General features: G+C 37.1%; 1 protein-coding gene across 1 annotated transcript; it reads right to left on the bottom strand.

Moving 5' to 3' along the window:
* Positions 1–18,136: 18,136 nt before the first annotated feature.
* On the bottom strand, positions 18,137–43,519 carry LOC128643139 (CCN family member 1). Its single transcript, XM_053696095.1, has 5 exons — positions 43,040–43,519; positions 29,775–29,988; positions 23,697–24,068; positions 21,676–21,869; positions 18,137–20,345 (listed from the first exon to the last, which is right to left on the bottom strand). Exons 1-5 carry the CDS (start codon positions 43,109–43,111, stop codon positions 20,043–20,045), a joined length of 1,155 nt encoding a protein of 384 aa, XP_053552070.1. The 5' UTR covers positions 43,112–43,519; the 3' UTR covers positions 18,137–20,042.
* Positions 43,520–72,089: the final 28,570 nt, after the last annotated feature.

Raw genomic sequence — 72,089 nt, 5'->3', positions numbered from 1 at the left:
TCCGAAACATTTTCAACTGGGGATGCATTCTTCCAACTCCAGTATCCCAACAACCTGGAGGTGAATTCTGCAAACATCTCACTTCTCCCTGAAATTCTGAGCATTCCAGACTTCTGCGCTTTTCTCACCATCTCAGTTGCGTTAATGCTCAGACCTGATGATGCAGACCTTTGTCTGACTGTCATAATATAAGACCATATCAGTCTAGAAACAAAATGCTACAGGATTCTGGGAAAATATTCTGTGAACGTAGTAGATCCCTTATGTTACATCCTGGGGTGAAATGTCACAGAGGGACATATAGAAAGTTGTTGTTACTGGAGACAGGCTTCTCAGTGAATAGTCAACAGAGTCATTTTATTGTATTTCTTTTTTTACATTCTAATTCTACAAATGCATGTTCTTAGAGGGACATAGAACTCCAAACTTGTCTTTCATTATTCTTATAGAGAAAACAACATTCCAATTTACTCCTATCTAATTTGCTTCATTCTCTTGGTATTGTTTGTTGAAAAGCATACATAGGTAGGCACTGCTCAATGCTAGCTTCTGATTGGTGACTGTACACACACACATACATACATACATACATACACGTGTATCTTTGGCTCATCTGATGTGTTCTGCTAGCTTCTAGTAGTGAATTGCTGCTCCTTCAACAAGAGATACAAAGAGAATGAAGCAAATTTGATTATAGAAGTTAGTTGAAAATTGTTTAAAATTGTATGCTCTATCTCAATTATGAAAGATAAGTTGGGGTTTCATGTCCCTTTAATTTTTAGTACATTACTGGTCCTATCTAACTATACAGTTAATCAAAATCTTGCTCTTGTTTTTGGCAAATGATTTCTAATTTGGCTAAAAAATCAGATGTGCATGATTAATGGAGACAGTCTACTTGAAAATTCAAATCAAGTTTACTATCCCTTTAATGACAAACCAGATGGTGATTATGGGCGTTTAGTGATTACATCACAGGCTGAAGTACCTGTATGCAGTTTTTTCCTTTTAATAGTGTATAGTGATGTTAATAGGTGCTCTAAAACCATACTAATATGTGTGTATATCTCTTTAAAGGATTACTATTAGGAATATAGTGGGCTTGTGTGTTTGTTAAATTACTGATTTAGCTAATTTTTATTTGCAATAAAGTGCTTGTTATTATTATTTTTAATTTTGATTGAGTAGGTAACGTTGTATCCTTTTTTGTGAAATTGCTTTCTGGCAGTGGTCAAGTCCAGCGCATGGAAACGGAATTTGTGCACTAGAAGAGAAACACTTCAGTAAACACTACTGCTTCTGCTGGTGGGAGGAGCTGGAGTACAGTCTGGTTAGATGGATAGTTAGATCCTCTAGTAATGGGCAGTAACACTTTCTACAATACACTAAATGCAAGCCTGTCAGCGGTCCTGCTGTGTGATCACCCCGCACTGTGTGGAACATATGGTGCTTACATTTCTGCGCGGCTTGCTCTGGGGTTATGTAGCTCCCCTCAGCAGAAATAGGACTATTGCACCTTAAGTGGGTGAGACTCTGTGACAGAGAAGAGTTTCAGGCCCAAAGGAAACCATTCAACCCTTCACTGGATTTAATTTGCTTTCATTAACTAAAGTGTATAGAATATATAGTTATAAATACAGTGTGTGTGTATAAAACAATATTAATTGTGAGAGGGTTGGAAGTCTTGGTGAATTCCCACAATTTTTTTTTTGTAGGACTTGACCCCTGCTTTCTGGCATCACCCAATTTGGCGAGAGGTAATCAGTAGCGAACCTACTCAACAGAGGACCCCCCAAAGGTAACTTAGTAATAATACAAGTATCTATATACTGATGATTATGCTGTTCAAGATAATGATGATGAGTTCTATACATAGATAATGAGCACATCAGCACACATCTAATGTATGTACAGGCAGGGCTGGGTGTAAAAAGCAAAAATTTGAAGACCAGTCCTATTTTCCTTTAAATACTTAAAGTGATGGTAAACTCTCCCCTTTATAAAATCAGATCTGTAATGTAAGCGCTATTTTAGATGGAGTTTAATTCATTAGCTGTAATGAAGATGCAGTATAACTTAGTTATTAATATAGATATGAAATTCAAATACTGCATGCTCCTCCGCCCACTTCAAAAGTAAACTTTTCTGTGAGCTAACAGATTGAATTGTTGTTCAATCAGCGCTCTCCCCATATGGCACTTTTGTTGTAGCTAGAGCATTGATTGGAGAGTAATTCAATCATTTAGCTGACAGGAAAATTGACTTTTGAAGTGGGTGAGGTATTTGAATTTCATATCTATATTAATAACTAAGTTATAGCGCATCTTCATTGCACATGATGAATAAAACCCCATCTAAAATAGTGCTTACATTCCAGATCTGATTTTTAAAAGGGAGAGTTTACCATCACTTTAAGATCAGTAAGATTACCGAACTGACAGAATACACAAACTAGCACTCATGAGTTTCATTTGCGGAAATAATTATACCATATAGTTTATTCTATGGCACGTGTAGTCTGAAAAAAAAATCAACTTTATTAGAAAATAAAATTAAAAAAATAAGCTTGCAACTTTAAAAACAATGGTCAAAATGTATTTTCTAATAAAGTTGATTTTTGGACTACACACGCCATAGAATAAACTATATGATATAATTATCATTTCCACACATCAGGAGTGCTAGTTTGGTCAGTAATCTTACTGATCTCAAGTATTCTATTTGTTTAACACACAGCATCATATTGCCTAATAATGAATAAATAACGGATTTATTCATAGGTGGTGCCATTTAGGCTTTTTTCTTTTTGACTATTTTCCATTGAGTCCATAGACTGCACGTGGCTTATTTTTCTCAAGTGGATTAATGGGATAATCCTTCCCCCAATATTTTTTTTAGAATTATATTCGTTTATTACAAAAAATGCCAGATGGTTTATTTTATAGGCACCCTACAACCTGGTTTACTCCAGGACTTCCTTTCACAGTGCAAAAATGATTATCCATAGTGTGATCTGGAGAAAACACTCAACAAGTGTGGCACAACCTCATTGTGTGACTTGACAAGACATTGGAAACCATTCAAAGGAGGTCTACTAAAGGGTACATGGTCTAGAAAAAAAAAAAACATACAAGGATATACATATAGCTCAAAGGCATAGGCAACTCTAGTGTTTGGCCAACTAGGCAACCACGTAAGGCCTCACTCCTGATAGGACCTCGCAGAAGGGCATAGGAAAATGTGCTTTGTGTGATTTCTTTTTCTGCCCCATGGAAGTTAGTTTTTGGTAGTATAGTTTCCTGACTGTCAAGGGCAGGCTCCTCTCTTCCCTATATGGGGTGTATTAAGTGCTTTTAGCTGTAGAATTTTGTTAAGTGAAAAATGGTATCGTAAATGTGTTAAGTTTCAAGAATTTCCATTGTGGTCAGCTTAACTATAGGACCACTTTAAAGGGACAGTATACTGTATTTTTTTTCTGCCCTTCAAAGTGTTCCCAATTAACTATTTTACCTGCTGGAGTGTATGAAATTGTTTATAAATTACCCCTTTACCTTTATTTTATCATTTAAAATAGCTGATTTTGCATGTTGTGTGAACACCTATATTGGAAAGTTAAATACTAGTTCTAAAAATGCTGTGATAAAACAAATTACACTCTCAGAGGGTGGAACAGAGAGTATTTGTCTTAATGTGCATAAAGAGACAAGATAAGGAGGATTTTGTGTGTGTATATATATATATGCTAATATATATATATATATATATATATATATATATATATATATATATATGCTAAAATATATATATACATACACTTACACTCTTCCTTGCATTGCCCAATTCTTTATTATCAATTTGAACTTGCACTAGCTGTGTCTATTTTATCTATTCCATACATGTTAACAGTACACAGTTTATCACCCTCTGGTATAGAATGCTGACGTTCTGGCCTTGATTAAAGGGACACTGAACCCAATTTTTTTCTTTTGTGATTCAGATAGAGCAGCAATTTTAAGCAACTTTCTAATTTACTCCTATTATCAATTTTTCTTCATTCTCTTGCTATCTTTATTTGAAAAAGAAATTCCAGAACCTTGGTGTTTATTGGTGGATGAATTTATCCACTAATCAGCAAGAACAACCCAGGTTGTTTACCAAAATGGGCCGGCATCTAAACTTTATTTCTTGCTTTTCAAATAAAGATACCAAGAGAATGAAAAACATTTGCTAATAGGAGTAATATAGAAAGTTGCTTATTGCATGCTCTATCTGAATTACAAAAGAAAAAATATGGGTTCAGTGTCCCTTTAAAACTGAGGACAATGACCAATGCAGTGCAGCTCACCTTTTATTCTACTTTGCACCAGCCTTGTAGTCACAGATGGGTAAATGTAAGGTAAACAGATGCATATCCACCAGGTGCCGGGGGCTGGTCACAACTGATAATTAGTAAAATCAACTTACAAATACTCTTTTGTTAGATTGCTCCCCCTACCCGCTGACCCCACAAGCACTTTAGCTCTGCAGCTTAGTTATTACATTTAACACCATAGTGTTGATGTTGTACCATAAGATAGTTCCTTGTAGAATCTAATTTGTTGTATTTTCACATGGTTTAGAAAATGAAACTACATACTTGTATTTTTTTTTTAAATGATTGAATATACTGTATATATATACACTAGTGTTCGTGTGTGTCTGTGTGTATTTATAGATGTAGGAAGCATATTATCTATATTGAAATATATTAGATAATCTCTGCCGATTTACAGTATGTATGAAGTTTACACAATAATATATATATATACACATATATATTTTTATATATATGTATTATTATTATTATTATTATATATATATGTATTATTATTATTATATATATGTATTATATATATATATATGTATTATTATTATTTTTATATATATATATATATATTATTATTATTATATATATGTATTATTATTATATATATATATATATATATGCATTATTATATATATGTATTATTATTATTATTATATATATGTATTATTATTATTATATATATGTATTATTATTATTATTATTATATATGTATTATTATTATTATTATTATTATTATTATTATTATTATTATTATTTATACATATATGTATTATTATTATTATTATTATATATATATGATTATTATTATTATTTATACATATATGTATTATTATTATTATTATTATATATGTATTATTATTATTATTTATACATATATGTATTATTATTATTATATATGTATTATTATTATTATTTATACATATATGTATTATTATTATTATTATTATTATTATATATATATATGTATTATTATTATTTATACATATATGTATTATTATTATTATATATATATATGTATTATTATTATTATTTATACATATATGTATTATTTTTATTTATACATATATGTATTATTATTATTATTATTATATATATATGTATTATTATTATTATTTATACATATATGTATTTTTATATATATATATATATATGTATTTTTTTTTTTTTTTATTATTTGAAATATCATTCATGGGTACAGAAAAAAAAATAATAATAATAAATTGGTATTGAAGAAATGTTCTACCCCCTATTATGTAAGCATAGGGGATAGCATATATGTATTATATTATATATATATATATATGTATTGTTATTATTATTATTATTATTATTATATATATGTATTATTATTATTATTATTATTATTATTATTATTATTATATATACTGTGTGTATATATATATATATATATATATATATATATATATATATATAATCAGTTTTTGGTACAAGCATTTATTGAAAAGGAATGTACTTATAGAGATGTAGGTGCAGTAAAATCTTGAGAGTTGTGATTCAGGCAGCTTTAAAAAGTTTCCACTTCCTAATTTACTTCTGTCGTCAATTTTGCTTTGTATGTACCCATGATATTCTGTGTTAAAGAGATACCTAGGTAGCTGCCTGGAGCAATATATGGCTGGGGATAGTGCTGCCACCTAGTGCTCTTGCAAATGGATATCATTATTGTAAAACTGTTGCCTTATAGTGCTCCAGACATGGGCCGGCTGCTTAGCTTGCGTCCCTGCTTTTCAACAAAAGATAACAAGAGAACTTGGAAACGTTTCCATGCAACTGCGTGCGCTGGTATTACTAAGTGAAGCGCAGATATCGCCCTCGCTAAAGCGATATTTTGCACTCCGTCTCCACTTGTAATCTGGCCCATATACTTTTGTCTAGCAGTTTTTAAATGGGTGACCGCTGTTTAGCTTACAGTCCCAGTATAAGAAACGGTAGCATTAAACCAATAATTCCACCTTTGTCGTATGTGGCCTATGCTTGCTATACATTACTTGGAAACTTAGATTTATGGGGTACTTTTGAAATCAGGTGTTTTTATTTAGCTACACTAGTTTTGTAGCAATGGTTAAAAAGAAAACTACAACAAATGATTCATTTTTTTTTAAAAATTCCTCATTTTCAATATTAAATATCTATGAATTGCTATTTTATGTACCCATATATAGGGAATTACAAGAAAGGCCTGTCTTTGTGTACTTAACAAAAGAGGGGATAATTAAGGTGAAACCAATAGTGAGCAAAAAGGCCAAAATTGCCTGTGTCATTTAAAACAACTAGGGAAAATATCAGTGCCTAAATGTAGCCCCCAATCAGCAAGCGCTACCCAAGTGCTCAACCAAAAATGGGCCGGCTCTTAAGCTTACATTCCTGCTTTTCAAATAAAGATACCAATAGAACGAAGAAAATGGATAATAGGAGTAATTTAGAAAGTAGCTTAAAATTGCTGCTCTATCTGAATCATGAAAGGAAAAAAAAAAATGTGTTTCATATCCTTTTAAATGGTTAAGAACCATATTTATTTTGCTGATTTTTCTGTTTTAAAATCACTTCCGTATGTGACGTTGATCTCTGTTCAGACTTTCCCAAGCATGTTTCAGTTCCTATAATGTGCTTACAGCTGCCACCGCTACCGATGGTAATTCTGTGGGGTCCAACACCCTTTCAGTACCAGGCAGTTTATATGAGGTTATTTACAACTTCAAAGCTTTATTTTTTTTTTACTAAAAATTGCATATTTTAGAATAGCTATAGTTATGGCAGGGGCCTACTAAACAGAAACACTTACAATGGAATATGTATTCAGTTTGTGTGTAACAACTCTAGGTACAAAATGGCACAGGGTTCACTTTAATTTAGGGCCTGATTTGGTCTGGTATATATATATATGTATATATATATATATATATATATATAATATACATAATATAGCAATGAAAAACTATGGGCTAGATTAATTAAAGCTGAGGCGTAAAGGTATACGTGCCCCTGTACGCCTCAGCTCGCCTGTGGCGGGGCGAAATTACCCGCAGGTTTTCGCCATTGCACACGAACGCAATTTTGCGTTCGCGTGCAATCCCGCCCCCTGCCCGCGCAAAGCCAATCACGCGCAGGCAGGAGCTGTCAATCTCCTCGGTCGGACTCAACCGAGGAGATTGAATTTCGCCACCTTAGAGGTGGAGAAGAGCTTAGGGAAGCAGCGTTCTGGTGACCGCTGCTTGATAAATCACGGCAAGGAAGTTCTTGTGAGAATTTGCAGCCGTAGGGGCTTGATAAATCGAGCCCTGTTGCAAAATTTCTGCATACAAAATAAATGTTTGAAAAACATTTTAAACTTTTTTGTAAGCAAAATGTTATTGTTTTGCAACCCTCTTATTCTATCTCCTCTGCTGAGGGCAGTTAGTCACATATATAATTGGGCTATTACAGTGATCAGTCACCATGTAGAATGCAGCAGGGTTAGCCTGAAGTGTGCATTAACAACTCTCATTGGAATTAAAAAAACAACACAAGTTTGAGAGTTCAGTTACAGGAAGTAGGGGCAAAATAATGAATGAAAGTATATTACAAAGCTTTTATTAGTATTTATAACAGCACATTTTTGTGTTTATGTTCCTTCAATGCCTTTAAGTCCCTAATTTTGTTTTAGAAAGCATTTTATAGAGCTAGTGTGTCATATCTTGGTCACTGCTTTACCATCCTTGAGGGGTATTGCTACCTATTTCTGTAACGTAGAACGGCCACGTGATCGCATGTGCTGAACTCACTGTGGATACTTTAGATGAGGGGATATTATCAATAGAATGTGAATTTCACATTCCTAAATAACTCATCACCCATAGATTACTGATGACAATTTGAGGTTCTCTTGGAATGTTTGCGGATCCACTGCTAAAACAAATAAACAGATTAAAACGATGGTTGAGTAGCCAGGTCCAGTGGTCTTCAGCAAAAAACAAGGACAGTGTCTCTATCCCTGTGACTGCTGGGGAGGCTTTAGTGCAATGTCACTTTATCACGTACCCTTATTGGTTTTGCATTTTTAGTATATTTTATGTCCAGATCCCATTTCTATCACATGAATAGTACGTATACACTACTAGTTTGGTTACTTGCTATATACAAGTAATTGACAATAGGACACAACCAATATGGTCAGACACTGCAATAAAACAGCAACACAAGGGCACTAAGTGGCCTAGTACAGTCACCACCAAGGACAAAGAAGTGATCAAATAGAAAAAGAGCACCAAAGAGCTCTAGCTTTATTAATTTGTCCGTGGTGGTGACTGTACTAGGCCATTTTGGGCACTTGCGTTGCTGTTCTTTTGTAGAACCTCTTCTAGAGAGGCTGAACAGCCTTTGACAAAGAGCTGTCTGAGCCGGGTACAGTTTTGGAAGACTGGTCATTTGATTGTACTGGACATTTTGCATATTGGAGTGCGTGCCCCCTAGTGGCGATATCTATCTCTTATCTCAGTACGTTTTGGCAGTTAGACAGTGCCAGTTCATGTGTGCCATATAAATAACATTGTGCTTACTCCTATGGAGTTATTTATGAGTCAGCACTGATTGGCTAAAATGCAAGTCTGTCAAAAGAACTGAGATAAGGGGGAAGTCGACAAAGGCTTAGATACAAGGTAATCACAGAGGTAAAAAGTATATTAGTATAATCGTGTTGGTTATGCAAAACTGGGGAATGGGTAATAAAGGGATTGTCTATCTTTTTAAAACAATAACAATTTTCAAATAGACTGTCCCTTTAACGTTCTGTCAATTTAAATAATGTGACAATAGTGCATGCATAAGATCAGTTGTAAGGTACAGAAATCTGCATTAAATGTATCAATCACAAAGCTATTGTAAAGCCTCAGTATTCATTATACCAAAGTCTAATAATTTAGTTATTTAACAGTATAGGCTATTTTGTGTGACATTTCAGCTTCTTACCAGTAACTGGACTAAAGCCAGTACCAAGGACTATTCAAACGCACCAGGAAATTCCTGAGCGCAGAACGTAGCTGAAACTGCTTCCTCAAAGGGAATTCCACAAAAAAACAAAACAACATTCCTAGATTAAAGGGATAATGAACCCAAATTTTGTCTTTCGTGATTCAGACAGAGCAGGCAATTTTAAGCAACTTTCTAATTTACTCCTATTATCAATTTTTCTTCGTTCACTTGCTATCTTTATTTGAAAAAGAAGGCATCTAAGCTTTTTTTTTGGTTTAGGACTCTGGACAGCGCTTTTTTATTGGTGGATGAATTTATCCACCAATCGGCAAGAATAACCCAGGTTATTCACCAAAAATGGGCCGGCATCTAAACTTACATTCTTGCATTTCAAATAAAGATACCAAGAGAATGAAGAAAATTTGATAATAGGAGTAAATTAGAAAGTTGCTTAAAATTGCGTGCTCTATCTGAATCACGAAAGAAAAAATTTGGGTTCAGTGTCCCTTTAACTGCAACAATAGCTCTTACATATGTGTAAGATGCACATTTCTGGGTATTAAATGACTTCCTGGTTCTCTGCGTTATATGGGGAACCACTGTATTTACAGCCTGGAATTACCCTTCCTCCGTCCTATATGGAGATATTTGTGTTATAGCTCCAGTAAAGGGAATCATTTTTGAGACTGAACATAATACAAGACAAACAGCGTCTTGCTTTGCTTCAAATCCCATATAAATTGTGACTCCAAAGAATTATACTAGATGACTTAGGATTCACTTGTAAATACACGGTAAATGTTTAAAAGGACAGTAAGGTCAAAATGAAACTATCAAGATTCAGACACAGCATGCAATTTCAAACAAATTTTCCAATTTGCTTCACTTGTCTTAATTTGCTTTGTACTCTTGGTATCTTTTGTTAAAAAGCAAACTTAAGTAGGTTCAGGAGCAGCAGTGCACTACTGGGAGCTAGCTGCTGATTAGTGAGTGACTGTACATGTATGTCTTATCATTGGCTCACCCAATGTGTTCAGCTAGCTCCCAGTAGCTCATTGCTGCTTTGGAGCTAACTTTAGCAGGGGTTAAACACATTTATTTGAGAGCATTTTCTTTATGAACCTTTATCTTCTTTTAAAAAGAGCTGACACATTCCCCAGTACCGTTTTTGCCTATAATGGGCAAGTGTATAGGCTACAATATGCAAGATGGTGGCAATGGTATTGTGTTTTTTTTTTTTTCACATAGCCAGCCAGAAGGCTACTTCCCTTACATAATTGCATACTGACTGGCTAGTAGAACTTAAAGGGACATGAAACCCAATTTTTTTTTTCATGATTTAGGTAGAACAGACAATTTTAAACAACTTTCCAGTTTACTTCTATTGTCAAATTCCCTTCATTCTCTTGGTATCATTTTGTTGAAAGAGCAGCAATGCACTAATGGTTTCTAACTAAACACATGGGTGAGCCAATGACAATCGGTATATATATATATATATATATATATATATATATATATATATATATATATATATATATATATATATATAGAAGCAGTGATCAAGTGCGCAACCGCACGAAACATGTCTGCGTGTGGTCCAGATCACTGATACTGTGTTTTTATACTTAGTGCTTTATTACAGCTGTGTGTAGGCTGTCATGTTTTTACTTTTGTAATCACAATAAAGGAAGTTTTACTTTATTTTGGAGATTTTTTGCGCTATTTGTGGGGACAATCCAGTGGAATATATATATATATCCACCAATCAGCAGCTAGAACCTAGGTTATTTGCTGCTCCTGAGCCTACCTAGATAAAGCTTTCAGCAAAGGATAACAAGAGAAGACAGCAAAGTAAATAGAAGTAAATTGGAAAGTTGTTTAAAATTGTATGCTCTGTCTAAATCATGAATCTCTATGACGTTACTGTCCATTTAATCCTCATCTCCCACTGCTTAAAGGGACATGAAACACAAGATATTAATATAAAATGTTTAACTATATGTAGTAAAACAACTTTGCAATATACTTTCATTATTTATTTTGTTTCCTTTTCCTGTAATTTAATTCTGTTTACTGTGAGCTTCCACTTTTAACAGGAAGTTGGGAAGTGCAGACACAGCTGTACTTCCACTGTCATTGGTTGCACAGTCTAGTAAGCCATTTATAACTGTTCCTCCCTGATTGGCCTTAACAGAAAAAGAAACTTAAGTTGCAATATGGCACCACCCATTGCTTTTTGGACATCAGAATGTTACCCTTATTTTTTTCAATATTTTAAAAAACTAGTGTAATTTTTAAAAAATACATGTATATATTCTCAGGCTAATATTCTGAATTAAATCATTCTATCCATGATTTATTTAGTGTTTAAAGGAACATTAAACACTTTGAGATGGTAATATAAATGATAAATTGTATATATGAAAAAAAACCTCTGCAATACACTTTCATTATTTATTTTGCCCCCTTTTCTCGTCATTCCATTCTGAAATTGGGAGCTTTTCAGTTTCCTGTTAGAAATGGACGTACAGAACACTATTTTATTCTACACAGCCATTGGCTACACACTCTAGTGACCTATTTATAACTGTCTCTAATTGGCCACAGCAAAGAAAGTAACCTAAGTAACAAAATGTCAGCTCCCATTGTTTTATAGACACTAAAACGTTACACTTATTTCTTCTGTTATGTGTGATCAGTCCACGGGTCATCATTACTTCTGGGATATTATCTGCTCCCCTACAGGAAGTGCAAGAGGATTCACCCAGCAGAGTTGCTATATAGCTCCTCCCCTCTACGTCACCTCCAGTCATTCTCTTGCACCCAAAGACTAGATAGGAGGTGTGAGAGGACTATGGTGATTATACTTAGTTTTTAGAACTTCAATCAAAAGTTTGTTATTTTACAATAGCACCGGAGCGTGTTATTACCTCTCTGGCAGAGTTTGAAGAAGAATCTACCAGAGTTTTTCTTATGATTTTAACCGGAGTAGTTAAGATCATATTGCTGTTTCTCGGCCATCTGAGGGAGGTTAAAAAACTTCAGATCAGGGGACAGCGGGCAGTTGAATCTGCATTGAGGTATGTAGCAGTTTTTATTTTCTGAATGGAATTGATGAAAAGATCCTGCCATACCGTTATAATGAACATGTATGTATACTCTACACTTTAGTATTCTGGGGATGGTATTTCACCGGAATTACTCTGTAAAAGTACATTAAACCTTTTAATAGGTATTTTTCATGTTAAACGTTTTTGCTGGAATGTAGAATCGTTTGCATTAATGAGGTACTGAGTGAATAAATATTTGGGCATTATTTTTCCACTTGGCAGTTTGCTTGTTTTAATTATGACAGTTTCGTTTCTCTCTCACTGCTGTGTGTGAGAGGGAGGGGCCGTTTTTGGCGCTCTTTGCTACGCATCAAAAATTTCCAGTCAGTTACTCTTGTATTTTCTGCATGATCCGGTTCATCTCTAACAGAACTCAGAGGTCTTCAAACTTCTTTGAAGGGAGGTAGATTCTCTCAGCAGAGCTGTGAGACTTATATAGTGACTGTGATTTAAAACGTTGCTCTGTAATTTTTATGTTTAAAATTTAATTAGTGTTATTTTACTAATGGGAACAAACCTTTGCTAAAAAGTTGTGTTGTTTTTAAAGTGTGATGCTATAACTGTTTTTCAGTTCATTATTTCAACTGTCATTTAATCGTTTAGTGCTTCTTGAGGCACAGTACGTTTTTGTTAAATAAGATTGTAACCGAGTTGCATGTTTATTGCTAGTGTGTTAAACATGTCTGATTCAGAGGAAGATACCTGTGTCATTTGTTCCAATGCCAAGGTGGAGCCCAATAGAAATTTATGTACTAACTGTATTGATGCTACTTTAAATAAAAGCCAATCTGTACAAATTGAACAAATTTCACCAAACAGCGAGGGGAGAGTTATGCCGACTAACTCGCCTCACGTGTCAGTACCTGCATCTCCCGCCCGGGAGGTGCGTGATATTATGGCGCCTAGTACATCTGGGCAGCCATTACAGATAACATTACAAGATATGGCTACTGTTATGACTGAAGTTTTGGCTAAATTACCAGAACTAAGAGGCAAGCGTGATCACTCTGGGGTGAGAACAGAGTGCGCTGATAATTCTAGGGCCATGTCTGATACTGCGTCACAGCTTGCAGAGCATGAGGACGGAGAGCTTCATTCTGTAGGTGACGGTTCTGATCCAAGCAGATTGGATTCAGATATTTCAAATTTTAAATTTAAATTGGAAAACCTCCGTGTATTACTAGGGGAGGTCTTAGCGGCTCTTAACGATTGTAACACTGTTGCAATACCAGAGAAAATGTGTAGGTTGGATAAATACTTTGCGGTACCGGCGAGTACTGACGTTTTTCCTATACCTAAGAGATTAACTGAAATTGTTACTAAGGAGTGGGATAGACCCGGTGTGCCGTTCTCACCCCCTCCAATATTTAGAAAGATGTTTCCAATAGACGCCACCACACGGGACTTATGGCAAACGGTCCCTAAGGTGGAGGGAGCAGTTTCTACTTTAGCTAAGCGCACCACTATCCCGGTGGAGGATAGCTGTGCTTTTTCAGATCCTATGGATAAAAAATTAGAGGGTTACCTTAAGAAAATGTTTGTTCAACAAGGTTTTATATTGCAACCCCTTGCATGCATCGCGCCGATTACGGCTGCGGCAGCATTTTGGATTGAGTCTCTGGAAGAGAACCTTAGTTCAGCTACGCTGGACGACATTACGGACAGGCTTAGAGTCCTTAAACTAGCTAATTCATTCATTTCGGAGGCCGTAGTACATTTAACCAAACTTACGGCTAAGAATTCAGGATTCGCCATTCAGGCACGTAGGGCGCTGTGGCTAAAATCCTGGTCGGCTGATGTAACTTCTAAGTCCAAATTACTTAATATACCTTTCAAGGGGCAAACTTTATTTGGGCCCGGTTTGAAAGAAATTATTGCTGACATTACAGGGGGTAAGGGCCACGCTCTACCTCAAGACAAAGCCAAAGCTAAGGCTAGACAGTCTATTTTTCGTCCCTTTCGGAATTTCAAAGCAGGAACAGCATCAACTTCCACTGCACCAAAACAGGAAGGAGCTGTTGCTCGTTACAGACAAGGCTGGAAACCTAACCAGTCCTGGAATAAGGGCAAGCAGGCCAGGAAACCTGCTGCTGCCCCTAAGACAGCATGAACCGAGGGCCCCCGATCCGGGACCGGATCTAGTGGGGGGCAGACTCTCTCTCTTCGCCCAGGCTTGGGCAAGAGATGTCCAGGATCCCTGGGCGCTAGAGATCATATCTCAGGGATACCTTCTAGACTTCAAATTCTCTCCCCCAAGAGGGAGATTTCATCTGTCAAGGTTGTCAACAAACCAAATAAAGAAAGACGCGTTTCTACGCTGTGTACAAGATCTATTATTAATGGGAGTGATCCATCCGGTTCCGCGGTCGGAACAAGGACAAGGGTTTTACTCAAACCTGTTTGTGGTTCCCAAAAAAGAGGGAACTTTCAGGCCAATCTTGGATTTAAAGATCCTAAACAAATTCCTAAGAGTTCCATCGTTCAAAATGGAAACTATTCGGACAATCTTACCCATGATCCAAAAGGGTCAGTACATGACCACAGTGGATTTAAAGGATGCTTACCTTCACATACCGATTCACAAAGATCATTACCGGTATCTAAGGTTTGCCTTCTTAAACAGGCATTACCAGTTTGTAGCCCTTCCATTCGGATTGGCTACGGCTCCAAGAATCTTCACAAAGGTTCTGGGTGCCCTTCTGGCGGTACTAAGACCGCGAGGAATTTCGGTAGCTCCGTACCTAGACGACATTCTGATACAAGCTTCAAGCTTTCAAACTGCCAAGTCTCATACAGAGTTAGTTCTGGCATTTCTAAGGTCGCATGGATGGAAAGTGAACGAAAAGAAGAGTTCTCTCTTTCCTCTCACAAGAGTTCAATTCTTGGGGACTCTTATAGATTCTGTAGAAATGAAGATTTATCTGACAGAAGACAGATTAACAAAGCTTCTAAATGCATGCCGTGTCCTTCATTCCATTCAACTCCCGTCAGTAGCTCAATGCATGGAGGTGATCGGCTTAATGGTAGCAGCAATGGACATAGTACCCTTTGCACGCCTACATCTCAGACCGCTGCAATTGTGCATGCTGAGTCAGTGGAATGGGGATTACTCAGATTTGTCCCCCACTCTGAATCTGGATCAAGAGACTAGAAACTCTCTTCTATGGTGGCTTTCTCGGCCACATCTGTCCAGGGGGATGCCATTCAGCAGGCCGGACTGGACAATTGTAACAACAGACGCCAGCCTACTAGGTTGGGGCGCTGTCTGGAATTCTCTGAAGGCTCAGGGACAATGGAGTCAGGAGGAAAGTCTCCTGCCAATAAACATTCTGGAATTGAGAGCAGTTCTCAATGCCCTTCTAGCTTGGCCCCAGTTAAAAACTCGGGGGTTCATCAGGTTTCAGTCGGACAACATCACGACTGTAGCTTACATCAACCATCAGGGAGGGACAAGAAGCTCCCTAGCAATGATGGAAGTATCAAAGATATTTCGCTGGGCAGAGTCTCACTCTTGCCACCTGTCAGCAATCCACATCCCGGGAGTGGAGAACTGGGAGGCGGATTTCTTGAGTCGCCAGACGTTTCATCCGGGGGAGTGGGAACTTCATCCGGAGGTCTTTGCCCAAATACTTCGACGTTGGGGCAAACCAGATATAGATCTCATGGCGTCTCGCCAGAACGCCAAACTTCCTCGCTACGGATCCAGATCCAGGGATCCGGGAGCGGTTCTGATAGATGCTTTGACAGCACCTTGGAACTTCAGGATGGCTTATGTGTTTCCACCCTTCCCGCTGCTTCCTCGATTGATTGCCAAAATCAAACAGGAGAGAGCATCAGTGATTCTAATAGCACCTGCATGGCCACGCAGGACTTGGTATGCAGATCTAGTGGACATGTCATCCTGTCCGCCTTGGTCTCTACCTCTAAGACAGGACCTTCTGATACAGGGTCCATTCAAACATCAAAATCTAACTTCTCTGAAGCTGACTGCTTGGAGATTGAACGCTTGATTTTATCAAAACGTGGTTTTTCTGAGTCGGTTATTGATACCCTGATACAGGCTAGGAAGCCTGTTACCAGAAAGATTTACCATAAAATATGGCGTAAATACCTATACTGGTGTGAATCCAAAGATTACTCCTGGAGTAAGGTTAGGATTCCTAGGATATTGTCCTTTCTACAAGAAGGTTTAGAAAAGGGTTTATCGGCTAGCTCATTAAAGGGACAGATCTCAGCTCTGTCCATCTTGTTACACAAGCGTCTGTCAGAAAATCCAGACGTCCAGGCATTTTGTCAGGCTTTAGCTAGGATCAAGCCTGTGTTTAAAACTGTTGCTCCGCCATGGAGTTTAAACTTAGTTCTTAACGTTTTACAGGGTGTTCCGTTCGAACCCCTTCATTCCATTGATATAAAATTGTTATCTTGGAAAGTTCTATTTTTAATGGCTATTTCCTCGGCTCGAAGAGTCTCTGAATTATCAGCCTTACATTGTGATTCTCCTTATCTGATCTTTCACTCAGACAAGGTAGTTCTGCGTACTAAACCTGGGTTCTTACCTAAGGTAGTCACTAACAGGAATATCAATCAAGAGATTGTTGTTCCATCCTTGTGTCCAAATCCTTCTTCAAAGAAGGAACGTCTTCTACACAATCTGGATGTAGTTCGTGCCCTCAAGTTCTACTTGCAGGCAACTAAGGATTTTCGACAAACGTCTTCCCTGTTTGTCGTGTACTCTGGTCAGAGGAGAGGTCATAAGGCTTCGGCTACCTCTCTCTCCTTCTGGCTTCGTAGCATAATTCGTTTAGCCTATGAGACTGCTGGACAGCAGCCTCCTGAAAGAATTACAACTCATTCTACTAGAGCTGTGGCTTCCACTTGGGCCTTTAAGAATGAGGCCTCTGTTGAACAGATTTGCAAGGCTGCAACTTGGTCTTCGCTTCATACTTTTTCCAAATTTTACAAATTTGACACTTTTGCTTCTTCGGAGGCTATTTTTGGGAGAAAGGTTCTTCAGGCAGTGGTTCCTTCTGTATAATGAGCCTGCCTATCCCTCCCGTCATCCGTGTACTTTTGCTTTGGTATTGGTATCCCAGAAGTAATGATGACCCGTGGACTGATCACACATAACAGAAGAAAACATAATTTATGCTTACCTGATAAATTCCTTTCTTCTGTTGTGTGATCAGTCCACGGCCCGCCCTGTTTTTTAAGGCAGGTAAATATTTTTTAAATTATAATCCAGTCACCACTACACCCTTGGCTTTTCCTTTCTCGTTGGTCTTTGGTCGAATGACTGGAGGTGACGTAGAGGGGAGGAGCTATATAGCAACTCTGCTGGGTGAATCCTCTTGCACTTCCTGTAGGGGAGCAGATAATATCCCAGAAGTAATGATGACCCGTGGACTGATCACACAACAGAAGAAAGGAATTTATCAGGTAAGCATAAATTATGTTTTTGCCATTATTTAAACAGCTAATGAAACTTTAAAAAATACAGCTTCCTGTTATTCTCAGACTAATCTTTTCTTTGAATGCTTCATTCTAACATTTATTTAGTGTTTGTCACTTTAATGTCCCTTTAATGGTTTGTGTGGCATTTTGTTAGGAACTACCATTAGCTATACTCATATGCAGTACATTCACAGCCTACTACTCATCTCTACATACCAAATAAGCACTCAACACTGGATTTTGTAGTTACATATAAAAGCTTGTAATACTGATAGACATACGGTTTATATCAAAGTCACAGTCACAAAGGCTTTAAAAACATACAATGTTTTCACATGCTACAGCGGGAACACAGTATGAGGCAAAATCCTCAGTCTAAAAATACAAACAATATCCTAACCCTTCATAAAGGAAGAAAAACAGGACAAAATATAATAATTAGATAATACAAAAAAAAATGAAACAAAAAGCATAAGTCTCTATCGGGCAGTAAATATCACTGAGGGGCGTGTCAAAAAAATATATATTTCTCTATATTTATATATTATGTACATCTTAACCTGGGCAGTGCATGAACAAATATTCCCTAACTCTGCTTTACTCGGCATTACAGTCAATTCTGCTATCAAATTATTGCATTGGTTTCCATCAAATTTCTTCCCAAATTTGAAGAGATGTTTAGCAGGAACGCATGCCATCTGTATGAGCGCAGAGAGAGGCTCTTACTGAAGTGCTGTGTCTTAGTACGTCTGCAGCCGTTGGGGATAGGATAATGAATGTGCCCCTCCTTTTTTTCACTTTACGGCATTCTGTTACCTGGAGGGACTACCCAACCTTCACATATGGCATAAAGTAGACCTCTATAAACGACAGGAGCATCAGGTACTGGAATATAACTTCCGACTCCTACATTTTAGATTGTTCTACATGGAATCATTCTTATTTGGCTTCTAACAACATCTGAAGTCGAGACCCTAAATTTTATTGCAGGCATCTACATTTCCTTTAAATTTGTCAAACCATGAGGTTGGAATTAAACAATCAGGTCTGCACAAGGCTTTTGTCGTATAAAGATTAAAAAGTATCTGAGAAATTGAAAAGGCCTCATTGTCTCCAAATCCTATATTGCATCTAGCATATCCAAAAATCCACCACTAATGGAGGATTCTACATGATCGATTACAACCTTGCCCTACAGTAATGATATAAAACTTTTATAAACATAATGAGCCTTTATAAAACTCTTCCTGTGGTTTCACCCATCCACCATCTTTTAAAGAGTCTTTCTTTGGCTATAACTGGAGAAGTCACCTCTAAGTGCTTGACGACCAGATGACACCTTATTTCTTTTTAAAGACATCCTAACTTTCTCAAGGGTGCAGATCATATTTTTGGGTCATACCACGTTATTTATATAAAAGTTCTAGGCAATACAACTAATAGAGCTAACAACATTTGGTTCCATAAACTCATCTTAGTCTAGGTATCTAGGTTTTTATGGTTTCACTTTCTTTACTGGGGGGACAAAACAGTTTGAAGCACAAGACAAATTGTCTTGTTGTTTATGTTTCTTTAGGAAATCTAAATCTGATATTGACAATCTGCTTTGCCCAGATCTTTCAGGCAGTAGCTAAAATATCTATAGTAAAGAAAACGGCATCTTTTCTATTCAACTTTGCTAATACTGTTCTAAGGTGATCTACTACACCCATAGACCTGAATAGATCAATACTGCTTGCATTGAATTTGCCCATAACCTTGGTACATTATGGCTTATAAAAAAGCAGATCTAGAGTGACTGTAAACAAGGGGTACCGCTCATAAGAGCAATAACGGACTTCATTGCATTTTACAGTAGAGTTGAAATCCTTCAGCAAAGCAGAGCTTCCTCACTAGCGCTCTACCTTGAGTGAACCTGCTCTGAACAGGATCATTTCCACATTGATTATGGCTTGGAGTGTCAGTGTACATTTTCAGTGAACCATAGACCTTATGGACGAAGGTCTGATTACAGATTTGACGCTCCAGTCCTATGCAGCCACCATAAACCGACGGCTGGACCCTGTGATTCTATTGGTTCTAGGGAAAGGGAGCCATCTCCCTTGGCCACCAACCCATTTGTCCAACAAAGTATCCAATGTGGCTCAGTCCGTGAACTTGTGGATGTCATTATGTAACCTATAATGGGGGTAAGACAGCTCGGTGTGATAAGGGCAGTTCTGATGACATCTACATTTTTCCACCCACATCATGCTCTTTTGGAAGGTGTCTCCATCATCACAACGGAAGCGAACGCGCATGGTTCGGGTTTTGGAGGGAGTACAGCATCGTCCGTCTGTGCAGGAGCCGCAGTAGTGAGGCTTATACCGACGTATGCTTGTGCATCCTGCATATGTGAAATGAACAGCTGTTCTGGATTTTTTCGTTCTGGTACATTTCTTCCCATTCTGACAAAACAAAGAGAATATAATACATTAAATATTAATTTAACATCACTAAAAAGTGACAATCGGCTCAAAATGAAATTCCCCATAAAAAAAAGTTATATACTGTAACAACAAAATGTAATACTCGTCATTCTTTATATTGCCTGATTTTCCTGTAATCAACCTCTGTAAATTTGGGATTTTTGTGTTCCACTCCAGTAAGGCTTGAATGTATACTGCATACTTAAGTATACTGCAGTTTGTCTGACCCTGTTACATATTCCACATTAGACACATTTAACCAAATTGTTATTATTTTTAATGTTAGTCTAGACAGCTGCATCACCAAATAAGGAAAATATGAGAAAACCCTGTCAATCATTTCCATAGAACAGTGGAACTGGAAAGGTTGGAGAACAGAGTTTATTTTTTTTATTTTTTTTTTATAGACGTTTGAACAGTGATTACTTAAAGGAACATAAACCCCCAAATTTTCTCTTTCATGATTCAGATAGAGAATACTTTTTTTAAACAACTATCCAATTTACTTATATTATCAATTGTGCTTCATTCTCTTGGTATCTATTGTTGGAGCAGCAATGTACTGCTGGGAGCTAGCTGAACACATCGGCAAACCAAAGACAAGAGGCATATATGTGCAGCCACCAATCAGCGGCTAGCTCCCAGTACAAAAAAGGATACTAAGAGAACTAAGCAAATTAGATCATACAAGTAAATTATAAAGTTGTTTAAAAGTATATGATCTATCTGAATCATTAAAGGGACAGTCTACACCAGAATTTGTATTGTTTAAAAAGATAGATAATTATTATTACCCATTATTATTATTACCCATTCCCCAGTTTTGCATAACCAACACTGTTATATTAATATATGTTTTACCTCTGTGATTACCTTGTATATAAGCCTCGGCAGACTGCCCCTTTATCTCAGTGCATTTGACAGACATGCAGTTTAGCCAATCAGTTCAGACTCCTAAATAACTCCACAGGAGTGAGCACAATGTTATCTATATAACACACATGAACTTGCACTGTCTGTGAAAAACTTTCAAAATGCTTTGAGCAAAGAGGCGGTTTTCAACGGTTTAGAAATCAGTTTGAGCCTACCTAGGTTTAGCTTTTCAAAAATACCACCAAGGGAACAAAGCAAATTTAAAGATAAAAGTAAACTGGAAAGTTGTTTAAAATTGCATGCCCTATCTGAATCATGAAAGTTTAATTTTGACTACTGTCCCTTTAAGGAAAACAATGGGGTTTCATGCCCCTTTAAGACAATTTACATTTGGCTTCTGACTGGCTAGATAATTAAGTGGTTACATTTACAATACCTTAAGTTTGATAGATAATGGATCCTTGCATGGTCGGATTTGGCACAGACGGGTCTCCTTCAAAAGCTTGCACTGAGGGTTATCATTGGTTACTCTTGAAGAGATGCCCATGTCACATGATTTAGAGCACTGAGACCATTCTGTGGTCTGGATCGCACATCTAGACTTGTCTGGTTGTGGATGAGGGCCCAGTCCTGTTTAAAATAGAACGATACACAGAGACAAACGTTTATGAATTCATTTGCTGCTAAAACACTTCACCTTCACACCACTATGATACTCTTTATAGTCTTTTGCATTACGAGTGAGGCACAAATTAACGCTTCCACTAGAGCTTTAATTGCGTTAGAAGTAAGATTTTGTCAGGTTGCGCTTATATCACGAGTTGAAAGTGAACTGTTTTTTGCTCCCGTGCTAACTCGACAAGCGCAAAAAGCCAAAGTTAGAATATCATGTGTGCATTCCCCCATATAAGTCAATAGAAGAAAAAAAAAAACTCTCCCTCAAACCAAATTGCATATTCTCATTTGCGCTAACATAAAATGAATATTTCACATTCCATTATTCTTCACACTGAAGAATATGTTCTATTTATTCATAAAAAAAATATTTCAACATATATGTGATTATTTTTTTTATACAATATATATCTATGTCTAGGTATCTAGGAATATCTATTTAAAAATACATATAACATATTCTGCTATGTGCCGAACATTGAGGTGTGAAATATTCGCAGTAAATACATAGTTAAAACCTTTATTAAGAATGAATATTTCATAAATATGCTTTAACCTGTTTTCATTTACTTAACTGCAAAGTGTGGCCGGACTGTTATCCGAAGGACATTTGTGAGACGGATAATAATCTGACAGACAAATGTCCGTTGGATAACAGTCCGGCCACGGGCAATTTTTATTTAAAATATTACAAAAAGCACAAACATAAAACAAATTAGCTTATATTTCTTAACATTATTTTATCATATATTAACTTATAATTATATTTACAGGGAAGGTAAGAGGATATGAATGGGGAGGGGAATGTGTTAAAAGGCATGGATCATAACAGAACACTCTGGAGCGTATCTGCCCTCGCCGAATGTTCTTGTATAATCAGGCTTTACCATCTGATAGTGAGTAGCGTACATGGGCCTGCGAGTTAAGAGAATTAAACGTCAGCCAATTGTGACTGTCAGTCATTTCTCCACTCGGAATATAGTCTCTCGGACATGTGCTTTGGCATTCTGTCTGTCGGCATTCTATCCGAGAATCACTGCAAAGGGCTCCAATGCACTTGTATATATGTCTATATATGTGTGCATATGTATTTATATATGTGTGCATATGTATTTATATATGTGTGCATATGTATTTATATATGTGTGCATATGTATTTATATGTGTGTGTGTATATATATATATATATATATATATATATATGTAAATACATATATGCACTTAGACTATATACATATTTACAGATGTATATGTATGCATCTCTATGTTAAAGCCCTTTGATCTGCTGAGATCTCTTTGAGCCTTTATAACTTGTGTTCAAAATGTTTTGAAATCATTTTATTTATTAATTATTCTGAGTGTAACTTTACTTTATAATGTACGGTATTTTTGATGTGTTTTGTAACACTTTTTTCCTTCGCGCAGCAGTTAACTAGAGGAAGCTGTAATCATTCTAGCATAAATCAGGATTGCGCTTAAGTGATCACATTTACTTTCAACTTTGCATCGATTGGAAGCTTTGCGCTCACGAGAGCACGCTTCCATAGGCCCCAATAGGAGCCTTGTTCTCATGCCTTCAGACACGGCATGAGAACTAGCGCAGCAAATATAAATAAATATGGTGTAGTCTTCACCATGCTAATCTTCAAATGCTACATAAAAGAAATTGACCAATAGTAAAAAATAATAATAATATATATATTTCCCTTTAACAACAGATAGTAATCAGAAGGCAGTGATATGATATTATGGGGAGATCTATTACACAATGTGTATACTTACCAGGTTCAACTTTAAATCCATTTCTAACTAAACTAATGAGCTCGTTGCTTGACACTGGTTCAATGTCAACCTGGTCTACAATCTCTTCAGATGACTTCAATGGGTCATCTACGTTGCCGTTGGTAGTGTCTCCCGAGTCCTCTGAAATATGGTTACTATCACATAGCCATTCTTCACAGCACTGTCCTGGAACCTTCACCAACCTCGGATTGGTGCAGTCTGCACTTGGCAGAGCTACTTCTTGAGGGCATAGCGGCATACAGCCCACTATTCCGTCCATGCAAGTGCACTGGTGTTTGCAGTTAGGTTGGAAGTTCTCCCCATTCTGATAGATTTGCCCAAAGAATTCACAAGGTCGACCTTCTGACTTTGCTGTGAAAGAATGGACATAGTTTTAATTGAAAGGACCACTAAATACAGTACTAAAGACACGTGCACACTCCTTAGCACTTATGAGCCAACTTAGTTTTACTCTTTGATAAAAGATACCAAGAGAACGAAGCAAATTTGAAAACAGAAGTAAATTGGAAATTTTGTTTAAAATGGCATGCCCTGTCTGAATCATGATAATTTAATTTTGACTTTACTGTCCCTTTACTGAAAAAATATAAAAAAAGTAATATTGTACTAGGTAAATTATAAATGTTGAATTATCTGGATACTTTTTCAGCAAATTTGTTTCCTCCCGTAGTAACTATAATTTAGTAATGGGGCCACAGTAACAAAGGATTGCAAGTATAATAAATATTTGTTTTTAAATTGACATAATGGGGCCTATTTATCAAGCCGTCAACTGCAAATACGCGGGAATTCTGCAGTGTAATTGTGGAGAGCCTGATTCCCCTTATTTATTAAACCCTACAGACCGGCAAAAGTAGAATTTTGTGACGTAACGTATGATCCGCCGGTCAAAGTCCGACACAGATCGATGCTTACGTCATTACAGATGTTCCAAATGCAAATTAGACACGATCTGACTACTTTTGTAAGTTAACAAATTTCTACCAGGTATGCTCGGCACTATTGCGGCCCAGCGTACCTGGTTTTCAATCCGGATGATGGCATCAGCCAATAGCATTTTTTCTACCTTAATTCCGATTGGCTGATAGAATTCTATCAGCCAATCGGAATTTAAGGGACGCCATCTTGGATGACGTCACTTAAAGGAACCTTCATTCGTCGGGTAGTCGTCGGCCGAAGAGGATGCTCCGCGTCGGATGTCTTGAAGATGGACCCGCTCCGCGCCAGATGGATGAAGATAGAAGATGCCGTCTGGATGAAGTCTTCTGCCGTCTGGAAGACCACTTCTGCTCGGCTTGGATGAAGACTTATGCCGTCTGGAGGACCACTTCTGCCCGGCTTGGATGAAGACGTCTCCCGGTAAGTCGATCTTCAGGGGGTTAGTGTTTTTTTAAGGGTGTATTGGGTGGGTTTTATTTTTAAGTTAGGGCTTTGGGCCTGCAAAAGAGCTAACTGCCCTTTTAAGGGCAATGCCCATCCAAATGCCCTTTTCAGGGCAATGGGGAGCTTTGGTTTTTTTAGTTACTATTTTATTTGGGCGGTTGGTTGTGTGGGTGATGGGTTTTACTGTTGGGGGGGGTTTGTTTGTTTTGTTTTTTCTACAGGTAAAAGAGCTGATTACTTTGGGGCAATGCCCCGCAAAAGGCCCTTTTAAGGGCTATTGGTAGTTTAGTTTAGGCTAGGGTTTTTTTTTTTTTTTTTTAGTGGGGCTTTTTTTATTTTAATAGGGCTATTAGATTAGGTGTAATTAGTTTAAATTTCTGTAATTTGTTTATAATTTTCTGTAATTTAGTGGGGGGGGTTGTACTTTAGATAATTGTATATAATTTAGTTAATTGTATGTAATTTATTTAATTGTATTTAATTGTAGTGTAGTGTTAGGTGTTATTGTAACTTAGGTTAGGTTTTATTTTACAGGTACTTTTGTATTTATTTTAGCTAGGTAGTTATTAAATAGTTAATAACTATTTAATAACTATTGTACCTAGTTAAAATAAATACAAACTTGCCTGTAAAATAAAAATAAACCCTAAGCTACATACAATGTAACTATTAGTTATATTGTAGCTATCTTAGGGTTTATTTTATAGGTAAGTATTTAGTTTTAAATAGGAATTATTTAGGTAATGATAGGAATTTTATTTTTATTTATTTAAATTATATTTAAGTTAGGGGGTGTTAGGGTTAGACTTAGGTTTATGGGTTAATACATTTAATATAGTGCCGGCGACGTTGGGGACGGCAGATTAGGGGTTAATAAGTGTTATGTAGGTGGCGGCGGTGTAGGGGGGCAGATTAGGGGTTAATAAGTATAATGTAGGTGGCGGTGGGCTCTGGGAGTGGCGGTTTAGGGGTTAATAACTTTATTTAGTTGCGGCAGGGTCCGGGAGCGGCGGTATAGGGGTAAAACAGTTTAGTATAGTGTGGGTGTTTAGTGAGAGTATACAATAAAGCTGGGAAAAAGCCGAAGAGCAGCGAGATCGATGACTGTTAGTTAACAACAGTCCGCTGCTCATCGCCCCGTACTTGGTGCGCAACTTTTTAACAGCTTTTTTGGTAACTTTGGAGAACGTATTCAGGTCCGCGGCAGCGATCTTAGGCAAGCGTATTGGTGCTGGCGAATGCAAGTAAGTTGACGGGTTGATAAATAGGGGCCAATGGGTCAAAAGCAAAATTATCTAATATTTTATTATTGCTTTATTGGTTTTACAGAACTATATGTATAATCCCCCCCCCCCCCTAAAAAAAAAAGGATTAAACCTATAGTTAAAGTCCGCTTTGGAATGGCAATATACTATAGTTCTGGAGCTGATCAATGCTGTTGAGCCAATCAGGGAGATGGCATATGTATGTAGCCACCAATCACTAGCTCAGGATTTCAGTCTGGAATTCACTTTATGTGTTTAAACCTTTTTACAGGGGTTAAATACACAGTCTTAGCTGTTAAAATGTTTGTTTCTATGCGCAATGACCCTGCTACGTGCTACAGTATTTTTTTAGAGTCATGCACAATATAACAGAAAGTATCATTGGGTCTGATTGCCAATTGGCTGCTAAGCTGAACTTACACTGCTCTATTAGTAGACAGTGACACGTTTCACAACTTCAAAATTATTTTTATTTCTCAGTACAGAAAAAATGCAGTTTTATAAAAATAATAATCATATTTTTCTCAGTACCAAAAAAATGGCTCCTGCATCCTTTTAAAATACAAAAGGTACTTGAAAAATCTGAATCTCTCTTTCTAAATGGTGCCAATTTTTCAGTTTAACAAACATGCCAGGCAATTTGTTGACTCCCAGGTAATGTTATCTCCAGACTCATATGATCATTCAAGGGAAGCCTAGCCAGGTGCAGTGTTGACTTGAATCATATCTGTTATTCACAGGAAAGTCAGCCAATGTCAGAACACAAGCCAAGTGGCAGACGTTGCCCGCGGCCTATTAAGTTCAATCTGCCACTAATAGGTTGCGATGGGTACAGAAGAACTGCACGCCTAGATATGATTACACCTTAATCTAGCTCACCAGCCAAGCACAGATAATGAGATCTGGTACAGGTAGAGTTGGGAGGATCTCCAGGAAAACTTCACATAGGATGTGATATCCACTCAATAACTGGGGATTATCCACATGCCAGTCAGGGCACAGCCTGGCACTGACAACTGAACAGAAGCAGATGGTTTTAGATTAAACTCTAATGCCCTACAAAGAAAGTTTCTCCTTTGCAAAAACTAGCAAAATCATTTCTTAAAGACACAGAACAAGCAAAAATGTAAAGAATGGTTAACAACAAAAATATTTTGCATCATTTTCTTCTGTTTAACCCTTTCCCGTCTGGACTAAATTTCCTGCATCGAACTAAGTTCCGATGTAAACAAATTGAAATCACGCAATCGTTTATGCGATCTTGTGATTTCAGTGATGGGATAAGGTCTGGGGGGAGTGCTTATGATGATAGGCACCTCCTCCAGCACACGATCCCATTTACCAGGCCACTATGGCTTCAGGACAGTCAAACGGCTATGATATTCCAAGATGTCCTAATGGCGCTAAAGCCCAGCACAGTTAGAACAGCATGGAACGTCCTAACGGTGGGAAAGGGTTAAAAAAAAACCAACTAGTATACATATAAATTAGACTTGTTCTAACCCTTTCTCTGATGAGTTTAGGCTGGGACGCCCACTGAAAGGGGCTGAGATAGCAAGAAGAGTAGACACTGCATATGAAAATGCCAATTACACAAACAGAAGCCAGCAGGAGTCTGTAAACGCGTGAGTGCATCTGATACTTTTGGGTCTTGGTTATGAGTCTGAAAATCAGCACAATGTAATAAAAAAAATAAGCAAACACTCCAACATGGGCTATAGAGATAGATCATCTACAAAATATGTATGCAAAGACAAATCTAGTGTACAATGTCCCTTTAAGTATTACAGTGTCCTCATGGAGAAGGTAAAAAAATGTATTTTCTTTATGGTTAATAATGAGATTGAATATGGTATTTTGATTGAGGGATACTTAAAGGGACAGTAAACACATAGTGCAGAATTATATAGCGTTATCTAAGCGGCTCCTTTATACATCTTAAGCATTTCCTGATTTTTTTATCCCAAAGTTGGACTCCGCTCAAGGTTCTACTGAGCAGTCTTGTTTTTCAAATGCGCTTCGTGGGCGAGCTGTCTAGTCACAGCCTGCCCGATCGCACCATTGATTTGAATGCAGCTTGCTCCCGCTCTGATCTGGTAGTGGGACATTATGGAAAGGGGCATTTTCTCCATAAAAGTAGTCATCAAAATCGTCCTGTGTATAAGTGCATTTCATTTTTCACTAGAACCATTTCTGCAATACACTTGCATTAGTAAGATTACATCTAGTACAAGTTCTCACTGTTTCAGCGACATACGCACAAAGGTTTTACTAGAGCATTTATGCTAATAGAAATATATTGCAAAAAATGCTTCTATTTAAAATTAAAGGGACAGTCTAGTCAAATTAAAATGTCACTTTTCAATTTATGTTTATCATCAAATTTGCTTTGTTCACTTGGTATTGTTTGTTGAAAACTAAACCTAGGTAGGCTCATATGCTAATTTCTAAGCCATTGAACTGCCTCTTATCTCAGTGCATTTTGACAGTTTCACAGTTAGACACTTAGTTCATGTGTGTCATATAGATAACAATGTGCTCACTTCTGTGGAGTTACCTAGGAGTCAGCACTGATTGCCTAAAATGCAAGTCTGTCAAAAGAACTGAGATAAGGGGGCAGTCTGCAGAGGCTTAGATACAAGGTAATTACAGAGGTAAAAAGTGTATAAATATAACTGTGTTGGTTGTGCAAAAAAGGGATTATCTATCTTTTTAAACAATAACAATTCTGGAGTAGACTGTTTCTTTAATACACTGATGAATATTTCAGTTTTGTCCCTTTAAAAAAATTAAATAATGGCTGTAATAAAATGAGACTACTGAGATTACAACAACAAAAAAGCACATAAAGGTTATGGAAGTTATTATTTTTATTTTATCCAAGAGTATGAGAATTACAGACAAGAGCAGGGCTGGATTTACATCTTCATGTCCCTAAATGTGTGACATTCTCTGATTGACTAGCAATTTGCACCCAGTGGCTGCAGTAGTGACATGAATGTTACCAGCACCCAAACATAACTACTTGCAAAGATATTTCTTGGTATAGCTTCTGATTGGTTATATTGTGCAGGCAAATATATAGAACACAGACTAGAAGAAAAAAAGCAGAGTTATAATCAATAGACCAAATAATGCTGCTTATAGAAGATCGACCACTGAGTAGTTATTACAATTAGATATGGTTAAAGGGATATGAAACCCAATATGTTCTTTTATGATTCAGATAAGAGCACGCAATTTTAGGCAGCTTTCTAATTTACTCCTATTATCAAATTTTCTTTGTTCTTCTGGTATCTTTATTTGAAAAGCAGGAATGTAAAGATTAGGAGCCGTCCCAGTTTTGTTTCAGCACCTGGGTAGCGCTTGCTGATTGGTGGCTAAATGTAAAAACTGTTAGTACTCTCACCTCGACAGATTCCAACAGTAGAAGAGGAATCGGCGCCAAAGTCACAGTGTAAACCTTTAATGTGGTCACATGGGTGGCTTGGCCCGCAGTCCTGATTGTATTGACGGGCACACACCTTGCAGCATCCACAGGAATCTGTCACCAGGCTAATGCCAGGAGGGCATGAAGGGGGCTCCTTGGGACATACGCAAGTAGTAGGGCAGGCCAATGCCACCTGAAGGGAGATGGAAAAAAATATTTGTTACTCATTAGCCAGAGTAAAAATGAAAAAAATTATAATATCCAATTTTCACCACCAATTCCATATGGTATAGTATACACTTAATAGTTGCCCTGGTTATGTGTGTTTGTTAATGCATGAATCATGTGCATCTGTCCTGTGTGTGTGTATGTGCATGTATGTATGTATGTATGTATGCATGTGTCCTGTGTGTGTGTATGTGCATGTATGTATGTATGTATGTATGCATGTGTCCTGTGTGTGTGTATGTATGTATGTATGCATGTGTCCTGTGTGTGTGTATGTATGTATGCATGTGTCCTGTGTGTGCATGTGTCCTATGTGTGCCCTGTGTGTTTATGTGCATGTATGTATGCATGTGTCCTGTGTGTGCATGTGTCCTATGTGTGCCCTGTGTGTTTATGTGCATGTATGTATGCATGTGTCCTGTGTGTGCATGTGTCCTATGTGTGCCCTGTGTGTTTATGTGCATGTATGTATGTATGCATTTGTCCTGTGTGTGTGTATGTATGTATGTATGTACGCATGCATGTGTCCTGTGTGTGTGTGTGTGTATGCATACATATATCCTGTGTGTGCATGTGTCCTATGTGTGCCCTGTGTGTTTATGTGCATGTATGTATGCATTTGTCCTGTGTGTGTGTGTGTGTGTGTGTGTAAGTGCCCTGTGTGTGTATGTATGCATGCATGTGTCCTGTGTGTGTGTATTTGCCGTGTGTGTGTGTGCGCGCGCATATGTTCTGTGTTTGTATGTGTCCTGTGTGTGCGTATCAGTGTGTGTTTGTGTGTGTATATGTTCTGTGTGTATGCATGTGCCAGTGTGTGTGCATATGTTCTGTATGTGTGTTTGTGTGTGTGTGTGCATATGCATGTGTATGTATATGTATGCATGTGTTCTGTGTCTATGTGTATGCATGTGTGTGTGCGTGTATGCATGTGTGAGTGTGTATTTATGTGTGTGTGTCTGTATGCATGCGTGTGTGTATGTATTCATGCGTGCTTGTTTATGTATGCATGTGTGTGTGTATGTATGCATGCATGCATGCTTGTGTATGTATGCATGTGTGTGTGTATGTATGCATGCATGCTTGTGTATGTATGCATGTGTGCTTGTGTATGTATGCATGCTTGTGTATGTATGCATGCATATGCATGTGTCCTGTATCTGTGTGGATTGCACTTGTCCTTAGTGTGTATATATGTGTCCTGTGTCTGCGTATCAGTGTGTGTTTGTGTGTGTATATGTTCTGTGTGTATGCATGTGCCAGTGTGTGTGCATATGTTCTGTATGTGTGTTTGTGTGTGTGTGCGCATATGCATGTGTTCTGTGTGTGTATGTATGTATGTATGTATATGTATGCATGTGTTCTGTGTCTATGTGTATGCATGCGTGTGTGCGTGTATGCATGTGTGAGTGTCTGTATGCATGCGTGCTTGTGTCTGTATGCATGCGTGCTTGTGTATGTATGCATGCGTGAGTGTGTATTTATGTGTGTGTGTCTGTATGCATGCGTGTGTGTATGTATTCATGCGTGCTTGTTTATGTATGCATGCGTGTATGTATGCATGCGTGCTTGTGTATGTATGCATGCGTGCTTGTGTATGTATGCATGCATATGCACGTGTCCTGTATCTGTGTGTATTGCACTTGTCCTTAGTGTGTATATGTGTACATGTGTCCTGGATTTTTCATATACTGCTTAAAGACCGACCTGCTCTAAAATATATATTGACAGATACATTAAAAATAAAAGTAATATGATATAGTGCAAGCCATTTTTATATTAAAGTAAGACTATATTTTCTCCGTTCAATTATTAGTCAATGTTTTCTTATAGACAGAGCAACTGATACGGTAGATAGAATAGATATATATTACCAGCAGTAAGGTGCAAGTGCTACAAATTAGTAAAAACCTCTACTAATCAGTAAAAAGACTCAACAAATCAGTAAAAAGCGATACAAATCAGTAAAAAAGCGCTACGGATTGAGTCCAATAACAGAGCTAGCTGTAAACGAGTCTGTGCAGTGCTCCAAGCAATCACTGTGTAGCATGTTTCCAGGTCAGAAATCTGAAAATGTTACTTCCGTCCCCTCTAGGGAGCATGGAACAAGCACAGTTTTTATTTTTCATGAATAATTTATTTTTGGGAATTAAAGGAAAATGAAACCTAAATTTTTTTAGCTACCAGTAGTGCAAAGAGAATACCAAGAGAATGGAGCAAAACTTGATAACATTAATACATTTGGATTAATACATTTTGAGTTCCATGTCCCTTTAAATTTTGAGTCTGATGTCCCTTTAAAACTTAGATTAGGTAACTGGTGCAAATGGGCTAAAGGTTTGGATAACGTGAGCTTTTGAGGCTGCAACTTCTCACCTTGTTAATCCTGAAATTATAGTTAATTCCTGAACGGGCAGCCAAGGGCTGACACAAACAAAAGTCACATGACCACATGAGTCACAGCCGCTCTGCCCAAGACTTGGAGCAACAGCCAGGATTTGGACAGAGCAAGGACTGTGGCTGAACCTTTGACAGAGGCCCGTTTCACTATGTGTGTTGTGATAACCAGTTCACTTTTTGGAAGGGAAAAAAAAAAAAGTTAGGAAAGAAGACGAGAAAAATATTTTCTTCAACCACACTGCTCTCTGCTTATTAAAAATAGCATCTGAAGCGGTTTCAGCAAATGCCAGCGCTATAAATACTAAAGTCTATTAACAGCCATTCACTTAAGTAGAAATAGAAATAAACCACTTTGTTTCCATCGTAGGCTCATAATAATAATGATACAATTAAGGTTCTAGCCTTAATAAGAGCAATTTAAAGGGACAGTCAAGTCCCCCCCAAAAATGTCATGATTCAGATAGAGCATGTAATTTTAAACAACTTTCCAATTTACTTTATTCACCAATTTTGCTTTGTTCTCTTGGTATTCTTAGTTGAAAGCTAAACCTAGGAGGTTCATATGCCAATTTCTTAGACCTTGAAGACCGCCTCTAATCTGAATGCATTTTGATCGTTTTTCACCACTAGAGGGCATTAGTTCATGTGTTTCATATAGATAACATTGAGCTCATGCACGTGAATTTACCGAGGAGTGAGCACTGATTGGCTAAAATGCAAGTCTGTCAAAAGAACTGAAATAAGGGGGCAGTTTGCAGAGCCATAGATACAAGATAATTACAGAGGTAAAACGTGTATTAATATAACTGTGTTGGTTGTGCAAAACTGGGGAATGGGTAATTAAGGGATTATCTACAACAATTCTGGTGTTGTCTGTCCCTTTAAATGTGGCTTAGACATTTACTTCCTTAGAGGTGAGCCTGTGGGATATTTTTCTTATAGCTCTTTAAGATTTCCACTTAAAGGGATACGAAACCTAAAAAAATCATTTTGTGATTCACTTAGAATGTACACTTTTTAAACAACTTTCTAATTTACTTCTATTATCATTTTCCCCCCATTATTTTGATATATTTTGTTGAAAAGCAGGGAATAAACTTAGGAGCGAGCACTATATGGCAACAATTTTGTAAGAATGTTGCAAGAGCACTAGATCGCAGAACTATTTCCTGCCATGGAGTGCTCCCGACACTTACCTAAGTATTTCTTCAACAAAGAATACCATGAGAACAATGCAAATTTGATAATAGAAGTAAATTGGAAACTTGTATGCTCTGTCTGAATCACAAAAGAACATTTTTGGGTTTCATATCCCTTTAAATAAAAGTCAGGTATGTAAAGTGGAAGCTGTTAAAGGGATATAAAAAGGTATTGTAAAATGTTCATGATTTGCCAAAAAATAAAATAATAAAAAGTCCACTTTACTTCTGTTATCAAATGTTGCTCTCTTGGTATCCTTTGTTGAAATGACAGCATACTGAGGTAGCCTCTGGAGCGTACATGTCTAACATTATTGCAGAGCATGCTATCATTGGAAGTATCTATGTTTTAACAAAACGGGTCAACAGAAAGATATACATTTGATAAAACGTTATAAGTAAATTGGAAATGATTTTTCCTTTTTTAATTTAGAAAGCACACATGAAATAGGGGCCCGTTGCTGTAGCTTTAACAAGTGATAAGGTCTGTGTTAGTTTAATGGGCGGTGGTATATCGGTGACAGGCCCCCCGTCTCACCGAAAGAGTCCTCCGAAACACTTTTAACCCTTAAACCTTACACCTAACAAAAGTATTCAAATTAACAAGGATGGGCTGAAGTGAATGGGGAGTGGAGAGACAATGAAGGTGTTTTAGAGATAAAATATCAGATGATGATGTTGAAATTATTCCAGAGAAAAGGATGAAGGTCACAAAAGGTAAACTAGGCTTAATGTGCACAACTTCACACTGCACGTTGCCTGCCATTGGTCTATTGGAGAATTGCGCTAACTACTCTTAGAGAAGAAACTTAGATAGTCATTAAAAAAAACGTATTTAAAGGGACACTAAACCCCCCCAATAAAATGTATTATTCAAATAGAGAATACAATTTTAAACAATATTCCACATTACTTCTAATATCTAATTTGCTTAATTCTTTAGATATCCTTTGCTGAAGAAAAAGCAATGCACATGGGTAAGACTATCACAAGGCTTCTATTTGCAGCCACCAATCAGCAGCCACTGAGCCTATTTAGATATGCTTTTCAGCAACGGATATCAAGAGAATAAAACAAAATAGATAATAAAAGTAAATTAGAAAGTTGATTAAAAGTGAATGCTCTTTCTAAATGACGAAAGAAAAAATGTGGGTTTCATGACCCTTTAATAAGTAATAATAAACCGGTTCCTCAGTATACTTGGTAATCTAGAATAAAGGTTATAAGCTTTATTAGATCTCTTTCAGATAAATGTGTTGTTTCACTTTATATCCAGTTGCATTACCCAAGTGGTTCCTTATCTAAAGGCATCAGTAATGCCCAGTGTATACAATTTCAGATAACAATCCACAGAAAAAATGTAAAATAAAGAACATAGCTGAATATTAAACAGCATTAGCTAAAGTTTCCTTTTCTAGTTTTTTTTTTAAATACATTTTTTATGAATAAAATCTGGCATGAGCCACATTTACTTAACATGGGGCCTTTGATATCATAGAATTATCATGTAGTTTGTTTACATAGAGTGGAATTCAGTGCCAGAATCTAACATCTAAAAAAAGAAAATAAACGCATGAGCTAATCCTTCATTTTGTTATCGGAAGGATCTATAGGGGACTAGTTTTCTTTTATGACTCAAACATATTCACTCCCGCATTTATTTTTTTTCCCTTAAAGGGACACAAAACAAACATTGTTACTCTCAGATAATTTCTAACTATCTCTTAAAAGGAAATTAAACCCAAAACATGTATTTTGTGATTCAGATGGAGAATACCATTTTAAACAACTTTCTAATTTACTTCTATTATCTAATTTGCTTCATTCTCTTGATATTCTTTTCTGGAAAGCATATCTAGATAGGCTCAGTAGCTTCTGATTGGTGGATGCACATAGATGCCTCATGTAATTGGCTCACCCATGTGCATTGTTATTTCTTTAACAAAAGATATCTATAGAATGAAGCAAATTAGATATTAGAAGTAAATTGTTATGTTGTTTAAAATTGTATTTTCTATCTGAATCATGAAATAATTTTTTGGGGTTTAATGTCCCTTTAACTGTCCTTAGCAGAGGAGATAAGATAAGGGAACAGTCCTTTAACCCAAGGGAAAGGTAGGTAACAAAATGGCGGTGTCCATTACTTTACGGACTAAAGTTTGCATTTGTTTATTCAGCACAAATGTAATTTTAAAAATACAGCTATGTATTATTATCAGTAATCGTTCCTTTAAATATATTATAATTACTGTTTTTTTAAAGGGAAACTGAAGTTATTTTATATTTGTATCAGAAATGAATCACTGTGCTGCAAAAGAACTGCACACCAAATAATTGTTTAAATAAATTTAATTTTTGAAAAGTCTGAGTGTTTATCGTATTGTTTTTTTGTGGTGGCCAATAAATGAGATCCTGCACAATTCAGCCAATCCCTTTGAAGTTAGTAGCATAGTCAGGGTTCTGAAATCCATGGAATGTTCATCAGCCTCTCCAAGGGGAGAGGAAAAAATGGAATTTTTAGATTTAAATTTTAGGATAAAAAAAAGAGGTGAAATAATTATTGAAGGATCATTAAAGGGACACTAAAGACTAAATACATTTGCTGCACCTCCCTTTAAACATGGGTGCTGCCATTTTGGAACCTAGGTTACACTGTATAGGTATCTGAAGGAGAGTTGTTGCATATGTGCTTACAGGTCAGCACTGGAATGCAGTGAAAGCTAGATTTCAAGATGGCGGCGTCCATGACTCGAGTGAGATGGGGAATAACCTCAATTCTATACTTATAAAATGTATCTAGTATTTAATGTCCCTTTAAACATCATAGAAACTTTTATGGAGAATTTCATGTCCCTTTAAATGGACACTTAAGTCAAAATAAACTTTTATGATTCAGATAGAGCAGTAGTTTTAAGACGCTTTCCAATTTACTTCCATTATGAAATTTTGCACAGTCTTTTTATTTGCACAATTTCTGGGGAACAAGATCTTACTGAGCATGTGCACAAGCTCACAGGTTAAACATATACTAGTCTGTGATTGGCTGATGTCTGTCACATGATACAGGGGGTCGGAAAATGGGAGAGAAAAAAATGTCAGTAGGTGTTAAATCATAGTCTTTTTATAATGCACTTGTTTATTATGCAATTCTACTGCATTGAGTGGTCCTTTAAAGGGACATTATACACTAGATATTTCATTGTATAAATGTTTTGTAGATGATCCATTTATATAACCTATACCGTTTTTCAAATGTATAGTTTTGCTTATTTTTAAATAACATTACGCTGATTGTCAGACTTCTAACCAAGCCCCAATGTTTTAGGAGAATACTGATGTATACCTACTCCAGCTTGCTCCTGTTTGTGTAAAGGGTCTTTTCATATGCAGAGGAAGGGGGAGAGTGTCTGCTTTTTTTGCTATTGAAGCACATGCAGTGGGTGTTCCGGTAATCTTTTTAACAGAGCTAAACTGAGAGCTTCTAAGTAAGTTTTTAAACAGTTTTATACTGGATTTTTATATCAGTAACTGTGCATCTTATTCTTTATAGTAGTGTCTATTACATGCAGTTATATGTAAATTGGTGTATACTGTCCCTTTAAGTATGTTTTGCAAACAGTGAATCAGCCCCAACACATAATGGTCTTTGTCTGATTGGACTGACAATTTATGGGAGCACAAAACAATTCAGTTTACGACCTATTACCCACATGCCCTTGCATCTGTCTCATCTATCTACAGACGTGTTGCAGGAAATAAATTACCCCCTGTACAGTAGACAAATTTTTGTTTTATTGGCCTTGTGCATCTGTGCTCTCCCACAGCTTTAGAAATGAGGCATACGGAGGAGCAGGGCTTGTAATTGTAATACAACACTGACAGTCGCGAGCCCCCCTTGTGTGTGCTCAGTATATCAGGGAAACAAGCACATAGATTCTGGAAAACATCTTTGCATTATACTTTCATTATTTATTTTGCCCCTTTTCATATAAGTTAGCTCTGAATTCTGTGGATTATTTTTCTTTTTCTTTCTAAGAGCTGGAAATGCACTTTATAGATAAGGGGACCATAATGCCGCTTTAAAAAAGGGATACATGAAAAATACATATGTCAGGGTTCTTAGAATGGAATATTATTCAAAACATTTCTTTAAACAGCCCTGACATGTATTTTTGATATGTGTCCCTTTTTAAAGGCTAACCATGCTACATATATTTTCTTTCATGATTCAAATAGAACATATCATTTAAAACAACTTTCTAATTTACCTCTATTATCTGATTTGTTTTGTTTCGTGGTATCCTTTGTTGAAAAGCAAACATAGTGTGCATTGTTGTTAATTCAACAAAGGATACCAAGATTATGACGCAAATTAGATAAAAGAAGTAAATTGGAAAGTTGTTTAAAATTGTATTCTCTATCTGAATCATTAAAGACAAATGTTGGGTTTCATGTCCCTTTAACTGATAACAGCTGCAAAACAGTGCACCTTATACTGACATTATAACCGTGGTGATCCTTGTTGTCTGTAAGTTCAGACTGGCTCCTCCAAATAAGGCAAATTGAGGGTGCAGTTTGGCTAACGATAAGTTAATTGCAGGAAACAAGATATTGTTTTATTTTTAAAAAATATTTAGACTTGGCTGATATCTTCTATAATAAGACAACCAAAATGTTGCATGATATCAAGGCGTTTAGTGTCCCTTAAAGGGACATAAAATAAAGAAAAATTATTTAATGATATAGATAGAGCCTGTGATTTTAAACAACTTCTCCAATTTACTTCTATAATCTAATTTGATTAGTTGCCTTGGTATTCCTTGTTGAAACGAATACCTAGGTAGGCTCTGGAGCTTCTGATTGGTGGCTGCACATATATGCCTCATATTATTGGCTCACCCAATGTGCTAACTAGCTCCCAGAAGTGCATTGCTGCTTTTTCAACAAAAAATTATTATAAAACAGTTGGCGCTTAAAGCGGGAGATTAAGTAGATATGTTAAAAGAAATATCTCTATAGGGAATAGATAAAACGTAAGAGAATAATATCAAATACACTGTGGTTATATACTCTTAAATTTATTAAAATATTTATTTAATGGACAGATCTAAATCAACAATTAATAATCAAGCTAAAAAACAGGAATACAATATACATTCACTCCCAACTATAGTTGCTCATACAACCGTTCACACACTCTCTAAAACAAACAATAATGTCTAATTGAATATATAAACAAGATAAATAAATGAATGCTGGAAATCACACCAAACACATAAAGTGTGATATATTTCTATGAAATGGCTTAAATAATGATAAAAATGATGTCTGTTCCTGGTAAAAAGTTTATACAAATGATGTAAAAATGATGTCTGTTCCTGGTCAAAGGTTTATCATAAAAGTTTATAAACAATAAAACATCTGACAGGTCCGCTACAGCAAGGTAAAAAGCCAAGTCTTAGTCTCTTTTCAAAACTGATTGTCCCAAGTGCCAACAGCCGTCGGTCTTTTTCACCGGTGCTGTATAAGATTTGCAAAAAGGTTAGTCTGTGGGACTTGAATACTTTATGGAAATCTCCGTTATGATCCTGTGTAACTTAAGGCTATCCGCCTTCTTACCGTGACTCCACTTTGTGTCTCAGCCGCTCTGCTACAAACAACCGACCGCACACTGGCGGTTTCCAAGATTCCTACGTCACCTGGTTTCCGGAACCTCCAGGTAGTTCAGACTTGCGCAAGTCTATTACGAGGTGTTAGAAGACCTCTAATCTTGATTCTGTTACCGCTCTTCAGTACTCACACAGTACACGGTAGAAATTCTCCTCCAGTCTCCGTCTGTTAGATAGACTAATAGCAGAATAGCAGTTTTGTGTAGTGGCAGGGTGAATCCTCTACGCGTTTCAACCCGTATGGGTCTTTGTCAAGATACTTTACCCTGCACCTGTGCTTTTTTAAATACCCCGCTGTAGCTCCTGATTTGTTAATTATCCGTTAACAGAATCAAGATTAGAGGTCTTCTAACACCTCGTAATAGACTTGCGCAAGTCTGAACTACCTGGAGGTTCCGGAAACCAAGTGACATAGGAATCTTGGAAACCGCCAGTGTGCGGTCGGTTGTTTGTAGCAGAGCGGCTGAGACACAAAGTGGAGTCACGGTAAGAAGGCGGATAGCCTTAAGTTACACAGGATCATAACGGAGATTTCCATAAAGTATTCAAGTCCCACAGACTAACCTTTTTGCAAATCTTATACAGCGCCGGTGAAAAAGACCGACGGCTGTTGGCACTTGGGACAATCAGTTTTGAAAAGAGACTAAGACTTGGCTTTTTACCTTGCTGTAGCGGACCTGTCAGATATTTTATTGTTTATAAACTTTTATGATAAACCTTTGACCAGGAACAGACATCATTTTTACATCATTTGTATAAACTTTTTACCAGGAACAGACATCATTTTTATCATTATTTAAGCCATTTCATAGAAATATATCACACTTTATGTGTTTGGTGTGATTTCCAGCATTCATTTATTTATCTTGTTTATATATTCAATTAGACATTATTGTTTGTTTTAGAGAGTGTGTGAACGGTTGTATGAGCAACTATAGTTGGGAGTGAATGTATATTGTATTCCTGTTTTTTAGCTTGATTATTAATTGTTGATTTAGATCTGTCCATTAAATAAATATTTTAATAAATTTAAGAGTATATAACCACAGTGTATTTGATATTATTCTCTTACGTTTTATCTATTCCCTATAGAGATATTTCTTTTAACATATCTACTTAATCTCCCGCTTTAAGCGCCCACTGTTTTATAATAATTTTTTGTATTTAAACTGTTACTATCCAGGAAGGGGATAGTTTCACAGTGAGGCAGTGGAGATTAGATTCAGCGCTTCACCCACACTATTGGTTTAAATTAGTTGCTTTTTCAACAAAGAATACCAAGAAAATGAAGCAAATTAGATAATAGACGTAAATTGGAAAGTTGTTTAAATCGTATTCTCTATCTGAATAATAAAGAAAATGTTTGAGTTTCACGTCCCTTTAAACAGAACATGCCTACACTCCTAACCACCTTTGCCATTAGTGTGTGCCAAGAATCTACTATAATTTCTTCAGTAATTCACCTTAGCATTATTTTGTATATATTTTTACCTCCTCTATTTTAATCCCTTTATGCAGGTGGAAATGCATCTCATATCACCTTCATGTATAAACTTGATATAAATGGGCTTAAGTATTTTATATTTTCAGATGAAAGAGAAAAACAGGAGATGACTATTTCCAATTACTGGCATAAAGTAAACATTTATGTGAGAATATGTAAATGTTTTGCCAGTGGTACGTTTGAACATTAAAACTTTATTTATTTGTATTTGTTTACATGACACCCATAGCTGCAAGTGAATGTATAATCCCTAATAATCATGTAAACCCCCTCCTACCCCTCAACTACACACTTCTTGACCCCATTGTTTGCCAGCGCTCATTAGATTGCAAGCTCCTCTGAGAAGGTTTCTTGATTACTTTAATAGTTTCATTTACATTAATCTGTCTTGGTCCAGCTGTTCTGTTACAAACTAGGTTTCAAGAGACAATGTTTAGTCTGTTTAGGTTTAACCCATGTTCCTAAAATCAGGAGTGGCATATGCAGGTATCTGCTAATCTCCAGTCATGTCTTGCTCAGGACAAGCTCTGCAGTACTCCTACAGAAAGTGGGTGCTTAACTATTTAACCAAATTACACTTATCAAGAAACATTAATAAACGGCTATACTAATTAAGGGTTAACAGTGGTAATATTATAATGTTAAAGTGGTATTACCCCTCCCAGGTGTCATATAGGTGGGTGTGTTAGACATAAATTCATTAGGGTGAGCTCCCTCTATATAGTAATACTTCATATAAAGTACAGACACCCTTATTTCTACCCAATCCTCAAAACAGCCTCTTTTTGTCACTTTTAGTGGGAATGTGGAATATGAAGTCCTGTTTGTGAAGGGATCAAAAAAATGAAAGTAAAATCTGTGACCCTACCCAGGAAATTGGATTTTTGCCTGGGAGAGAAAACACATAGTGCAGACTGTGTCAAAAAAATAAACCATGATGTGAAGGCAGGACCCTGCAGCGCTGCACTGTTTACAAACTCTGAGTGACTCTTAAAGGCACAGGGCAACCTGAAGTTATAGATATGGAAAGAATTCAGCTGTATAATCTCTCATATGAGTGATACATAATATTTGTATTATGTTTAAGAATATTTAGGAATTACTGTTGTTTTTTTTTAAAGATTTTATCGTCTGAAGAAGAAACCTAAAAGCCTATTGAAATATTTTAAGAATGAGATTCTCTCTGGGACCAATATCACAATAAACCCCTTACTGGTTAAAAATGATTGGCATCCCAACATAATTTACATAAATGTCATGATAAAAAAAAACAATATGTGATATAACCCTCTATGTAAGACAAAGAATAAATAAGAATGTCATATTCTCTGCACATAAACTTAAAAAGAGGTTTATGTTTTAGCCTCCCATATGGGGATTTAGCATTATAGTACACAATTCTATTAAGAACCCCAATATTTGCAAAATAGCAGTTACATTTATAGTTTAACAATCCAGACTGATTAACAGATGAATGCCAGCATAAGTGCAATATGAATAAAACAGAGATGCCCAGTGCTTGGTCAAAAATGTTAATGCCAGTTTACTTGGTGTGAAGAGAGTTTCATCACTTAAATGTTGTATAATTGAGGTCTCTGCAATATTAATGACCCTCAGACCAGCCTCAATGCTCTCTGCATTATCATGTCTACTAGTTGGAATAGCAGTGAGTGTGCATATGTGGTGCCCATGGGCAGAACTTACTGGGGCACCTTCATGCATTTTCTCTTGAGTCTGGTGAAGTGGCTCTTTAAAAGCACTCTGATACTGTCTGTAACTGGCAACCAGGTCCATAGCGCAAAAGATATCACAAAATATGTACTTGATCAACAAATTACAGCATCTGTAAAGCTTGCCACACGCCCCTCTAGGTGATAATGACCCATAGGCAGCTGCTCACTTTGTTCATTGACAAACAGTATAGTAGCTCAGTTATCATAACATAAACCAATCACATCCATGTGCACAACTTAGATGTAAATATAGCTCAACCATCTTCTTAGATTTTGTTCTAACCAATTAAACAGTAAGCTCCTCGCATAGTAAAGTAAACATGTGCATACTACTTATGTTATTTACCTCTGGCTGATAAATCTCACATTTGCAGAATAGCTGACACTTTAAGAGCTATTATAAGGAGTTGTAAACTGCCACTCTCCAGCCAATGTCACATTAGCCGTCCCACTACACCAGGGCAGGGCTGGAAATGTCCAGCCACAAATAGATCTAAGAGAATCAGTGACTTACCATCCTCCCAGTGCAGCTCAACCCCAGTAAGGCTGTCAGAAGCCAGTATCCTTGGAAGTGCACAGCAATCATTGCCTTAGCTGAAAGGTAGGTTGGTCAAGTCACTGGTGGGGGGTTGGGTAGGGTACAGGGATGCTCTGCTGAGGGGGGCACAGTGCAGAACAGGATACAAGGATGCAAGTTAAGTTCTGAAGTCCTGTACAGTTCAGGAAGATGTTGTGCACTTCAGACAAGATATCTTCTGAGTGATGAAACTTTTGTCAGCAGTTTGGTTGATTGCAGCACATCTCACATGGATGCTCAGCAGTTACAATGCAGTGATTGTGGAATAATTCAGAGGAACAGTCTGCAGGATAAATTCTCTCTCCGGGTACTCCTAGTTCCTTTCTGTTGTACACTTTACTTCCAAGTGCACAGGTCTCAGGGAAGGCAGGCTGAGCCGGTGTCTTGGCTATTCAGAGCCACAGATCACCTGCGAGTCTAAGCTGTTCATTGAGAAATTATGCCAGGGTCCCCTACTATTTATAGGGCATCTCCCAACCACGCCCCCCCAGGCTGCACCACGCCTAAAGGGTCTGCCCTGACGTCATGGATTCCTGGCACCAGCTGAGTGAAACCTTGCCAGAGCCTGGCAGTGAGCTCAGAGCTGCCACCTACTGGCTCATGTTTGTACAGCGCGCTGATTCAGGATTGCTCTGTCCATACAATATCGTGAATAACTGAATCTACACAGTGAGTAACAGTCTGAGTACAATACTGTCTGAATACAGCCAGTCCCTGCTTATACTGCTGTATATATCATATTATAGTGCTGTGTATATATCATATTATAGTGCTGTGTATATATCATATTATAGTGCTGTGCATATATCATATTATACTGCTGTATATATCATATTATAGTGCTGTGTATATATCATATTATGCTGCTGTGTATATATCATATTATAGTGCTGTGTATATATCATATTATAGTGCTGTGTATATATCATTATTATAGTGCTGTGTATATATCATATTATAGTGCTGTGTATATATAATTATTATAGTGCTGTGTATATATCATATTATAGTGCTGTGTATATATCATATTATAGTGCTGTGTATATATCATATTATAGTGCTGTGTATATATCATATTATACTGCTGTGTATATATCATATTATACTGCTGTGTATATATCATTATTATAGTGCTGTGTATATATCATATTATAGTGCTGTGTATATATAATTATTATAGTGCTGTGTATATATCATATTATAGTGCTGTGTATATATCATATTATAGTGCTGTGTATATATCATATTATAGTGCTGTGTATATATCATATTATAGTGCTGTGTATATATCATATTATACTGCTGTGTATATATCATATTATACTGCTGTGTATATATCATATTATAGTGCTGTGTATATATCATATTATAGTGCTGTGTATATATCATATTATAGTGCTGTGTATATATCATATTATAGTGCTGTGTATATATTATATTATAGTGCTGTGTATATATCATATTATAGTGCTGTGTATATATCATTATTATAGTGCTGTGTATATATCATATTATAGTGCTGTGTATATATCATATTATAGTGCTGTGCATATATCATATTATGCTGCTGTGTATATATCATATTATAGTGCTGTGTATATATCATATTATACTGCTGTGTATATATCATATTATAGTGCTGTGTATATATTATATTATAGTGCTGTGTATATATCATATTATAGTGCTGTGTATATATCATTATTATAGTGCTGTGTATATATCATATTATAGTGCTGTGTATATATCATATTATAGTGCTGTGCATATATCATATTATGCTGCTGTGTATATATCATATTATAGTGCTGTGTATATATCATATTATGCTGCTGTGTATATATATCATATTATAGTGCTGTGTATATATCATATTATAGTGCTGTGTATATATCATATTATAGTGCTGTGTATATATCATATTATAGTGCTGTGTATATATCATATTATAGTGCTGTGTATATATCATATTATAGTGCTGTGTATATATCATATTATACTGCTGTGTATATATCATATTATACTGCTGTGTATATATCATATCATACTGCTGTGTATATATCATATTATACTGCTGTGTATATATCATATTATAGTGCTGTGTATATATCATATCATACTGCTGTGTATATATCATATTATAGTGCTGTGTATATATCATTATTATACTGCTGTGTATATATCATATTATACTGCTGTGTATATATCATATTATAGTGCTGTCTATATATCATTATTATAGTGCTGTTTATATATCATACTGCTGTGTATATATCATATTATACTGCTGTGTATATATCATATTATACTGCTGTGTATATATCATATTATACTGTTGTGTATATATCATATAATACTGCTGTGTATATATCATATTATAGTGCTGTGTATATATCATATTATAGTGCTGTGTATATATCATATTATAGTGCTGTGTATATATCATATTATAGTGCTGTGTATATATCATTATTATAGTGCTGTTTATATATCATATTATACTGCTGTGTATATATCATATTATACTTCTGTGTATATATCATATTATAGTGCTGTGTATATATCATATTATAGTGCTGTGTATATATCATATTATAGTGCTGTGTATATATCATATTATACTGCTGTGTATATATCATATTATAGTGCTGTGTATATATCATTATTATAGTGCTGTGTATATATCATATTATACTGCTGTGTATATATCATATTATAGTGCTGTGTATATATCATATTATAGTGCTGTGTATATATCATATTATAGTGCTGTGTATATATCATATTATTCTGCTGTGTATATATCATATTATACTGCTGTGTATATATCATATTATAGTGCTGTGTATATATCATATTATACTGCTGTGTATATATCATATTATAGTGCTGTGTATATATCATATTATAGTGCTGTGCATATATCATATTATAGTGCTGTGTATATATCATATTATTCTGCTGTGTATATATCATATTATACTGCTGTGTATATATCATATTATTCTGCTGTGTATATATCATATTATACTGCTGTGTATATATCATATTATAGTGCTGTGTATATATCATATTATAGTGCTGTGCATATATCATATTATATATCATATTATAGTGCTGTGTATATATCATATTATAGTGCTGTGTATATATCATATTATAGTGCTGTGCATATATCATATTATATATCACTAGTCCTAAAGCCCGTTCACACGGGCCGTGTTGTGTTATATTTAATCTCTCTCTCTCTCTCTCTCTCTCTCTCTCTCTCTCTCTCTCTCTCTCTCTCTCTCTCTCCTCTCTCTCCTCTCTCTCCTCTCTCTCCTCTCTCTCCTCTCTCTCTCCTCTCTCCTCTCTCTCTCCTCTCTCTCTCCTCTCTCTCTCCTCTCTCTCTCCTCTCTCTCTCCTCTCTCTCTCCTCTCTCTCCTCTCTCTCCTCTCTCTCCTCTCTCTCCTCTCTCTCCTCTCCTCTCTCTCCTCTCTCTCTCTCCTCTCTCTCCTGTGCGCCTTCACTTGCCGGTCCTCGCGCTGCTGCCGGGTGGGTGCGCGTGCGATCAGCTGCAAGAGTTTGTCTGAACTGCGCATGACGGCTTCAGACAAACTCTTGTCTTTTATAATATAGGATATTATAGTGCATTTATCCGATATAATAAACCAACATAGTGTATTTACATATGTATTGCTCAATGGAACAAAAAAACTACTTATAAATAGATGGCAATGACATAAATGCTAATAAAAGTGTGGAGTTCAGTGTATTTGTTTATCACCATGTGAAATATAAATATGTGTGTGTGCATAGCTATCATCTACAGTATCCGTCTATATATCTAAATCTATCATCTATCCATTATCTATCTATCTATCTATCTATCTATCTATCTATCTATCTATCTATCTATCTGTCTGTTTGTATTTCTATTTTTTTGTTTATTTGTCTGCCTATAATCTATCTATCTATCTATCATCTATATATCTGTCTGTTTGTCTATCTAATCTATTTGTCAATTTATCTATCATCTATATATCTGTCTATCTATCTAATCTATTTGTCAATTTATCTATCATCTATATATCTGTCTATCTATCTAATCTATTTGTCAATTTATCTATCATCTATATATCTGTCTATCTATCTAATCTATTTGTCAATTTATCTATCATCTATATGTCTGTCTGTTTGTCTATGTTGTCTATCTATCTATCTATCTATCTATCTGTCTTATATCTATCTATCTATCTATCTATCTGTCTTATCTATCTATCTATCTGTCTTATATCTATCTATCTATCTATCTATCTATCTATCTATCTATCTATCTATGTCTGCCTGTCTAATCTAATCTATCGGTTCTATTGACTTCTCCATATTAGAGTAACACAGACAGCAATCTATTATAGTTACTATAATGTATCTGTCTAATCTGTAGATAGAGAAAAAACCTTTATTAATAAAGTACATATCTATAAGTGACATTAAACTCACTCCCCTCTTGCTCCTTGTTGATGATACAGAGGAAAATAATGAATTACATCAGAATTAATATCACACAGTAACATCACAAAATAAGCCATATCTATATATAGTGATAAACCGTTACCAACCAGAGATGGAAGAAACACTGCTTAAGCAATCCCTTCTCATTTAACAACATTACACTCTAGCAAACCACTGCTGCATGTGTACTGCACTCAATTACATTATCTGTATATCATCAGAGATGTCCTGGCTGGTATACTCTGTATATTTAAATAAGCACAACAGTTTACAAGTTGCTTTTAAAGGAACAGTTTACTCGAAATGTTTCTCCCCTTTATCGTTTTTCCCAATGATCCACTTTACCTGCTGGAGTGTATTAAATTGTTTACAGGTATTTCCTTTACCCTTATATTGGCATTTTAAATAGTTTATTTAGCCTGTGGTATCCCCACAGATTCTGAAAGTGTCTGGCCTTAGGTCCAAGCTATAGATAAGCTGTGAAAACACAGCCAGCAGAATAAATTACACTCTCAGTGGGGTATAGAAGAGAAAAGGTATTAAAATGTTTAAATTTCCATTACTCTTTACAAGTATTGGTCTATTATTAACGGACAGATATAAGATAAAGAAGCAGGTATATATACACAATGTGATAAAGTAATGAGATCTGATTATAACTACAAGCTCAACCTAATGTATTAGGTTGTAGCCTCAAAACACAAAATCAGCTATTTCATATACACAAATAAACATTAAAAAGAAAATTCTCATACATTGTATACTCTGCAGTTGGTAAAAAAAAGTACTTGGAAACACATTAAGGGAAAAACAATTTTACAGTATACTGTCCCTTTAACCAAGGAACTTGCAGCTCTTTCTATATTTAGATGATGCAGTAATGTTAGTTGTAAATGTGATAGTTTATAAATGCAGTATATATATATACAAGAGACAAAATAAATAAATAGATATTGTATCACAGAATACAAATGCCCATCTAGTTTGTCAATTGTCATACCAGAAAACCCCCACAGAGATATTTAAGATGTTGGGAACATCTCAGGAATTCTTCCTCTACTGGTTGCTATAACGTCTGCTGTAAAACTATTCTACAAGCTTCTGTGTGCTGTAATTTTTAGTGAAGGGAAAACAGAAAGCAGACTTTTATTATATTTACATGGGGTGATTGGCTACATTATAGTGTTTAAAAAGAAGCAGTCATTCTCCTTGAATTAAACCCTTTCTATAATATATATACTGTATATCTATCTATATACTGTATATCTATCTATATACTGTATATTTATCTATCTATCTATCTATCTATCTATCTATCTATCTATCTATCTATCCTGTATATCTATCTATCTATATACTGTATATCTATCTATCTATCTATCTATCTATCTATCTATCTATCTATCTATCTATCTATCTATCTATCTACTGTATATCTATCTATATACTGTATATCTATATATCTATCTATCTATATACTGTATATCTATTTATCTATTTATATACTGTATACTGTATATATCTATCTATTTATCTATCTATATACTGTATATCAATCTATCTATATATACTGTATACTATATCTATTTATCTATCTATCTCTATCTATATACTGTATATCTATTTATCTATCTATACTGTATATCTATCTATAAATATATATATATATATATATATATACTGTATATCTATCTATCTATTCTGTATATCTATCTATCTATACTGTATATCTATATATCTATCTATCTATATACTGTATATCTATCTATCTATACTGTATATCTATCTATATACTGTATATCTATCTATCTATATATTGTATCTATATATTTATATACTGTATATCTATCTATCAATATATATACTGTATATCTATCTATATAAACTGTATATATATATATATATATATATATATATATATACTGTATCTATACTGTATAGCTATCTATATACTGTATATCTATCTATCTATCTATCAATATATATATACTGTATATCTATCTATATAAACTGTATATATATACTGTATCTATACTGTATAGCTATCTATATACTGTATATCTATCTATATATACTGTATATCTATCTATTTATCGATCTATATATCTATTTATCGATCTATCTATACTGTATATCTAAAGTGGTAGCTGTATTTTAAAGTCTTTGTATGCTTCAATCCATTACAAATGTAGCACCAGAGTTAAAGGGACATGAAACCCACATTTTTTATTCTTTCATGATTCATATAGAGCCTGTGGTTTTAAAGGACCAGTAAACACAGCAGATTTGCATAATCAACAAATGCAAGATAACAAGACAATACAATAGCATTTACTCTGAATTTCAAATTAGTAGTAGATTCTTTTTTAACACATTTTAAAGTTATGTATATTTCCACTCCCCCTGTACCATGTGATAGCAATCAGCCAATCACAAATGCATATACGTATAGTCTGAGTTCTTGCACATGCTCAGTAGGAGCTGGTGACTCAAAAAAAGTGTAAATATAAAAGACTGTGCACATTTTTTCTAATGGAAGTAAATTGGAAAGTTGTTTAAAATTACATGCTGTATCTGAATCATGAACATTTAAAAAAACCTGAGTGTCCCAACTTTCCATTTACTTCAATTATCTAATTTTGTTGTTCTCTTGATATTCCTTGTTGGAAAGGATACATAGGTAGGCTTAGGAGCTGCTGATTGGTGGCTGCACTTATATGCCTCATGTTTTTGGCTCACCCAATGTGTTGACTAGCTCCCAGTAATGCATTGCTGCTTCTTCAACAAAGGATACCAAGAAAATTAAGCAAATTAGATAATTGAAGTGAATTGGAAAGTTGTTTAAAATTGTATCATGAAAAAAACCTTTTTGGTTTCATGTCCCTTTAATGGTGATCCTGCTCATGTTGCTGCTGACAGACAAGGGCCTAGATTTGGAGTTTGGCGGTAGCCGTGAAAACCAGCGTTAGAGGCTCCTAACGCTGGTTTTAGGCTAACTCCGGTATTTGGAGTCACTCAAAAAAGGTCTAACGCTCACTTTTCAGCCGCGACTTTTCCATACCGCAGATCCCCTTACGTCAATTGCGTATCCTATCTTTTCAATGGGATCTTTCTAACTCCGGTATTTAGAGTCGTGTCTGAAGTGAGCGTTAGAAATCTAACGACAAAACTCCAGCCGCAGAAAAAAGTCAGTAGTTAAGAGCTTTTTGTGCTAACGCCGGTTCAAAAATCTCTTAACTACTGTACTCTAAAGTACACTAACACCCATAAACTACCTATGTACCCCGAAACTGAGGTCCCCCCACATCGCCGCCACTCGATTAAATTTTTTAACCCCTAATCTGCCGACCGCCACCTACGTTATACTTATGTACCCCTAATCTGCTGCCCCTAACACCGCCGACCCCTGTATTATATTTATTAACCCCTAATCTGCCCCCCACAACGTCGCCACCAACTACTTACAATAATTAACCCCTAATCTGCCGACCGCAAAGCGCCGCTACTTAAGTTATCCTTATGTACCCCTAATCTGCTGCCCCTAACACCGCCGACCCCTATATTATATTTATTAACCCCTAATCTGCCCCCCTCAACGTCGCCTCCACCTGCCTACACTTATTAACCCCTAATCTGCCGAGCGGACCGCACCGCTACTATAATAAAGTTATTAACCCCTAATCCGCCTCACTAACCCTATAATAAATAGTATTAACCCCTAATCTGCCCTCCCTAACATCGCCGACACCTAACTTCAAACATTAACCCCTAATCTGTCGACCGGAGCTCACCGCTATTCTAATAAATTTTTAAACCCCTAAAGCTAAGTCTAACCCTAACCCTAACACCCCCCTAAGTTAAATATAATTTAAATCTAACAAAATAAATTAACTCTTATTAAATAACTTATTCCTATTTAAAGCTAAATACTTACCCGTAAAATAAACCCTAATATAGCTACAATATAAATTATAATTACATTGTAGCTATTTTAGGATTAATATTTATTTTACAGGCAACTTTGTAATTATTTTAACCAGGTACAATAGCTATTAAATAGTTAAGAACTATTTAATAGTTACCTAGTTAAAATAATTACAAAATTACCTGTAAAATAAATCCTAACCTAAGTTACAATTAAACCTAACACTATACTATCATTAAATTAATTAAATAAAATACCTACAATTACCTACAATTAAACCTAACACTACACTATCAATAAATTAATTAAATACAATACCTACAATTATCTACAATTAAACCTAACACTACACTATCAATAAATGAATTAAATACAATATCTACAAATAAATACAATTAAATAAACTAACTAAAGTACAAAAAATAAAAAAGAACTAAGTTACAAAAAAGAAAAAAATATTTACAAACATAAGAAAAATATTACAACAATTTTAAACTAATTACACCTTCTCTAAGCCCCCTAATAAAATAACAAAGCCCCCCAAAATAACAAAATGCCCTACCCTATTCTAAATTACTGAAGTTCAAAGCTCTTTTACCTTACCAGCCCTGAACAGGGCCCTTTGCGGGGCATGCCCCAAGAAGTTCAGCTCTTTTGCCTGTAAAAAAAAACATACAATACCCCCCCCCAACATTACAACCCACCACCCACATACCCCTAATCTAACCCAAACCCCCCTTAAATAAACCTAACACTAAGTCCCTGAAGATCTTCCTACCTTATCTTCACCCTGCCAGGTTCACCGATCGGTCCAGAAAAGCTCCTCCGATGTCCTGATCCAAGCCCAAGCGGGGGGGCTGAAGATGTCCATGATCCGGTCGAAGTCTTCATCCAAGCGGGGCAGAAGAGGTCTTCCATCCGATTGAAGTCTTCATCCAGGCGGCATCTTCTATCGTCATCCATCCGGAGCGAAGCGGCAGCATCCTGAAGACCTCCGACGCGGAACATCCATCCTGCCCGACGACTGAACGACGAATGACGGATCATTTAAATGACGTCATCCAAGATGGCGTCCCTCGAATTCCGATTGGCTGATAGGATTCTATCAGCCAATCGGAATTAAGGTAGGAATATTCTGATTGGCTGATGGAATCAGCCAATCAGAATCAAGTTCAATCCGATTGGCTGATCCAATCAGCCAATCAGATTGAGCTCGCATTCTATTGGCTGTTCCGATCAGCCAATAGAATGCGAGCTCAATCTGATTGGCTGATTGGATCAGCCAATCGGATTGATCTTGATTCTGATTGGCTGATTCCATCAGCCAATCAGAATATTCCTACCTTAATTCCGATTGGCTGATAGAATCCTATCAGCCAATCGGAATTCGAGGGACGCCATCTTGGATGACGTCCCTTAAAGGAACCGTCATTCTTCAGTTGGACGTCGCCGGAAGAAGATGGGTCCGCGGTGGAGGTCTTCAGGATGGAGCCGGTCGTCATCGGATGAAGATAGAAGATGCCGCTTGGATCAAGATGGTTGCCGGTCCGGATCGCCTCTTCTTCCCGGATAGGATGAAGACTTTGGAGCCTCTTCTGGACCTCTTCAGCCACCGGATGATGGATCGCCAGCCCCCGCTTGGGTTGGATGAAGATTTTGGAGCCAGGACGGATCGGTGATACCTGGTGAGGTGAAGACAAGGTAGGATGATCTTCAGGGGCTTAGTGTTAGGTTTATTTAAGGTTAGATTAGGGGTATGTGGGTGGTGGGTTGTAATGTTGGGGGGGGGGTATTGTATGTTTTTTTTTACAGGCAAAAGAGCTGAACTTCTTGGGGCATGCCCCGCAAAGGGCCCTGTTCAGGGCTGGTAAGGTAAAAGAGCTTTGAACTTTAGTAATTTAGAATAGGGTAGGGCATTTTGTTATTTTGGGGGTCTTTGTTATTTTATTAGGGGGCTTAGAGTAGGTGTAATTAGTTTAAAATTGTTGTAATATTTTTCTTATGTTTGTAAATATTTTTTTATTTTTTGTAACTTAGTTCTTTTTTATTTTTTGTACTTTAGTTAGTTTATTTCATTGTAGTTATTTGTAGATATTGTATTTAATTAATGTATTGATAGTGTAGTGTTAGGTTTAATTGTAGGTAATTGTAGGTATTTTATTTAATTAATTTATTGATAGTGTAGTGTTAGGTTTAATTGTAACTTAGGTTAGGATTTATTTTACAGGTAATTACAAAGTTGCCTGTAAAATAAATATTAATCCTAAAATAGCTACAATGTAATTATAATTTATATTGTAGCTATATTAGGATTTATTTTACAGGTAAGTATTTAGCTCTAAATAGGAATAATTTATTTAATAAGAGTTAATTCATTTCGTTAGATTAAAATTATATTTAATTTAGGGGGTGTTAGTGTTAGGGTTAGACTTAGCTTTAAGGGTTAATACATTTATTAGAATAGCGGTGAGCTCCGGTCGTCAGATTAGGGGTTAATAATTGAAGTTAGGTGTCGGCGATGTTAGGGAGGGCAGATTAGGGGTTAATACTATTTATTATAGGGTTAGTGAGGCGGATTAGGGGTTAATAACTTTATTATAATAGCGCTCAGGTCCGCTCGGCAGATTAGGGGTTAATAAGTGTAGGCAGGTGGAGGCGACGTTGTGGGGGGCAGATTAGGGGTTAATAAATATAATATAGGGGTCGGCGGTGTTAGAGGCAGCAGATTAGGGGTACATAAGGATAATGTAAATAGCGGCGGTTTACGTAGCGGCAGATTAGGGGTTAATAATAAAATGCAGGGGTCAGCGATAGCGGCGGCAGATTAGGGGTTAATAAGTGTAAGGTTAGGGGTGTTTAGACTCGGGGTATATGTTAGGGTGTTAGGTGCAGACGTAGCAAGTGTTTCCCCATAGCAAACAATGGGGCTGCGTTAGGAGCTGAACGCGGCTTTTTTGCAGGTGTTTTTTTTTCAGCTCAAACAGCCCCATTGTTTCCTATGGGGGAATCGTGCACGAGCACGTTTTTGAGGCTGGCCGCGTCCGTAAGCAACTCTGGTATCGAGAGTTGAAGCTGCGTTAAATATGCTCTACGCTCCTTTTTTGGAGCCTAACGCAGCCTTTATGTGGACTCTCAATACAAGAGTTATTTTAAAGGTGCGGCCAGAAAAAAGCCGGCGTTGGCTACAAAACTCTAAATCTAGCCGAAGGATAGTTAAAAAACAAAACAAAAAACTGTCTTTTTTAATGGCAGTCAATAGGAGGTTAAAGGGACAGTAAAGTCCAAATTAATCTTTTAAGATTCAAGATTAGATCATGCAATTTTAAATAACTTTCCAATTTACTTCTTTTATCAAATTTGCTTTATTCTCTAGGTGCCCTTTACGGAAGAATATACCTAGGTAGGCTTAGGAGCCGCAAAGCACTGCTGGGAACCAGCTGCTGATTGGTCGCTGCACATATATGCTTCTTGTTATTGGCTCACCAGATGTGTTCAGCTAGCTCCCAGTAGTGCATCGCTGCTCCTTCAACAAAGGATACCAAGATAACTAAGCAAATGTAATAATCGAAATAAATTGGAAAGTTGTTTAAAATCGCATGTTCTATCTGAATAATGAAGTTTAATTCTGATTTTACTCTCCATTTAAACACTGCTGTGTGTGTGCTACTGATAGTCATTGGGGGTAAAATATCTATTCTGTATTTATTTTATGTGCAATTATAGAGATGTAAAACCTATAGCCAAACCTACAGCCAAAGAGGTAAACTCACTGCTTTGTATGTAGTGCATTGCTGCTCCTTTAACAAAAGATACCAAGAACTAAAGAAAATTAGATAATAAAAGAAAATTGGAAAGTTGTTTTAAATTGTATTATCTACCTGAATTGTGAAAGAAAAAAATTGGGTTTCATATCTGTTTAAAGTGATGGTAAACATTACACTTTTTAAAATCAGAGCTGGAATGTTCGTGATATTTTAGATGGAGTTAAATTCATCAGTTGTAATGAAGATGCGCTATAACTTTTTAATATAGATATGAAATTCAAATACCCTGTGCTCGGCCGCCCACTTCAAAAGTACATTTTTCTGTGAGCTAAAGGTTTGAATTGTTCTCCAATCAGCGTTCTCCCCATATGGCATTTGTGTTGTAGCTAGAGTGCTGATTGGACAACTATTCAAACAGCTCACAGAAAAATTTACTTTTGAAGTGGAAGGCAGAGCGCAGGGAATTTGAATTTCATATCTATATTAAAAAGTAAGTTATAGTGCATCTTCATTACATCTGATGAATTAAACTGCATCTAAAATATCAATAAGATCAATAAGATCTCTGATTTTATAAAGAGGAGAGTTTACCAGCACTTTAAAGCTGCAATATGGCAGCCCTACTGCTTGGACAGGAACCTGCAGCATCCAGTACCTAAGGGGCGGCATAGAAAGTGTGTTAGCTTGTTGTTGGATTGGGACTTTACAGTTTATTTCAGTTAAAAGATTTGTAAAACCTTTGTACAAAATTGGTGTATACTGTCCCTTTAATTAAAACCTTACCCTTGTATTCATTGCAGATAAGTGTTTGAGTGCTATAAAATTGTTAAAAGGAAATGAAAATCCAAAATCTTTGTGTCACGATTCAGACAACGCATACAATTTTTTAAAAAGTTTTCAATGTGCGTCTGTTATCATGTTTGCTTTGTTCTCATGTTATTCTTTGTTGGAGATATATCTTGATAGGTAGTGTGCACATGTCTGGCCCATTACATGGCAGGAAATAGTGCTGCAATCTAGTGCTCTTGCTTATGTATAACATCCTTTTAAAACTGCTGCCCTATAGTGCTGGAGACACGTGCACGCTCCTGAGTGTATACTTTCTGCTTCCTGCTTTTCAACAAAGAATAGCAAGAAAATAAAAATGTGATAAAAGAAGTAAATTGCAGAGTTGTTTGATACAGCATGCTCTATCAGCATAATTTAAAAAAAAATGTGGGTTTTATATCCGTTTAATTAAAACATAAAACAAAATAGGGAAAACACATTAAAGGGACATAAAAACATTTCTTTCATGATTTAGGTAAAACAAATCATTTAAAACAACTTTCCAAGTTACTTCTATTATCAAATTTGCTTAATTATCTTGGAATCATTTGTTGAAGGAGCAGCAATGCACTTCTGGTTTCTACCTGAACACATGTGTGAGCCAATGACAATTGATAGATATATGCAGCCCCCTAGGTTTTTTGTTGCTCCTGAGCTTACCTAGATAAACCTTTCAGCAAAGGATAACAAGTGAAGGAAGCAAATTAAATAATAGAAGTTGTTCAAAATGGTATGCTCTGTCTAAATCATGAATGTCTAATTATGCCTTTACTGCCCCTTTATCAGAGATTCTAACAACCTGCTATTGAACTAATAAGGTTGTCCAGCAATAATTCATTTCATTTTGGATGAAATTCTCCTTTCTCATTGGCTCCTGAGTTTGCTTTTGTGTTCTGCTGCAAATAGCATTCCTGGAACATAAATTTGAGCTAAACAATTGAAACAGATGCTCTCCTAATGTATACTGCAGTATAATCTTTCTTTGTGCACTGTTTTTTTAAACAGGTTTGAGCTAGATTATAGTTAAAGGGACACTAAACCCAAATTTTTTCTTTCATGATTCAGGTAGAGAATACAATTTTAAATAACATTCCAATTTACTTCTATTATCTAATTTGCTTCATTCTTAAGATATCCTTTATTGAAGAAATAGCAATGCACATCGGTGAGCCAATCACACAAGGCATCTATTTGCAACTACCAATCATGCTCTTTCTAAATCATGAAAGAAAAAATTTGGGTTTCATATCCCTTTAACAACATATATTCTCAGCACATCAGATTTATTTTAACAAATATTTATCACTATTTTTCTTACCTGACAATATTTTGAATCCCTAACCTAGGTTCAGCTGTGGTGGAGTTTGGGCTGTCCTTGGTTGTCCAGGTGACCTAAAGCAGAGTGTTATTGACCAAGAGGTTGAGTTTGGTTGACCTGGGTAGGATTTAGACATTTTTTAGCAGGATTTAAAGGGACAGTATACTATAAAATAGAATTACTTTTTTTTACCAGCTGCATAGTATAGAATGTATGAGATTTGCTTTTTTAAGGTTTATTTGTGTATATGAATTAGCTGGTTTTGTGTTTTGAAGCCACAACCTAATAAAATGGGTTGAGCTTGTAGGTATAATCAGATCTCATTACTTTATCACATTGTGTACATATACCGGCTTCTTTATCTTATATCTGTCCATAAACCAATCACCAATACTTAGAGAGAACAATGGAAAATTAACCTTTTATTACCTTATCTCTTCTATACCCCACTGGGAGTGTAATTTCTTCTACTGGTTGTGTTAATACAGTTTGGCCTCAAGGCCAAAAACTTCCAGGATGGGTGGGGATAGCACAGGCTAAATAATCTATTTCAAATGCCAATATAATGAAAATACTTGGAAACAATTTAATACACTCCAGCAGGTAAGGTGGAACATTGGGAACAAATTAAAGGGGAGAAAATTTTCGAGTAAACTGCCCTTTAAAGGGACATGGAACCCAAAAATTGTATTTGATGATTGAGATAGAACATGCACTCTTAAACAACTTTCTAATTTACTTCTATTATGATTTCTTTCCTAAGATATGGTGAGTCCTCGGATTCATCAATTACTGTTGGGAATATCACTCCTGGCCAGGAGGTTTACTCTGACCTTTCCTCTAAAGATGGGGTCTAGCCATACTCCACGTTAGTCTCTCCAGTAGGGCAGTGGTGGCTTTAAAGCAGTTTGGAACTTGTGAAGTGGGCTTCACTGCATTTTCCTAACATGTTGCTACCCTGGTATAGAAAGCCAGAGTAGGTTTACTCTGTTCGCTCTCTCTTCCATAGGTCTCTGTGAGGAGTGGTATCCTCTCATGCCGTGTGAGCTGTCCTCCTGCCTGACAGGTAGAGGTACAGTTAAGTGCCTTTTTTTGTCTTCTGAGGCTAGAAGGCTGGCACTGAAGGGGTTGAGGACCCTTTGTACTTAATGTTGGGACTCTAAATCCTTAAGAAGGATGTATCAATGGCAGTGGGCAGGCACTATTTTTGTGTGTGACAGGGAGACTAAGGTTTAACCTCCTTCATGGCAAGGAGGGGGTTAACCTTTTATGGGGACTCAGTCTAACATTATTTTAACTATAAAACTCTGTTTCTTTCATGTAATTAGCAAGAGTCCATGAGCTAGTGACGTATGGGATATACATTCCTACCAGGAGGGGCAAAGTTTCCCAAACCTTAAAATGCCTATAAATACACCCCTCACCACACCCACAATTCAGTTTTACAAACTTTGCCTCCTATGGAGGTGGTGAAGTAAGTTTGTGCTAGATACTTCGTTGATATGCGCTCCGCAGCAGGTTGGAGCCCGGTTTTCCTCTCAGCGTGCAGTGAATGTCAGAGGGATGTGAGGAGAGTATTGCCTGTTTGAATTCAATGATCTCCTTCTACGGGGTCTATTTCATAGGTTCTCTGTTATCGGTCGTAGAGATTCATCTCTTACCTCCCTTTTCAGATCGACGATATACTCTTATATATATACCATTACCTCTGCTGATTTTCGTTTCAGTACTGGTTTGGCTTTCTACAAACATGTAGATGAGTGTCCTGGGGTAAGTAAGTCTTATTTTCTGTGACACTCTAAAGCTATGGTTGGGCACTTTTTAATAAAGTTCTAAATATATGTATTCAAACATTTATTTGCCTTGACTCAGGATGTTCAACATTCCTTATTTTCAGACAGTCAGTTTCATATTTGGGATAATGCACTTGAATCAATTATTTTTCTTACCTTAAAAATTTGACTTTTTTCCCTGTGGGCTGTTAGGCTCGCGGGGGCTGAAAATGCTTCATTTTATTGTGTCATTCTTGGCGCGGACTTTTTTGGCACAAAAAATCTTTTCTGTTTCCGGCGTCATACGTGTCGCCGGAAGTTGCGTCATTTTTGACGTTCTTTTGCGCCAAAAATATCGGCGTTCCATTTTTGGCGCCAAAAAGCATTTAGGCGCCAAATAATGTGGGCGTCTTATTTGGCGCTAAAAAAATATGGGCGTCGCTTTTGTCTCCACATTATTTAAGTCTCATTTTTCTTTGCTTCTGGTTGCTAGAAGCTTGTTCATTGGCATTTTTTCCCATTCCTGAAACTGTCATTTAAGGAATTTGATCAATTTTGCTTTATATGTTGTTTTTTCTCTTACATATTGCAAGATGTCTCACGTTGCATCTGAGTCAGAAGATACTTCAGGAAAATCGCTGTCTGTGCTGGAACTACCAAAGCTAAGTGTATCTGCTGTAAACTTTTGGTAGCTATTCCTCCAGCTGTTTGTATTGATTGTCATGACAAACTTGTTAATGCAGATAATATTTCCTTTAGTAATGTACCATTACCTGTTGCAGTTCCATCAACATCTAATGTTCAGAATGTTCCTGATAACATAAGAGATTTTGTTTCTGAATCCATCAAGAAGGCTATGTCTGTTATTCCTCCTTCTAGTAAACATAAAAAATCTTTTAAAACTTCTCTTTATACAGATGAATTTTTAAATGAACATCATCATTCTGATTCTAATGACTCTTCTGGTTCAGAGGATTCTGTCTCAGAGATTGATGCTGATAAATCTTCATATTTATTTAAAATGGAATTTATTCGTTCTTTACTTAAAGAAGTACTAATTGCTTTAGAAATTGAGGATTCTGGTCCTCTTGATAGTAATTCTAAACGTTTAGATAAGGTCTTTAAATCTCCTGTGGTTATTCCAGAAGTTTTTCCTGTTCCTGGTGCTATTTCTGAAGTAATTTCCAGAGAATGGGATAAATTGGGTAATTCAATTCTAAACGTTTTAAGCAATTATATCCTGTGCCGTCTGACAGATTAGAATTTTGGGACAAAATCCCTAAAGTTGATGGGGCTATTTCTACCCTTGCTCAGTCTTTACATTTAGCAGAATCTCATACGAATCGACTTGTATTGTTTCTTCAAGATCATGGTTGGAGGATCAATTCACTAAAAAGTTCATTGACTCCTCAGACAAGGGTAACCTTTCTGGGTTTCCGGATAGATTCAGTGTCCATGACTCTGTCTTTGACAGACAAGAGACGTCTAAAATTGATTTCAGCTTGTCGAAACCTTCAGTCACAATCATTCCCTTTGGTAGCCTTATGCATGGAAATTCTAGGTCTTATGACTGCTGCATCGGACGCGATCCCCTTTGCTCGTTTTCACATGCGACCTCTTCAGCTCTGTATGCTGAATCAATGGTGCAGGGATTACACAAAGATATCTCAATTAATATCTTTAAAACCGATTGTACGACACTCTCTAACGTGGTGGACAGATCACCATCGTTTAATTCAGGGGGCTTCTTTTGTTCTTCCGACCTGGACTGTAATTTCAACAGATGCAAGTCTTACAGGTTGGGGAGCTGTGTGGGGATCTCTGACGGCACAAGGAGTTTGGGAATCTCAGGAGGTGAGATTACCGATCAATATTTTGGAACTCCGTGCAATTTTCAGAGCTCTTCAGTCTTGGCCTCTTCTGAAGAGAGAATCGTTCATTTGTTTTCAGACAGACAATGTCACAACTGTGGCATACATCAATCATCAAGGAGGGACTCACAGTCCTCTGGCTATGAAAGAAGTATCTCGAATTCTGGTTTGGGCGGAATCCAGCTCCTGTCTAATCTCTGCAGTTCATATCCCAGGTATAGACAATTGGGAAGCGGATTATCTCAGTCGCCAAACGTTGCATCCGGGCGAATGGTCTCTTCACCCAGAGGTATTTCTTCAGATTGTTCAAATGTGGGGGCTTCCAGAAATAGATCTGATGGCGTCTCATCTAAACAAGAAACTTCCCAGGTATCTGTCCAGATCCCGGGATCCTCAGGCGGAAGCAGTGGATGCATTATCACTTCCTTGGAAGTATCATCCTGCCTATATCTTTCCACCTCTAGTTCTTCTTCCAAGAGTAATCTCCAAGATTCTGAAGGAATGCTCGTTTGTTCTGCTGGTAGCTCCGGCATGGCCTCACAGGTTTTGGTATGCAGATCTTGTCCGGATGGCCTCTTGCCATCCGTGGACTCTTCCGCTAAGACTAGACCTTCTGTCGCAAGGTCCTTTTTTCCATCAGGATCTCAAATCCTTAAATTTAAAGGTATGGAGATTGAACGCTTGATTCTTGGTCAAAGAGGTTTCTCTGACTCTGGGATTAATACTATGTTACAGGCTCGTAAATCTGTATCTAGAGAGATATATTATAGAGTCTGGAAGACTTATATTTCTTGGTGTCTTCTCATCATTTTTCTTGGCATTCTTTTAGAATTCCGAGAATTTTACAGTTTCTTCAGGATGGTTTAGATAAAGGTTTATCCGCAAGTTCTTTGAAAGGACAAATCTCTGCTCTTTCTGTTCTTTTTCACAGAAAGATTGCTAATCTTCCTGATATTCATTGTTTTGTACAAGCTTTGGTTCATATAAAACCTGTCATTAAGTCAATTTCTCCTCCTTGGAGTTTGAATTTGGTTCTGGGGGCTCTTCAAGCTCCTCCTTTTGAACCCATGCATTCATTGGACATTAAATTACTTTCTTGGAAAGTTTTGTTCCTTTTGGCGATCTCTTCTGCCAGAAGAGTCTCTGAATTATCTGCTCTTTCTTGTGAGTCTCCTTTTCTGATTTTTCATCAGGATAAGGCGGTGTTGCGAACTTCTTTTGAATTTTTACCTAAGGTTGTGAATTCCAACAACATTAGTAGAGAAATTGTGGTTCCCTCATTATGTCCTAATCCTAAGAATTCTAAGGAGAAATCGTTGCATTCTTTGGATGTTGTTAGAGCTTTGAAATATTATGTTGAAGCTACTAAGTTTTTCCGAAAGACTTCTAGTCTATTTGTTATCTTTTCCGGTTCTAGAAAAGGCCAGAAAGCTTCTGCCGTTTCTTTGGCATCTTGGTTGAAATCTTTAATTCATCATGCCTATGTTGAGTCGGGTAAAACTCCGCCTCAAAGGATTACAGCTCATTCTACTAGGTCAGTTTCTACTTCCTGGGCGTTTAAGAATGAAGCTTCGGTTGATCAGATTTGCAGTAACTTGGTCCTCTTTGCATACTTTTACTAAATTCTACCATTTTTATGTATTTTCTTCTTCTGAAGCAGTTCTTGGTAGAAAAGTACTTCAGGCAGCGGTTTCAGTTTGAATCTTCTGTTTATGTTTTTCATTGAACTTTATTTTGGGTGTGGATTATTTTCAGCAGGAATTGGCTGTCTTTATTTTATCCCTCCCTCTCTAGTGACTCTTGCGTGGAAAGATCCACATCTTGGGTAGTCATTATCCCATACGTCACTAGCTCATGGACACTTGCTAATTACATGAAAGAAAACATAATTTATGTAAGAACTTACCTGATAAATTCATTTCTTTCATATTAGCAAGAGTCCATGAGGCCCGCCCTTTTTTGTGGTGGTTATGATTTTTTTGTATAAAGCACAATTATTCCAATTCCTTATTTTATATGCTTTCGCACTTTTTTCTTATCACCCCACTTCTTGGCTATTCGTTAAACTGAATTGTGGGTGTGGTGAGGGGTGTATTTATAGGCATTTTAAGGTTTGGGAAACTTTGCCCCTCCTGGTAGGAATGTATATCCCATACGTCACTAGCTCATGGACTCTTGCTAATATGAAAGAAATGAATTTATCAGGTAAGTTCTTACATAAATTATGTTTTTTTGAGATAATTCTTTTCATTGCTGGCAATAGGGTTTTCGGACAGGTTGTATCTCTGAGCTCTGCAAGGGCTCCTCAGTTGCTATAGATTTTTAGAGAGGGTCTGCTCGATAGAATGAAGCGTGATGTATATGTGCGCTTCATTTCCATGCTGTGACTTTGTTCCCGCCTCCTTTTTTCTCCAGAGCGGAGCGGCGCCATGTTGGCGTTCCCTGAGGATAGAATATTTCCCCGCCTTGTTCTCCAGCCGAGAACGGAGTTACGTTCTATTCTCTTTGCATTACCACTGCAGCAGCTATGTTTTTACATTGCTGGCAATATAGTTCAGACACGTCTGTTAGTTTATGTGTTTATGCCTTACAGTGTTGAAACTTTATAAAGGGAGGATATTTCTCTTGTTAAGTGTATCCAGTCCACGGATCATCCATTACTTATGGAATATATTCTCCTTCCCAACAGGAAGTTGCAAGAGTCCACCCACAGCAAAGCTGCTATATAGCTCCTCCCCTAACTGCCATATTCAGTCATTCTCTTGCAAGCCTCAACATAGATAGGAGGTCGTGAGAGTCTGTGGTGATTTATACTTAGTTTATTCTTCAATCAAAAGTTTGTTATTTTTAAATGGCACTGGAGTGTGCTGTTTATCTCAGGCAGTATTTGGAAGAAGAATCTGCCTGCGTTTTTCTATGATCTTAGCAGATGTAACTAAGATCCATTTGCTGTTCTCACACATTCTTAGGAGTGAGGTACTTCAGAGGGGGAATGGCGTGCAGTTTTTCCTGCAGATAAGGTATGTGCAGTAAAATATTTTTCTAGGAATGGAATTGACTAAGAAAATACTGCTGATACCGAAGTAATGTAAGTAAAGCCTTAAATGCAGCGATAGCGACTGGTATCAGTCTTATTAATAGAGATACATACTCTTATAAAAATGTGTTTTAAAACGTTTGCTGGCATGTTTAATCGTTTTTTAACGTACATTGGTGATAACACTGTAATGTTGGTATAGCCTTAAATGCAGTAAAAGCGACTGGTATCAGGCTTATTAATAGAGATACATACTCTTGTAAAAATGTGTTTTAAAACGTTTGCTGTCATGTTTAATCGTTTTTAACATATGTTTGGTGATAAAACTTATTGGGGCCTAAGTTTTTTCCACATGGCTGGCTTAAATTTTGCATAGAAACAGTTAACTGAAGCTTCCCACTGTTGTAATATGAGTGGGAGGGGCCTAATTTAGCGCTTTTTTGCGCAGTTAAAATTACAAAATGAATTATCCAGATTCCCTCAGCAGTCCCATGAATACTACAGGACATTTCTAAAGGGCTAAAAAGACTTCCAAAATCGTTTATAGGGAAGGTAATCCACAGCTCTGCTGTGGCAGTTTTGTTGTGTCTGTTTTTAAAAACGTCTATGTCGTTTTTTTTTATCTGTTTTTTGCATTAAGGGGTTAATCATCCATTTGCAAGTGGGTGCAATGCTCTGTTACCTTATTATATGTACTGTAAAAATTTCGTTTGTTTTACTGCCTTTTTTTCACTGTTTTTCAAATTTTGACAAAATTTGTTTCTCTTAAAGGCACAGTAACGTTTTATATATTTGCTTGTTAACTTGATTTAAAGTGTTTTCCAAGCTTATTAGTCTCATTAATAGTCTGTTCTAACATGTCTGACATAGAGGAAGCTCTGTGTTCATTATGTTTTAAAGCCATGGTGGAACCCCATCTTAGAATGTGTACCAGATGTACTGATTTCATGTTAAACAATAAAGATATTTTTTTGTCTTTAAAAACTCTATCACCAGAGGATTCTGTCGTGGGGGTAGTTATGCCGACTAACTTTTGACTCCCGCTTTAGGGACTCACGCTCAAATGGCGCCAAGTACATCAAGGGCACCCATAGCGTTTATTTTACCAGGGGATTCTGTCGAGGGGAAAGTTATGCCGATTAACTCTCCCCACGTGTCAGACCCTTCGACTCCCGCTTCAGGGACTCACGCTCAAATGGCGCCAAGTACATCAAGGGCGTCCATAGCGTTTATTTTACAAGACATGGCAAAGGTGGTGAATAATACTCTGGCAGCAGTATTAGTCAGACTACCTGAAATTAAAGGAAAGCAGATAGCTCTGGGGGTAGATACAGAGCATACAGACGCTTTAAGAACCATGTATGATACTACCTCACAATATGCTTAGTCTGTGGGTGATTTTTTTGACTCAGGGAAGATGATTTAACCTGATTCTGATATTTCTACATTTAAAATTTATGCTTGAGAACCTCCACTTGTTGCTCAGGGAGGCTTGGCTGCTCTGAATGAATGTGTACAATCGCAGGGCCAGAGAAATTGTGTAGACTGGATAAATAATATGCAGTGCCGGTGTGTATTGATGTTTTTCCAATACCTAAAGAGGTTTACTAAAAAAAAATTTTTTAATAAGGAATGGGATAGACCAGGTGTGCCGTTCTCTTCCCCTCCTATTTTTTAGAAGAATGTTTTCTAATAGTTACCACCACACGGGACTTCTGGCAGACAGTTCCTAAGGTGAAGAGAAGAGTTTCTACTCTAGCTAAGCGTACCACTACCTCTGGCGAGGACAGTTGTGCTTTTTAGATCCAATGGATAAAAAATGTTTATTCAACAGGGTTTTATCCTGCAGCCCCTTGCATACATTGCTTCTGTCACTGCTGCTGCGGCGTTCTGGGTTGAGTCTCTTGATGAGGCTTTACAGTTAGCGACTCCATTGGATGAATATATTTGACAAGCTTATGCTAGCCAATTCCTTTGTTTTCTGATGCCTTTGTTCATTTGACTAGACTAACGGCTAAGAATTCTGTTTTTTTACTATACTGGCGCGCAGAGCGCTATGGCTTATATCATGGTCAGCTGTCGTGACTTTAATAAATAAGCTACTTAACTTCCCTTCAAGGGGCAGACCCTATTCGGGCCTGGTTTGAAGGAGATTATTGCTTATATCACTGGAGGAAAAGGTCATGCCCTTCCTCAGGATAGGAATCAAGGGCCAAAAAAAGGTCTAATTTTCGTGCCTTTTAAAACTTCAGGGCAGGTGTGGCATCCACTTTCTCTAAGGCAAAACAAGAGGGAATTTTTGCTCAGTCCAAGGCGGTCTGGAGACAATTGGACCTGGAACAAAGATAAGCAGGCCAAGGAGCCTGCTGCTGCCTCTAAGGCAGCATGAAGGAACGGACCCCTATCCGGTAACGGATCCTATAGGGGGCAGACTTTCATTCTTCGCCCGGGCGTGGGCAAGAGATGCCCAGGATCCCAAGGCATTGGAATTTATATCCCAGAGATATCTTCTGGATTTCAAAGATTCCCCCCCCCCAAAAAAAAGGGGAGATTTCGCCTTTCACAATTATCTGCAAACCAGATAAAGAAGGAGGCATTCTTACATTGTGTACGAGATCCATCCAGTTCCAAGAGAGGAACAGGGACAGAGTTTTTACTCAAATCTGTTTGTGGTTCCCAAGGTGAGGGAACCTTCAGACCTATTTTGGATCTAAAGATCTTAAACAAATTCCTCAGAATTCCGTCATTTAAGATGGAAACTATTCGTACCATCTTAACTATGATCCAGGAGAGTCAATAGAGGACTACAATGGATTTGAAGGATGCTTATCCTCACATTGTGATGCATAAAGATCACCTTCGTTTTTCAGGTTTGCCTTTCTAGACAGGCATTACCAGTTTGTAGCTCTTTCCTTTGGGATATCTACAGCCCCAAGAATCTTTATGGAGGTTCTGGGGTCGCTTTGGCGGTCCTTAGGCCGCGGGGCATAGAAGTGGCCCCTTAGTTAGACGACATCCTGATACAGGCGTCAAACATCCAAATTGCCAAGTCTCATACGGACGTAGTACTGGCATTTCTGAGATCACATGGGTGGAAAGTGAACAAGGAAAGAGTTCTCTATCCCCAATCTCAAGGGTTTCCCTCCTAGGGACTCTGATAGATTCTGTAGAAATGAAAATTTACCTGACGGAGTCCAGGTTGTCAAAGTTTCTAAATTTCTGCCGTGTTTTTCATCCCATCCGCGCCCTTCGGTGGCTCAGTACATGAATGAAATCGGCTTAATAGGTAGCGGCAAGGGACATAGTACCGTTTGCACGTCTACATTTCAGACCGCTGCAACTATGCATGCTCAGTCAGAGGAACGGGGATTACACAGAATTGTCCCCCTGTTGAACCTGGACCAAGAGACCAGAGATTCTCTTCTCTGGTGACTATGTCGGGTCCATCTGTCCAAGGGTATGACCTTCCGCAGGTCAGATGGGACAATTGTTACAATGGATGCCAGCCTTTTAGGTTGGGATGCAGTCTGGAACTCCCTGAAGGCTCAGGGATAGTGGACTTAGGAGGAGACCCTCCTTCTAATAAATATTCTGGGAGTGATATTCCATGCTCTTCAGACTTGGCCTCTGTTAGCAACTCTGAGGTACATCATACTCAGTCGGACAATATACACGACTGTGGCTTACATCAGCCATCAAGGGGGAACAGAAGTTCCCTAGTGATGTTAGAAGTCTTACAATAATTCACTGGACAGAGACTCACTCTTGTCTATCAGCTATCCATATCCCAGGTGTTGAGAACTGGGAGGTGGATTTTCTAAGTCATCAGACTTTTCTTCCGGGGGAGTGGGATTTCCTTCGGAGGTCAAGACCAAGCAGGAGAGGGCTTTGGTGTTTTTGACAGCGCCTGCGTAGCCACGCAAGACCTGGTATGCAGATCTGGTGGACATGTCATCCTTTCCATCACGGTCTCTGCTTCTGAGACAGGTCCCTCTACCTCAGGGTCCTTTCAACCATCTAAATAGAATCAATCTGAGATGGACTGCCTGGAGACTGAACGCTTGATGTTATCAAAGCATGGCTTCTCCGAGTCAGTCATTGATACCTTAATACAGACATGAAAGCCTGTCTCTAGGAAAATTTAACATAGATATGGTGTAAATATCTGATTGTTATGAATCCAAGGGTTACTCATGGAGTAAAGCCTGGATTCCCAGGATATTATCTTTTCTCCAAGATGTTTTTGAGAAAAGGGTTGTCAGCTAATTCCTTAAAAGGGACAGATTTTTACTCTGTCTATTTTTTTTGCACCAGCGTCTGGCAGGTATTCTAGACGTTCAGGCATTTGGTCAGGCTTTGGTTAGATCCAAGCCTGTGCTTAAAACTGTTGCTCCACCATGGAGCTTAAACCTGGTTCTTAAGGCTCTTCAAGAAGTTCCGTTTGAACCTTTTTTGTTCCATAGATATCAATCTTTATCTTGGAAAGTTCCTTTTGGGTAGCTATTTCCTCGACTCGTAGAGTCTCCAAGTTATCTGTGTTACAATGTGATTCTCCTTATCTGGTCCTTCGTACGGATAAGGTAGTCCTGCGTACCAACCTGGGTTTTTTCCTAAGGTGGTATCTAACAAGAACATCACTCAAGAGATAGTTGTTCCATGCTTGTATCCTAATCCTTCCTCAAAGAAGGAACGTCTATTACACAATATTGGACGTGGTTTGTGCTTTAAAGTTTTACTTACAAGCTACTACAGTTTTCATCAAACGTTCACCTTGTTTGTTGTCTATTTTGGACAGAGGAGAGGTCAAAAGACTTCAGCAGCCTCTCTGTCTTTTTGGTTAAAAAGCATAATTCATTTAGCTTATGAGACTGCTGGATAGCAGCCTCCTGAAGGGATTGCAGCTCATTCTACTAGAGCTGTGGTTTTCACTTGGGCCTTTTTTAAATGTGGCTTCTGTTGAACAGATTTACAAGACGGAGTCTTGGTCTGCGCTTCATACTTTTTCAAATTTAACAAATTTGATACCTTGCTTCTTCGGAGGGTATTTTTGGGAGAAAGGTTTTTTTTTACAGGCAGTGGTAACTTCCGTTTAAGTACCTGCCTTGTCCCTCCCATCATCCGTGTACTTTAGCTTTGGTATTGGTATTCCATAAGTAATGGATGATCCGTGGACTGGATACACTTAACAAGAGAAAACATAATTTATGCTTACCTGATAAATTTATTTCTCTTGTAGTGTATCCAGTCCACGGCCCGCCCTGTCACTTTAAGGCAGGTAATTTTTTCATTTGAACTACAGTCACCACTGCACCCTATGGTTTTTCCTTTCTCTGCATGTTTTCGGTCGAATGACTGAATATGGCAGTTAGGGGAGGAGCTATATAGCAGCTTTGCTGTGGGTGGACTCTTGCAACTTCCTGTTGGGAAGGAGAATATATTCCATAAGTAATGGATGATCCGTGGACTGGATACACTACAAGAGAAATAAATTTATCAGGTAAGCATAAATTATGTTTTTAAGTTTCATATTACTGATGTTTTATACCACATTACTTTAGTGGTAGACATTCTATTGGCATTAGTCTTGGAACAGGGGTTGGCTCTTGAGGACAAATTGTTGTTGTAAACTTGTATGTCCCTTATATTAAATAAATGCTTTAAAATAAGGTATTTTTTTCTTTGAGCCTCTTGTTCCTCAGGACAAAATTTTTTTGATTGGTGCTACTTATATTAGCCAGAGCTATGGATGGTACACCTAGTTTTGTTACACTCTGAGTCCCATGTCTCTAGGATAATGCTGTTCAGGCATTGCCACAGCTTTCTCATTAACAGTCCCAAGCCCCAGTGGCATCACATGCAGTGCCCTGCGGTTCCTCTCAATCTTCTGGAGGAGTGTATTCGCCTGCAGATTTTGATACTCAGCTTTATCTGCCTTTCCTATCATACTGGGAAAATGCATGAGGACCCTTAAAGATTCGGATAGTAAGGTTTCTGATCCACATTCTGCTACAAAGGTTGTTCTCCCTCATAAGTCTGATAAGGTGGATTCGCCGGTAGCTTTTGAGGGTGATATCTCGGATTTGCACAGTATAATTCCTTCATCTGATACTGAAGTGGTAACCTTCAGATGTATGCTGGTACACCTCGTGCATTGTTCTAGGAGGTTTTGGCTACTTTTGAACGACTTTGATACGTAAGTCATTGTCAATCCTAAAGAATCTAGTAAACTTTATAAATACTAGGATTCCTCTGTGGAAGTTTTTTCTTCCTGTTTCAGACTGTGCTGGACTAAGCTGAAGGCTTACATGGAATTTTGGTTTGCACTGTGTCAAGTGCGGCATCTTATGGGATACCTTGTTTGATCCAATTTGGTAGGGACTGCTTTGGAGGAGATCCAGATCAGAATTAAAGTGACATGAAACCCAAAAATTTTCTTTAATGATTCAGATAAATACAATTTTCAACAACTTTCTAATTTACTTCTATTATCTAATTTGTTTTATTCTATTGGTATCATTTGTTGAAGGAGCAGCAATGCATTACTGTTTTTTTACTGAACACATGGGTGAGCCAATAAAAATCGGTATTTATATGCAGCGACCAATCAGCAGCTAGAACCTAGGTTCTTTGCTGCTCATGAGCTTGTCTAGATAAACCTTTCAGCAAAGGATAATAAGAGAAGGAAGCAAATTAAATAATAGAAGTACATTAGAAAGTTGTTTCAAAGTGAATTCTCTATCTGAATCATGAAAGACAAATTTTGGGTTTCATGTCTCTTTAAGGCTCTTAAGCTAGCCAATTCTTTTGTTATCCGGGAACTAAGTTATCTGAGCCGCAGTGCGTTGTGGCTATATTCAGGGTCAGTGGATTTTTCCTTGAGTCCAGACTTCTGACCCTTCCTTTCAAGGGTAAGACCTTGTTTGATCCTGATCTGAAAGGAATATTTCTGATATACGAGTGGAAAATGGTCTTTTCTACCACAAGGAAAGATGAATAAACCTAAAGGAGGTTGTCCCCAGTCCGAGAACGAGTCCAGGTGGGGGGCGGAATCTCTGTTTGCTTTCAAACATGGATACAAGATATCTCAGATGGGCTGCGGATATAGTATCCCAGGTATTCTACATAGAATTCATACCTTCCTCCCAGAGGCAGGTTCTTCCTTTCAATTTTATCTGCAGTTCGGATAACAGGGAGGCATTTTTTGAAGTGCGTTTGGGACCTCTCTTCCCTGTGAGGGATAGTTCCTGTGCCTGTAAGGCATTCTATTCATTCCTGTTCATGGTTCTCGAAAAAGAGGGAATTTTTTTGTCCTATGATAGTCTAAAGAGTCTCAACAAGTTTTCTCAGGGTACAGTCATTCAAAGGGAAACCAGAACCAATGGCTCCTTTCTTCCTTTGGTCTAAGAGGGCCAGTTCATGGTGACCATAGAACTGGAGGACATGTTTTTTCAAGTTTCTGTGTTTTGCCTTTATGTCAAACACTTTTTTTTTTTGTGGCTCTTCCCTTTGGCCTTGCCACGGCTCCCAGAGGGGGCTATCTTGGCAGTGATCAGGTTTCGGAGAATTGCTGTGTGGTACCCTTCCTGGATGACACTATGGTTCAGGCGCCATCTTTTCAACAAGCAAACTCTCATACAGAGATTTTGTTGTCTTTTCTTCATTCCCACGGATGGGAAGTGAATCTGCAAATGGGTTCCCTTGTTCTAGCTACAGGGGTAGTTTTCTTAGGGACCTTATTATTTCCTATCTACGATATATTTTATCAGAGGTCAGAAGAATCAAGGATTCTTTCCTCTTACCTCTCTCTGCTCTCAACTGTTTGGCCCATCAGTGGCGCAATGTATGGAGGTAATTGGTCTGATGGTTGCTTCATTGGACACCATCCCTTGCTCGATTCTATCTGAGAGTCTGCTATTGTGCATGCTCAGATAGTGGAATGGGGATCATGTGGTTCTGTATCGGAGGATAGATCTAG

The sequence above is a fragment of the Bombina bombina genome, chromosome 12 (genome assembly GCF_027579735.1).
Source record: "Bombina bombina isolate aBomBom1 chromosome 12, aBomBom1.pri, whole genome shotgun sequence".
NCBI lineage: Eukaryota > Metazoa > Chordata > Amphibia > Anura > Bombinatoridae > Bombina > Bombina bombina.
The sequence above is the reverse complement of the archived record's forward strand: the minus strand, read 5'-3'. Positions and strand labels throughout refer to the sequence as shown.

Excerpts from the sequence above, each read along its gene's own strand:
- LOC128643139 (XM_053696095.1), bottom strand. The coding sequence starts at position 43,111 with ATGATTGCTGTGCACTTCCAAGGATACTGGCTTCTGACAGCCTTACTG. Across the intron at positions 24,069-29,774 it reads TACTGTTGGAATCTGTCGAG|CAAAGTCAGAAGGTCGACCT; the intron begins GTGAGAGTACTA and ends ATTCTTTCACAG. Across the intron at positions 20,346-21,675 it reads CATTATCTATCAAACTTAAG|AATGGGAAGAAATGTACCAG; the intron begins GTATTGTAAATG and ends TTGTTTTGTCAG.